Consider the following 71,401-nt stretch of genomic DNA (forward strand, 5'->3'; position numbering starts at 1 on the left):
AATTTTAAAAAAGCTTTAAAAAAATAAAAAAAAAAAGTTTAAAACTTCTAATGTAATGTGTTTTAAATTTAGTTCTTTAAATATTTTAAAGCATGTGAATATTTAAAATCAAATTTGATCAATTTAACTAAACTATTCATCGTTATATATGATTAAATTTAAATTTAGTAGACAAATTTTATGGATCAAATTTGAGTTCGGAATACTAAATATGCACGACATCAAAATAAATACCAAATAAGAACACACCCTCAATCATTTTTATTCATGTTTATTTATTATATTACATTACATGAAATGCATTCATTGAAGTCAAAACATAAAGACTAATGAACTCAAAAACAAACTAAAACATGTTTTTCATTACACATTAAACATAATTCCAAATAAAAACATCAAATGCAACAACAACAACAACAACTAATAATTAAGCAAGTCTTTCTCCTTGATCCTTTTACAACATGCTATCTGATCTTGAAGGCAATCTTCTAAAAAAGTTGAGAGGAACAGAAGGAAGCTTATGGCGAAATCTCGGGTGCCTCAACATGTAAATCCCTGTAAGAAGTAACACAATTTGGAATGGAGTAACATACAAAACAATGGCTGCAATCAAACAAAATGTCACAAACAATGTGCTTGCTCTTGGATCTCTCCAACTAAGAAGAGACTGAAATCTTTCTCCTTGTGTTGCCAAATCACCAACAACTGTCTGAACTCTGCCTGCTATGCTCCTAAGTCTGTCATATCTCATCCTAACAATGTCTGAAGGCCTTGAAGTTGGGAATGTATCGAATTCCTCGTCTAGCTCGTCGGGGTGAACAGCATCAGCATGTGAAAGCCTTGTGTCCATGTGAGGAGGGTGTCTTGATCTCCATCTGAAGTTCCAAATACCAATCAAGAAAAGGTAAAGAAAAACAGTTGGGAGAATCAATTCAGGGTAAAGAACTAGTATGATGAATAGTATGTGAATTAGTATAGTTGTAATGGGGTTTCTCCAATTGCAAATTTGATCAAACCATTTTCCAACTGCAATTAAACCACTTAGAACTCCCATGATTCTGAAGAAATTAGCTTTGCTTCTTCTCATACTCCACATGTGTGAATCAACATCAAGCATGTATTCCACAACCTCTTTTCTTAGAGCTGGTTCAGCTCTTGTTAGTCTCATCGAAACGATTTGCATAGCTTGGTGTCTCAAACTATCTAGTTGGATAACAGACAAGGGGTGAATGTAATGCATTTTGGGGAGTAAAGGGTGTGAGTACATATGCAACATGTTGATTAAAGATGAGCATGTGAACCTCACTGCTAATTGAACTTCTCCCATTTTTTTCACACCAGATGAATGCAGCACTAGAAGAGGGTATGAATGAGTGTAAACTCTATCAGTTTCGAGTGTTGAGAGGCGAATTCTCACTTTACCAATCCTTGCATCTTTCCCACTTCCTCCTTTCTCTCCATGAATGTGTCCATTGTCGAAAACTCCAATTGTAATGACAGTACAAGGGTCGAAAACCTCCCATGTGTACTGCTCATTCCATTTAGGAGTTGAGCTATCGACGATTGTTCTAGTTCGAACCCATTTCTGTCCATACTTAGCTACACAATACGCGTCTGTTGTTCCTCTACCATCTTTGGTTTTCATTGGCATAAGTCCCATGGCACTTATGACTCCCAGCTCGAAAATCCCAATGCTCGGTCTCCACAATTGCTTAGCCGTCGGCCTTAAATCGCTACTATAATGTGTTGATTCATCCAAAACATGATACCCTCCATCCAAACAAATCCTCAAATGAATCCTACTAGCAAATTTAGTATCTTTCTTCTGTTCCCCATCTACCATTATATACCTTTCGAGATTAAACCACCTAGTGTTGACAGGCTTATGATCAAGTCTCTTCTGAACATTCTGCAATGGAATCAAACACTTCCCCAACACTTCACCTTTATCTTCCACACTAAGAATCAAAGGCTCCTCAAAAGGCTCAGCAACAACAAACATCAAATCCTCATTCCACATCGGATTAATACTCTTACTCGGTGATGTTCTAGTCCTCAAAGCCTGATTTCCAAGCACAGCTTTGACAAAAACTTCAGGGTACCTAGTCTTATCACCAGGCTGCAAATCTTGAGCTTCAATCACATTCACTCTAACATACCAAAGCTTTGGAGAAAGGTAAACTTTTGATCTAATATTAGCAACGCCATCAGTACTAACCGACGCAGCATCAGAATGCCAAGCTTCGGGGAAAGCCTCATCAGCTTGAGTTCCCATCCACACAGCTAACATAAGCTCTCCTTTAGCCTTACTACCTTTCCTATCTTCCAATCTATACCATTGTGGCGCCAAAGGACTATCTGGAGGAACCCTTTTCGGTATGTCATTAAGTTCAAACATAACTCTACCAATTATGTCATCAATCACAACATCCTTATCTTTAACAACAACTTCTAATGTTGAAGCTTGAATTCTTTCTTTAGAGAAAGCAAAACATTGGTTCCATTCGGGGTTCGATTTCTTCTCGAAATACTTAGTAACACCTTTGTAATTCCCAAGTTTCACTTCAACAAAAGGATCACAACTACCTGTTACATCTTTTCCAGGCAAATCTTTGGCTTTAACAACTCTAACATAAAGGTACTGCATTTGCTCAACAAGATCATAAGTACATGAGAGCTTATCTCCTGTGATTGCGCCTGCACCGATCTTCGGTGAGGTCTCCTTTAGAGCAAAATCTACAGCCTGTGGTGGCTTCTGCATATTTTCTCACTGTGGAAAACAGAGAAAATTAAATTTCAAACAAAGAAAAAGTTCTCACTTTTCACACTAATCTAACAATTTAGTTGCATTTACTCAAAACAAACATGAAAAATGGCAGAAATTTGAAACAAAGATTAAAGAATCAAAATCAATAATAGTACATTTTACTAAGCTTTAAACCAGATTGTGTTAACCTGCATAATCCAAAAAAGAAAATAATGTTGTCAAGGCATATGATATAATAAACTCATTAAAGATTGTATCTTTGATAAGTTTTCTTACTGATCATCACACACTTTCTCAGCAACCAAACATAAAAGAGAAAAATAATGCAATATAGGTAGAAAATAGTTGAGAGTTTAAAGTAACTTATTTCACATAATGCATAGAATAGATCTAAGTGAGAAAAAGAAACTTTCAATGTAGCCTAAAACAACAAGAAACCTAAACTACTTATACTAAAAGTAACATTAGTAGTTTCAAGTTTCAACAACTAAAATAAGAAACAAGAAAAAAAAAAAGTTTGGCAAAAAATAAAAAAGACCATTTTTTGAACATATAATGAAACACCCTTTTGATTAAACTTCACCATGAGAGAAAAAAGGAAGTACCTTTGGTCACTCCTAATAAGCTATTTTTTCTTGAAGGTGTAACAATGGAAAATCTTTTTTTTTTTTTTGAATTTGAAATTAAAAAAAAATGGTAAGGAGTGGGAGCTGTAGAGTGTAAAGAAGAGTGGAGATGAGATCTGCAAAGGACTCTCTCTTTTAAAAAAAAATGAAAAAAAAAAAAAGACAGGAATTTTATTTTATTTTATTTTTGGTTTTTCTAGATTTTTAACCTTAAAATATTTTGTTTTTATTTTGTCTTTTTTGTTTTTCACTTCTTTTTGTTGTGTTGTTAAATGTTATTATTATTTTTATTAATTAACCCGAGATGCACACGTGTGAGGATTGTGTTGGGTTTTGGCACGTGCCCTAGTTGGAGTCTTGGACCGTTCTTGTTCCAAAGAGACATTCAAAGTTGTGTTCTTTCTATTAGAAATTTAAAATAAAAATGGGTTATTTGCGGCAAAACCCCCCGAAGTAGAGAGGGTTTTGCACATAACCCCCAAATCTAAAATTTTGGTGGTAATACTACCTAAACCACTGGTCCGTTAGCAAATACACTCCCCCGTCTAACTGACCCCGTTTTCTGCTTATGTGGCTGGTTAGCCCAAGTGCCCAGTCAGCAAATCGAAATTACGTGGCACAATTTTATTAGTCCACGTAAATAAATATTTAAAAAAATAAAAAAATTAATTATTTTAAAAATAAAAAATAAAAAAAAATTATTTTTCTTTAAAAATTAAAAAAAAAATAATAATTTTACATTTTTTTTTTTTTTTTTCCTTTCTTTCTTTTTTTTTCTTTTTCTTTCTTTTGCAAACACCCTCTTCTTCTTCTTATCTTTCTCTCTCTCGCAGGTAGGCAGCCATGGAAGACCACCATGCCATCTCTAATCTCTCTTGATCCCCCTCTCTCTCTCAGCCATCTCTGTCGATACCCCTCTCTCTCTCTCTCAGCCATCTTCTCTTTCTCAATCCCCCCCTCTCTCTCTCTCTCTCCCGATAATACCCAAGGACCATGTCGCCGTCGTCACCGTCGTCGAGGACCACGGACCCAGGTGCCGTCGCCGTCGTCGAGGACCACCACGCCAGGTAAAACCAGATCCCACATCCTCTCTGTTGCTCGATCTCCTCTCTCTCTCTCTCTCTTTCTCTCTCTTTAGATCTAGGGATTTCTATAAAAAAATTTTGCAATCATCAAGATCTGTGTATATATATATCCCTATTTGTGTATTATCGTGTTTATTATTTTCAGATATGAGAAAAGATAATTGTTGTTGGGGAAAATAAATTTAGGGTTTTCAGATTTAAGTTTTGGGACTGAAATTTTGTGTATATATTTGTGTGTTTATTTGTTTGTTAGATTTGAATATTTTTTAATTTGGGTTTAGTATTTAATTTTTTTTGTGTGATATGGATTTGAAAAATAGGTTGTGATGGTAGTTTCGGTAGTGGTGGGCGGTGGTGTTTACGATGGTTATGGATGGTGGTGGTTTACGGTGGCTACGGTGGCTACGGATGATGGTGGTTTCGGTTGTGTTGGTGGTGGTGTTTACAGTGGCTTTGGAGGGAAGTGGTGGATAGATAGAGAGAGAGAGCTGAGATGAAGAAGAAGAGGGTATTTGCAAAAGAAAGAAAAGGAAAAAAAAAGAAAGAAAGGAAAAAAAAAATGTAAAATTAAAAATGTTTTTTTTTTTTTAATTTTTAAAGAAAAATAATTTTTTTTATTTTTTATTTTTAAAATAATTAATTTTTTATTTTTTTATATATTTATTTACGTGGACTAATAAAATTGTGCCACGTGTACACTCTGTACACGTGGACATTCCAACCTGGCACTTAACAGCCAAATATGGATGGAAAGGGCTAACTGCTAACGGACTAGTGGTTTAGGTAGTTTTACCACCAAAATTTTAGATTTGGGGGTTATGTGCAAAACCCTCTCTACTTTGGGGGGTTTTGCCGCAAATAACCCAATAAAAATATTATTTTTATAATCATTTTGTCTTAAAAAAAAGAATCAATCAATTTGTAACATTCTTAAAGGAAAATAGATGTATAAAATAAAGAGCAATTTGCGGCGAAACCCCCTTATGTTTTGATTTTTATACACTTAACCCCCTTATCTTTATTTTTGGTGGCAAAACCCCCTTATGTTTTAATTTTTATACACTTAACCCCCTTATCTTTTTTTTTGGTGGCAAAACCCCCTTATGTTTTAATTTTTATACACTTAACCCCCTTATCTTTTCTTTTGGTGGCAAAACCCCCTTATGTTTATTTTTTTTGCAAATTGGACACGCCAGTTAAATATTACCGTTAAATATCAACTGGATGACCACTGTATACACCTTTGTATATGTAACGGTAAAACCTCGAAGTCGATACAGTAGTAATCCAGTTAGTATTTAACGGTAATATTTAACTAAAACTTTAAATTTGCAAAAAAAAGTAAACTGAAGGGTTTTGCCACCAAAACAAAAGATAGAGGGGTTAAGTGTAAAAAATTAAAACATAAGGGGGTTTTGCCACCAAAAAAAAGATAAGGGGGTTAAGTGTATAAAAATTAAAACATAAGGGGGTTTTGCCACCAAAAATAAAGATAAGGGGATTAAGTGTATAAAAATCAAAACATAAGGGGGTTTGGCCGCAAATTGCTCTAAAATAAATATATTTAGATATTAAAAAAATTAAAATAAGAAAGTAATTATAATCTTATTAAAATAAAAATATATATGAAGAAAATAATAAAAATAATTGAAATTAACTCAAATTAATGTAAAAATAATAGATAAATAGTCAATTTTAAAAATTACTTTTTAATTACTTTTTTATAGATATTAGAGTGTTTATATAAAATTTTAATATAAATATAATGCAAAAAAATGGAGCTTTCAAATTTATTGATCATAAATTATTATTTTTATTTTAATTTTTTTAATAAAAAATAACTTCATTAAGAAATAAATCGTAAGCATAAACTTATTAGAAATATCACTTTTAATGAAAATTTGATATGAAAAAGAATAGCAAGCTCTAGTAAAATTACGAGTCACACAATTAGCATAACGATAAACAAGTACTAAAGAGACTCAACTTATACAAATAATTAACTATCTACAATCATTAACAACTAAACAAAAAGAAATTTTATCATTAAATGGCTATGAATAGTTTTATCCCCTACTAAATAATCCGTCTCAAGAAAAATCACTGTCAACCATCCTTTGTCTTTAATCAAGCTATCCAGCTAACTCAGATGTCACATTACTAGAATAACACAACACTGTGAGCTTCAACAAGAAAGCTTAGGCGATCACGAGCTCCCAAACCCAACTTGAACAGGTAAGTTTTAGCGAACAATGCAACATCAATATTTATCTTGATTTGATTGTCTCAAAGCTTTATCGAAACTGTGGCAACAAATAGTACTTTGATTAATGAAAATGCTAAAATATATTATTGGTGTCTAGCACCTTCCTCCGTATCATAGCACTATAAAAAATAATTTTATATTACTTACTAATCGTAAAATGACACTTATAAAAATGGACAGCACTAGTACTCAATGATAATGCACTTTATTAATTATCACCACAAATATTTACTCTCTTTTCTTAAAAAAAATAAAAACAAATAAAAAAGATTGACTAGATATGGATGAGGTCAAAAGGGGTCAACATAATATCATCTCGAGAATATCATATATCGCGTGAAAATATCGGAGATAAAAAACCAGCTGTTCTCGAAGTTAATAAATAGACAAAATTGGAGGAAAGGAAACGATTGTATCAAATCAGTTTCATACAAAATCATTGAAACTGCCGACGTGTAACCTCTTATCCTAAATACCAGTTCTTTTATATCAGTACTATCTATTCTTAGATGGACATGTCAGCAATTGTAAATAGTAAAAGTGATTTTGGTTGTAGAGAATTAAATCTCTTTGTTGGAGTCATGCTCTGTAGTTCTCCGTTATGTATGGCTCACAAAGTGGCAAGAATCACGCGCTTGAGCAGAGCGTGGAAGGAATGTGTTCTTGTCCCTAGCGTTTGTCATCCCCTAGTCACGTGACTCACATGTGATAGTATTTTTATATTTCAAATTTATTTATTTTTTTGGTAGACCGTGTGTTTTGTAAAAGTTACCGATTGGATTCTGTATTTTGTTAAATGATAAAATTGATGCTGTATTTTTCAAAATGGTAAAAATAGAATTCTGAGCTTAATTTTTGACAACTTTTTTTTTTTAATATAACAAACTTGAAGACAATTCCTAATATGAATAAATACAGAAAATGTAAACAGTTTTGTCATAGCATTTTTGAATCAGATTATAATTAAATTTATTTTGACAAAAAAATCAATTTAGGGTCCTATTTGTACCATTTTAGAAAATACATAGTCTATTTTGTCATTTAACAAAATAGAGGATCCAATTAATTACTTTTACAAAATACAGAGTCTAAAATAGTATTTACCCTTATTTTTGTTTGGGAATGCACTTATATAAATATAGTATTCCTAATTTTTTTTAAAAAAAATTTAATTTTCATAAAGAGTACTATTAATTAAAAAAAATTTCTATTACATTCTTTTAATTTATACATCTGAAAATATATGTTAAAATATTTTTTTTAATTTTTTTATAGCGGTATTCAATATCATCTCTGTAAATTTTTAAAAAATTATGAATAATTTACAGTATCAAAAATAGAGTTCTAGATAATCCATTTTACCACACATATTTAAAAAACTTTAAACGTATTTTCGGCACTGTAAAATATATACAATTTTTAAAAAATTTATAGAGATGATGTTATAAGCATAACACAAACACTGCAATAATTTTTTTTGTGAAAAAGATATTTTGGCATGTGTTTTTAGGCACGAAAGTTAACTGAGAGGTTGTAATAAGAAGTTAACAATAACACTACTCTTTGCATATACTATAGGTTGCTTCTGCACTATTTTTGATACTTAGATAATTTTAATCTTAATACAATAATGTACGACGTAGTTATTTAAAATATTATGTACAATTTCAAAATTTTGAAATAATTTATAGTATAAAAAATACGGTTCATATAGTATATTTTACATGCTTATAAAACAAAACACATGTAATAAACTGCTTGAACTTTATTTTTAATGTGTTAAATTTTTAAAATTTCTTAAAATTTTAAAAAATATATTAAATAATTATATTGTAAACTCTTATATATATAAATTAAAATTAAGACTATTTTCTCTAAAAAAAATTAAGACTATTTGAATGCCAAAAAATGCACCAATACATGTTTGCACTATAAAATTTCCCTATTAATTATAATACAAGTAATTAATCCTTACAAAAAAAAATACAAGTAATTAATATATCATTTACAAATTATTACGAGAAAAATAATATTTTATTTTTTAAAAATTATGTGTGCTTAACAATTCATTTTTGTTCAAAAAAAAAAAAAACAATTAACATCATTTATTCATACCTTTAATTAGTACTTATCCTTAGTACTTTTCAAAATATATCCAATCCATATATATATATTAAGAGAAAAAAACACAAAGAAATATATGCAAATTAATTCACTCTATTTTTCGAATTGCTTGTAGTTGTAGTGTTGACTTAAGAAGGATTTTATTAATTTTAGAAGGGCTAGAAAGAACTATATACTTAATTATCTTAATTTGAAAATAATTTTCTCACCAATTAATACATCAACATTTAATTTTCTAGATAATTGTTGGTAGTTCAATGTAAAATTGAGAATTGCTAAAAGCTATTATTATCTTTTTTGATATTATATCGTTAATTAATTTAATTAAGTATTAGGTTCTATATAATTTAAAAAAATAACTTTTAAAAAATATTACTAACTAATAATCATAAGACGTCAATAAAGATATTTAATAATAATGAGCATTGTTATTAGGTACTAGTGGTGCCTAGCACCTTCTCGATATATCGCGTTGCGATTGACTAGCGATAATCCCTAAAAGCTATTATATTAAATTATATGGGACCTGATACTTAGTTGGATCAATAGCGATATTGACACATAAGAATGTGTTAGACACTACTAGTGCCCTTTAGCATTTCTCATAAGAGTATTGCTATTAAGCACCAGTAGTGCCTAGCACCTTCTCAACATGTCGCGTTGCGATTGACTAGCGATACTCTCTAAAAGTTATTATATTAAATTATATGAGATCTGATACTTAGTTGAACTAATAATAATATTGACACATTAGAAGATGCTAAGCGATACTTTTTAGGATTTCTCTTCTCATAATAATGAGCATTGCTATTGGGCACCAGTGGTGCCTAACACCTTCTAAATGTGTCGACTTGCAATTGGCTAGTGATACTCTATAAAAATTATTATATTAAACTATATGGGACCCGATACTTAATTACACCAATAGCGATATTGACACGTAGGATGGTGCTAGGCACCAGTAGTGCCCTTTAGTATTTCTCCATAATAATACACTAAATCAATATTTCATTTATTTATTATTTATGGGGACCATTTTGGTTATTGGAAATGGACCAAATATTGTCGAGCTATAATAAATTTCTTTTGACTAAAATAATTTATTGTTTCATTTATTAAAATTGAAAATATTTATATAAAAAAAGAAATTAATGATGAAAATAATCAATAGAGTGCGTGGCAATAAATAGCGAGTGAGGAGAAATATATAGTTATAAAGACATGCATTCGCTTTTGCATGGGGTTTAGGTTTTGACTGTTCTCTTCTTATTAGTATTGCACGTGTGATTTTACACATTTGCCCCTCATCCAATAATATCCAATTTCATCATCGTATATATATACATATTTTTAGTAAATACACTTTTTTTTTTTTTAATTTTATTATGATTTATGATTTATGTTTTATTATACCTTTGGTCTTTTTAGTTTGTTAAAAATAGTTTAGTACTGTAAATTGGTCATTAATTCTATCAGATTCGGTCACATAGCAAACAAAATAATATAACTATTTAAACAATTAATGTATTAGTGCTACGTATAATTAATTTGAAAAAAAATATATATTTTTTAATTTAGTTTTAAATAAATTTGTACTCATTTATTGATTTTTAGTTTAGTGATATTTTGAAAATATATTTTTTTAATTTTTAATTTTAAATTATGCCCATAACGAGGACCTAGACAATTAGTTAAAAAAATCATATCATTATTTTATTTGTTACATGTAATAAAATTTGACATAAAGACCAATTTATATAAGCAACTTTTTATTATTATTGTTTACGTTTACTACACTCTCAAAAAACTTTTAAAAATTGATCATCATTAGTTGATCATCATAATATAATTTTGCATTATTATGTAATAAAAACAAAAGAAAGTCCCTTTATTTATATTTTTAATTTATTTCTTGACAGTGTCATGATGAACTTATTCTTTCATAATATTAATTGATTTGTGCTACGTAGTGATTAATTATTTTGCTACATCATTACAAAAAAGTATTTCTTCCGTCCAAAAAAAAAACTAATTATCTATTAGAAAGGTATACTAAATTAATTCATGAGTTGCAACCAAAGTCGACCCTAAAGTGAAGTGAGTTAGGCATGCGCTTAGGTAGGATCGGTCTTAAGCCTGTGCGTAAGACCCACACTCTTTGGGCCCAAAATAAAAACTAAAATGCTTTATTAGACTTTTATTTAAGTAAAATTAGATATATTATAAATAATAAATATTCATAGCTTAATTAGTTAGAGTGTATGATACATTACACAATAGTATGGGTTAAGTCCCATGACATTCTTTTTGGATCCTAAAATTTAAATGGTTTTAGACCCATATATTTTTAGGGTCGGTCCTCCTCAAACCCTGCATGCTGGACTCTAAAATTGTGAAAAAAAAATATCAGTATATAAATAAAATATTATATAATATATATTTGACAAAAAAAAAAAATGGGTTACTTAAAATTATTGTCTCAAAGACTAGTACAAAGTTTTTTTTTTTTTTTTTTTTTTTTTTTTTTTTGATTTAAGCGTTTATATATTACATTGCATAATTTGGGACTCGAACCCAATACTTTCAACACACACGCATCCTCCTATGACCACTTGAGCTAGCCTTAAGTGGTTAAGGTTTTTTTTTCTATATATATATATTTTTTGTTAAAAAGAAAAAGAAAAATTTAACTTTAGAATTGACTGAATTCATTTTATTTTATTTTGTGAGCAAGTACTTTAGTTTTTCCCATGCATGAGAGAAAAGGGTGTTTTGATATGGGACCAAAATGGGAAACAATAACTTTATTATATTTATGTTTATAGATATCATTCATGGTTTGGTTTTTGGTAAGAAAAATTACAAAAACTTAGGCCAACTGTTGCTTTCCCAAGCGTTGAGCAAAATAATGAGAAAACTATTGATGTTTGGTTAGGTTGGTGGGCTTTATATTTAAACATATACAAACACAAAAATAAATAAATAAATAAATAAATATACTTTTTACTTTTGAACTATAACCACTATCTAATCATATTTACAAAAAATTTCACAACTCGTAAAACTGTTTAAAATTTGAGAAACACAATTTAGTAATAATAATAGTTTGGATTTAGGGCAAAATTAAAAATTTGAAGAGACATGATGAAATAGTGATAATAGTTCGAAAGCCAAAAATCATATTTATTTAATAAACATAATTAAACCTTTTAACTCTCATGTCATTTTATTCACTCATAGCTTGAAAGTATAGCTAATTAATAGCATCATATTATATATGATAACTAAATGAGGAACACCTATTCTTTTCATACCCTAAAATAAATAATAGTTTTACTCAATTGTTTAAACTATCTAACCTCACTAGAAAAGTCTGAAATCTCATTTTACAAATATATATATATATTTTTTCTTAAAAAAATATTACTTTTTCAACATTGGTCATAATAGCTTAAGAATGAGTTATTTTCTTGATATAAAAAAAGAATGAAAATGAAACAAACTACCCTTAGCAGAGTGGATTTCTGGCTGTGAAAAGTGATGTCATTTTCATTATCATAACTATGATCTGTGTACAGTGCTACAACAGAAAAAGATAGGCTTTGATTTGGAAGAGTTTAAATGCTATATATATATATATATGTATGTATATACAAGTTGGATTGCAGCATGTGTAAGATCCTGCTCCACTACCTTGAATGAGATTTTTGGCCTTTAAGATCAAATGGTTTTAATGCTCACATGCATATGAAGTGAAGATGATCAATTAGGCCCCATCTTCTGCAATATCTTGTTATTTTGGTAAAAAGATTTTCAAAGTTGAAGAATATTCACAAAGCTCTCAACTTTAACTACTCTTCTCTTCAACAAATATTGATATCTCTAATCTGTTTTTTCTTTTCTTTTTTCATTGTACATTTTCACTATTTTGGCAACATTGGGAATTGAAATATAGGGGTAAGTTTATAGTACACACTTTAATAAAGTGTTTCGGCAGACTCTCTATTTATTTCGGTATTCAAAAGAGTTTTTTAGTCTGATCTTTTTTTTTCTTGAATTTGTACGTTGAAGGTATTTAGGGCTGCCCGTTAATTTTTTAAAATTTTTTAAATAATTTACAATATCGAAAATAAAATATAAATATTTTACTGTATGCATAATTATTTTTTTCTAAAAATTTACATGTGTTTCTAAATAACTACAACGCATACGATTATGAAAATAAAAATGAGACCAAATAACTCTTCTGAATACCGAAATCGATATGAGGACTAAAGTTTTGTTAGTATTTGCTTAAAACCTAGTACCTTAATTAGTAGTCTTCATTGTTGTCTGGTTTGGAGACATAAAGTGATATAAATAAGTGAATACTTTGCTAAAAAAAAGTTGTTTTGATAATGACAACAACAAATAAGTAAACTTTATTCAAATAAGCACTAGTTCTACAAATCTCTTCTTTTTATTTCATTTCATATCTTGATGTTAAAGGGAAAAAATATGGGTATCAAGATAACAATATAACATGAATTTCAATCATATTTTTAAAGAAGAGTTAATCATCAATCAAGTTCAAAACTTTTTTACTTGAACTGGTGCACCTTGCTTTGCGCCGGATTCAAGCATTGCTTCTAGAACGGCAACGTCTCTGGCACCTTCCTCGAAAGACATACGAGGCTCGGTTTTGTGGTCATTCCCCTTCAAATGACAGAAGAAAGATCTCATATAAGTGAAAGATGGTATAACAAAAAACTAACCAGAAAAATGTTCAATTTTGTTGTAATTAAGACACTAATAGAAAAGGACTTTAACACCTCAGCAACTAACTAACTAAATCTGTTAGTTATTCAACTAAAACCAGCTACTATAAGTAGTCTACTTCCACCTATTGAGAGCTGAAAACAGAGTGTGTGTTCTTGGAGGGTTGTTAAAGGGATTGTTCATTCTTGAAATGACTTCGCTCGTGTGAGATGAATCTGTATTCTAGTGTTTTTTTTTTCTTTGATGGAATAATAGGAGAGGAGGGGGCTACCAATGTAGCTCTCCTCTCTGGGTGTTACCAAGAGAGCTCCAACCCCGCTCTAGAATGTTCGTCGAGATTCGTGTGGTCTCCCCTACTTATGATGGGGCGTGTCACCAAAACCGCACCGAACAACTAGTGGTGAATGCCTTTCCTGAAGTAGAGGGTTGGGAATGGGCCGACACCAAAAGTTCACATTTAAGGCAGATTTATTAAATACTTCTTCCCAGAGAGAGCCACCCAAGTTCGAACCCATGACTTCATGCCATAGGAAAACAAGTATTGCCAATAGTTTTGACTTCATTACTTCATGTTCATCAATAAAGTTCATTCTTTGCTCCAATAGTTTTGATCACGAAACACATTGTTTCATAGATTAGTCTACACAATTTCTGGTGTTATTCTTTCTTTGCTATTTTTGATTATTGATTTGGTCATTGAATTCTTGTTTAGTTGATTTTCTTGTTCTTGTTGGAGGTGTGATCCAATCACAACAATTTTTAATCAAAGATGAAAACTTTATACAATTTTTGAATTAATTACCTTTATGCTGGCTTGGGATATGTCATATATGAAACTTTTGAATTCATCAGTCACTCCACTGAATTTGTAGAATGTGCTTTTGCTTTGTCCATCGGTACTATAAAGTGTAACCTGAAACAACATCGAAAATATCAAAAGATGTAAACTTTATACAATTTTTGATAAAAAGAACTAAACTTTTTGCTGCTAAGCCCAAATGGCAACTCCCATTCTTGAACATATTCTAATCTAGCTCATTCATAAGCTTTGTTAGGTTTTCGAGTTACCAGGTAGCCATGTTGACCGTCATGCTTTCCGCGCTCGACTTGTAATGTTCCTTTCAAGCCAACAACTCTCCAGATAATCTACAAAAAAAAAAATTAAAATTACTACATAGACAATTGTATTCATACTCAGAAACGTTTTGTTATGTCTTTATCTTATTATTTCATTGAATAGATCAAATCCTGAATACATTTCTAATATTTAATGGGAATTTAGAAAACTGAATATCATAATAATAATAGATATCGAATTACTCTAATTGAATTATTTGGGCTCACTAATTATCAATGGGATCAAGGTTACTTTCAACAAGAAATCTATTGACGAGTTAGTGCTGTTCTAGTCGAAAATCAAAATTTATCAGAAGCTTGGTCTAAAATTTCCCCAAAAGAAAAAAATTAGCCTTTAATGATTACATAAGAGCAATAATCAGCAAGGGGGATTATTCAGAGCAAACAATAATTAATCGTAAATCTATAAATAAAGTTAATTACATACAACTTTCAAACTAAAAGAATGTTATAGTAAACGTAACGACATATACCTTGGGCGAGCTAGAGGAGACGATCATTACAAAAACTCCAGAACACCCGTTCGCCAATTGGCTAAGTCAAAGAAATCGAAATATTCACCTTTAGCTTAAGTTGTTTCATACCAAAAGAGGGAGAAAATAAAAAACAAATCTTTAAGTTTGCACAGCTATAACTTACAAAAGAGAGGTTATGTTATCTGGTGGAGGCAAAGTCTTGTCTACATAAGATGTTAAAGCTGAGACTGAGACTACCTCGGATCCAACAAGCTGTTTCAATGAATAGGGAAAAAAATTCATACAATGGCCAAGACATGGTTTACTAATGGTATATTTGCAGCATAACTACTCAAAGTTTTATATTTGTAAGAGGTAGGTATCCAATGATTGTTTTTAGCGGTAAAACTACTCAAAATTACTAGAATTTAGATAGTGAGACGTGTCATCCTAGACACTAGCTAATGGTTCAAAGTGACAAAATTACAGTTTTAGAAACTTTGGATAGTTTTGCTGCTAAAAAAAATTATTGGGTACCTGACGGTTACAAACGTAAATTTTGAGTAGTTATGCTGCAAATATCCCTTTACTAACAATGAATTTTTAAAACGTAACATTACCATCCTCAACCCGGCGATATAATGCACCCCCATGTCTAGAATAAAACCACCCTGTCATAGAAAAATATATGAACTGGTCAGCTTAAGAGACAGTGAAATCAAGGATTATGTACCAATAACTCCCTTACACTTTCATGAGGAATTGTAGTAATTCACACCTCAAAGACATTGAATCTTTATTAGAAATAGTACAACTGAAGTGGGAAAAGTAGGCATTGAACAACAAACTAAATATCTAATGGGACTCATGATTGCGAGAGAACAAGATTATGTATGAACACTTACAGTAAAATCGCGCCTCCAAGAGCTTGAGAAGTAAGGATTAGAACTGTTCATAGATCCTTCAATAATCACTTGGACATTCATCATATCTCCAATATCAGCTACTAGCTTCTTACACTGTGTAAGCAAAAATGAGTGTCTTTCAGGCTAGAAAAATGAGAGGGTATGTCACTTCAGCAGGAATAATACATACCTCAACAAAAGCAGGTTCGAATCTATAGTTTTCCGCCACAGCCCAAATGGGTTTACTCGAGATATTGGCACAAACCGAGTTATAGCCTGCAATAGCAGCTTCAAGCTGACTTGTAGCTGTATTTAAATCCAAATTGTTAGCAACTTTGAGTTAAGACTAATAATCATTGAAGACAATGCATACTACTTAAGCCGAAAAACTACACACTACTTACAAGCTGCAGCTGGTTTCTCTTCAGAACCACCAAGTTAACCATGCAACAGAATCCAAAAGGAAAATTTTAGTAAATTGCCTGAGAAGACTAATGAAAAAAATGATAACATCAAGAATAAACTTCTTTGATATTATTACCCTGAAGGACATGTTTTCCTGCCTTAAGCATCCTTAGTGAGAAATCTACCTGCATGGAATGAAAACAAAAGGATTATGCTCAAATCAATTGGTGTGCTCAAATTTTACTACTCTGAAGGATCAACTTTAATGTTACATATTCATTTGAAAACAAAAGTAGGGAAACTCACTGCATAAGCAAGCAGTGATCAATCTAAACCAAAGTTAGGGAAACTCACTGCATATTCATTTTTGCCTCAAAAAATTATCTTCATTACAGAAGAGAAAATGCTATAGTTTACCCAAGAGTCTTGATCATTACCACCCGAGAAATGCTTAGGGTACTTTAAGATGCTAAGCACCATAAAAAGTGATAAATCGCTATTTGTGCATTTCAACATCAAATCCCACACATTTTGATTTAATAAATAATATGGTTAACCGCTTACCAATAATGAGGTGATACGCCGGTATGGTATTGAACACCTTAAGTGTTACATGAAAGTGGTATTGGAGAATTAATAGTAAATTGTTAGTAGTGTCTATCTTAGTATAAATATGTAATTGTGTAGTAATTAATGGATATGAAATGAGAAAAAAAAACTTTGGTTCGTTTGGGAGATTTGTTCTGTCTTGAAGAGGACCCGTTACCTATCATTAGTACATTCATTGAGAATTAGTGCCAAACTCCAATACAAGTACTGGGACGCATTGTTCGAGTTAGTGCCAAACTCCAATAGGAATACTTCTAATTCTCATTCATTTCATTGAAAATCTATTTGTAAAATGACACTACATATTTATACTAAACTAGACAATACTAACAATTTCCAATTAAACTCCTATACCACTTTCATGTAACATTAACTATTGCCACCTTCTTAATTTTTAACAATTGAACTTACTCTAATTTTAGACATAAACATACTAACATTTTACACTCACCAAATTCTACTCAATCCAATTGTATGAACAAAAACCGCACACAGAAAAAGTAAATCTTTCAACTTCAAGCATCTAAATTTACACAGAAATATCAACAAGAAGATATTTTTTTGATTATAATGAATTGTATATGATTGATAATACCTGAGCTTGGCCAGCTAAAACCACAGCAACACCAAGAATTGAACTATCTTGAGAAATCTCATCAAGGCCCTTATCACCCCATTTACACTCTACTCCAGGAAAAAATTTCTGGGCAATCTCAACCGCACCTCTAGCTGATTCCTAAACCAAAAACACAGTAAAATTAAAGAAAATAAAAATAAAAAAGGGTTCTTGAAAAAGAAGAAGAAAGAGAAATAGTAATAACCTCAGTTCTACTCCAAATAGCTTTGAGGGAGACTAGGTTGGAGATCTCACTGAGCCTGGGAATGTACTGGGTTTTGACAAAGATACCAGCTCCAAGAATGGCGATCTGGGGTACCACTGGATTTGCCATATTCAAATTCTGCTCTGATGAAATTGAACTGAAAAACCAGAGTCCCTAACAGATGAAGCACTAAGAAGATGCCTAGGAATATTAGGATGGTGATTGGTGAATCCATTTTATATTAATTTTAAAATCTAAAACATTTTAGTGATTTGTAAAAATAATCTTTATAAAAATAACAAATAACTTTACACAAAAATTTTTATTAGTAAATTAGCAAAATAATATTGTATAGTCGCAAAAACGATTATGAATTATACTGTGCAATCATAAAAGACTATTATGGTCACAAAACGACCATATATTTACACTATGTGACCATTATGATCGCATAGAATAAATTAAATGAGATTGTTTTGCAAATTTTAGTATTTTACATTGTTAGTTTTATAAATTTAACCTATTTGTTTCAGTTCCTAGGAAAACATTTTAGTATAATTTTTTATGATCTTGTATGTTATAGTTATTTAGAATCAATTATAAATTAAAAAATTCTGAATAATTTACAATGTCGAAAATAAGATTTACATATTGTATTGTACTTGTGTTCAATCTTATAAAAAAAAAAAATTAAATTTATAACTGCTCTAAAATAAGTGCAATATGCGCGATTATAAAAAAAATTAAATTAAAAAAGTTTTTTTAAATGACGAAATAGATAGAAAATTTATTAAAACAACCCATTAAGAGTCTTCTAAAAAATTTCCAAAACAAATTATAAATTAAATTAGATTTGAGATTATACTAACAAAGTTATACTTTAAGTTTAAGCAAAATAAAAGTTATAAATTAAATTTGTATTGAAAGTTTTATAGTAAGCACATGTTATTACATGTGAAATTAGGTTTAATTTTATATAGATAATATATATTTATTGGCAATGAGTTGAGTTACTTGTATTGTATTCCAATAAATTTCTTTTCAATGATAAAACAAATGGGAACAAATAATAAAGTGAAAAATGGAACTTATTATGTAAGCATTAAAATTACAAGATTTAAAAAAATTTAGGGACCCCAAAAGGGGTGCACTCTTTTCCTATTTTTTGTATTTGATTAGTTTGTAATCTCATTTTTAATATATGATGATGTATATTATATCACTTTTTTTTTATTATAATTATTTAAAACATTTAACAAAGTATTAAAAAATTCAGAATAATTTATAAGTGTATAAAAAAAACACACGAGCAACAACCTTTAGTTATACATTGTTAATATATATAAAAAATTAAGATTAAAGAAGGGAATGGATCATTAACATAGAATTTTCCAATAGTTTCATTTTTGTTTTTTACTTAACCACAAATTTAATGATAAATGACTATAGTCTATAGGTGACATTTTACAATTTTCAAAAACTCACCATACTTAGTCTAATTGAGCCAAAATCCATATTAACAAAAAAGCATTATACTAAATTATAATACACTAATCATATCTTCCAAGTTTTGTGAGATTGGTAGAATAAAATCAGAGGAAATAAAAAACAAAGACACTTTTTTTTATTAGTACAAGAAAAGTGATAAAAACAAATGAAAAATACTACATGACCACCTTCTTTATTTAAAAGGATACACAATAAATCCTACTTTAAATTTTCTTTTTCCCTAATTGAAATATAAAATAAAAATAAAAATAAATGCAATGACTAATTTAATTATACAATCTGAAAACAAATATGGGGTTGTGTAAATTGATGAAATTTTTATCATCAGCTTCTTCTTCAAGTGACTGTAAATATATAGATTCTCTTGGTTCTTCACTCACTCCACTCTGTGTTGCATACTCCATTGCCATCTCATAATCCACCTTCAATGACCATAACTCATTTAGATTTGCCATTTTATCAATTTCAAAAGCGAGAAAACAACCGAACATTCTTGTTCGAAAACTGAGCTTACCTTTTCAACATGTTGAGCAAGTTTTTCCCTGAGAGTTTCTTTAGTAATAATACGATCTGAAACTTTATCGAGTAATTCAGAGTCTTCGTCGTCATCAGCCACCTTTTTCTTCTTTGATGCGTGTGAATTCGCCATTTCTTTCAAAACCTCGTATACAGCACTGGTGGCATCCACAATGTACCTGTCAATTGATAACGAGATTGTCAGAGATCGGTATTTGAACAACTCGGTACACATTTGAGAGATGTGTTGGTTGAACTTTACTTGCTCAAATTCCGTTTTCTTTCCTGCTGCTCGCGTGCCTGTATTTTCTTTACTATCTTCGATTTAAGCTGGATACAACACTGCTGAATAGCAGCCTGAGAGACAAAAGAAAAAATAGCTTTGTAATTTAGTACATGTTCGTAATGGAAATCTCGAAATTTAAGTGGGCAATTCATACCTTCACAGCTGTAGCTATTTCGGTTATATCATCTCCAATATACTCCTTTCCAGTCCCTTTAAAGGGAATTTTGGTGCTAACAACGCTCACAAAAACACCGATTTTATCTTGTGCCTGGTTGATCTTGTAACTACTCCAGCTGAAAAGTTATTTTCAGAATACGTTAGGCTGATTTAACTCTAATTTCGTGTTCATCACTAGACATTTTCTAACCCTTTCCCACTTTCTTACTTGATTCTCTTAAGGGCAGTTCTGGTTACAACATCAGCACCCTGCTCGAAAAGAAGTGGTATCCGGTTTGCAAATCTGAAAATATTCACACCCTACAAACAAACATTCAAGCTTCATTAGTTGATAGCAGTTACAGAACAAAGACTGTGAAATCTTGAGAGTTAAAAGCCTACTTGCTTCACATCTTTTCCGCCCATGCTGACTCCAGCTTCCACAATGAATGGGTGGCCTTCGAAAACTTGAGCACTGTATACAGTTGTTGTCAAGAGAAACATACTCAGAAACAAAATATTTTTCCAAAGTACATTAGTGAAATTATGTTAGAAAGATACAAAAGTTAGTTCCCCAAAACTCATGACAAGGAGAAAGAAACACGAGATTCAAACACAACCTGCCTGAATAAGTTGCAACCATGTCTGGATGCAGCTCTTTTATGATTCCAAGCCGAAGATTGTACTCCCCTGCAGGACTAAGACACTGAAAACAGTTTTGGAGTATGAGTCCATTAACATCAGATAGACAACTAAATGTCACTGACGTTGTAAAATTGTCTCAACGATTAACGTAAAGTGCCTGTGAAAGCTTACATCACCACTAGGATCATCAAACTTAGCTTGGCGAAATAATTGATGAATGCGGACGATTTGTTGAGAAGTTAGAGACTTAACAGCCGTTTTGGGGTTGAAGTCGGGACCCATTTCCCCTTTATTAAGAAAAAATAACAAGTTAGGAATCAACTTTCTGAAGTTAGTAATGTACAAGAGAAAGAGTGCTAGCATAACATAACAGCAATTTTAACAAATTCTTGAAATTTAACTTCAATAGTACGCCTACATGTAATGTTTTCTTTAGTGTAGAATGCTCAATTTTCCACACCATCAGAGTTCTGTTATAGGTTTACACATACTACTGGTTATAATAAAAGCCTAAAACTTGCATAATCAGCAAATACTTAAAATTCTCGAGTGATCCTACCTATTAACCGTTCAGCATAAGGTTTTCCTATATTTACAAATTCATGCTGAAGAAATTGTAAAAGGTTTGCCTTTGAAGTTTCTGTTATAAGACGCTTGATCAGCAGTAAGTCAACTGATGATGGATGGTGCTTCGTCTCAAGAGGAATTGGTGGCATTACATCAGTTCTTCGTGAAAATCTTATAGTTACGTTTTTACTGCATAAAAAACGAGAATACAAGTGTGACTTGATATTTATCTATTTCTTAGGAACTATTACATGTATTTCTTAGTGTGTGTGCGAGGGAGAGAGAGAGCATACTCAGTTGAGTCTGTTACAAATTTAAATAGGAATTGGGCATAAGGAGTGATAACAGCCATTTGTCTCATGTAGTGCAATATCTTGGACTGCACATGCCAAGAAAGAAGTTTTCTCAGATTAAGATATTATGGTGGAAATAAAAATAAGAGAGATGTGCCAGTCATGAATTGCATACACGATAAGTAGTCCAATTTCCCTCAATTACAACTTGTATTTCAGCTCCATGCCATCGCTCCTTATTATCTCGTTTTTCATGTGCATGTACATGTGGAATGTTCCTGACAACTTGGAAAGAGCACCATTATGACTATGGACAACAAAATCTAAACCAAGACACCCCAACCAAAAACATCACATGTACAAGTTACACATACAAATATATTAATCGGGTTTGCAACTTTGCATGATAAACAAAGAAAGAAAAATATCATTCTTCCATTAAATTTGACATACCGATGAATATCTATATCCAGCCTGCAAAACGTACTGTAATTTTGGCCCTTCATCGATGATGATATCTCTATAGGAAGCCCTGTACTCATCTTGGACCAAATTAAAGCCTGAAAAATGTAAACATATCTTATCAAGATACATTCAACAAACGAATTCCATTAGAGCAGAGGAATATGAAGTCCAATCTTACCATCTTTGCACCAAGACCAAATTTCCCTCGTGTCTGCTTGAGGCCATATTTTGTCCCAGATAGAACTGCATGGGTTTGTTCATTTACATAAGATTATGGATATTTAAGGAAGAGAACAAGGATCAAGAAGTTTGAGAATGACCAAAATAGTATGGAAACTTGACTTATAAATTAATTCTGAACCTCGCCCAAACATATTTGGTATGTCATCATGTGGCATTCCTTTTCCATTATCCTGCATTTAAAACCAATTATAAAAATAAGGTTTTCACTTACAGTGACGAAAACAAATAAGTGATGTTATGTTAAAAGAAGGCTGTGAAATAAGATATGAATCCACCTTGCATGTCACCCGATAAAATGAAGCTTCACCTCGACCCTTCATTCCCTTCGAAGGTTGTGACTCTTTGACCTTTTTACCAAGAGAAATATTTTTTGCTTGCATTTCTTGAGCACGGGCCTCCTTTGCCAATCGTTTCTGCAATACAGGAAGCAAAAATGCATGAGAAAGAATTTGAAAGAAGCTCAACTTTGACATAAATTCATAGTAAGGAGTTTCTGGGGTTCTCTTAAATTCAAAAATTCAAACAGTCAACAAATTACCATTACATAGCACTACAATCACAAACACAAAGAAGTAACAAAAGATACATTATCCATGAGGGAAAATACAGCATAAATGAACCACTTGCAAAAACAAAATAATAATAACAATAGAAATGGGCACACCTCTCGAGCCTTAGTTGTCTCATAATCATCATAGAGCGCCTCATCAATGCGCTCCCGATCAACAAGTCCAATCATAGAGTTAAACTTGCTTTTTCCAATCTCTTCACTACAATAGGTGAACATAAAGATCAAACCCATAGCAATATATCCAAATTCAAACAGAAATAAACTAGAATTCAAGACATGTATATTCACTACAATTCATAGTGATCTTGTCAAGTGAAAATTGATCATAATTTGGTCTCAGAAAATCCACATACATGGTTATTTCGACGACAGGAAGCTCCGAAATGGACTCAGCAGAATCAAGTGAGTTTTCAACAAGCTCCCTCACAGTAGTGTAAAGAGATTTCCCTGGCTGAGAGTTTCAACAAAAAAAAAAATCAAGCTCCTAAAATTACACAGCTAACATAGGGTAATCAACAGTAGTTCATTTCTAAAAATTTAACAGAAAATACACCAAATTTAATCAAATTCAATAGATTTCCAATGCTGAAAGTTCTAACAAAAGGAACAAACTCCAAATTGAAAATCAGCACTTTTTCAATTCCAAAAATTTGACTCAAAATACATCAAACTTTATCAAATTCAACCAATTATTGAAGAAAAAAGGAAAAGAAAATTACATTATCAAATCCAGCAATATTCTTGTTCTCCGCGAAAAACTCAGCGGGAGATTCTGCGAGATCACAATGAATCAATCAACAATTACAATTCACAAATTCACAATCATATACATACACATAAATATATAATTATACATGAGAAAGAGAAACTAACTCTGCTTGAGAGTGCTGGGAGTTTCCTTAGACTTTCTCGCAGCCGCCTTGGATTTAGATTTCTTAAGCTCCGGAGAGCTTTCGCTGCTCTCCATTTCCGAATCTCAACACAGAAAAAATGCGAAGAAGAAAGAGAAAGAAAGGTAACAGAGCAAAGCTCAAGCTCAAGCTCTGCTAGGGCTAAGTTACAGATTTTTTTTTTTTTTTTTTTTTTTTTTGTAAAGTTGAAATTAGAGAAGTTGTTTTTTTTTTTTAATCTAACGATGGAGAGAAAAGGGTATGGAATCCAACGGCTGAGATTTAATGCTTTATTATTTTCTCCAAATTTTGCTTTTGCCGCCAAAATATGGATCAAATCTCAACCCTTGAATAATGGAGTGTGTGGAAAACCGTTGGATCTGAACATCATCACGATCATAAATTAAGCCTAATTAAGAACAATTTTGTTTTTAATATTGCTAAAAATATATTTTAGTGTGTCTTAAACATCATTTAAGAGTTCTTTCACAAAAAAAAAAAAAAAATCATTTAAGGACCCTTTTAAAAAAAAAAATCATTTAGGACTATGATGGTATTTATTTAAAGATAATTACATTAAACGCTATTTTTTACGAATTTTTTATGTTTGAAGAATTTTTTTTTATATTTTTATAGTTTTTTATAGAAACAACAAGAAAACTATATAAAGATAACATGAAAATAACATTTAAATAACATCAAAACAACAATAAAAGATAATACACAGATAACGAAAAATTAATAACAAATTAACAAAAATATAACATAAAAAAGACCGTATTTTCTGTAAATAAAATAAAAAAAAATAGTAAAAATATTTAAAATTCCGTAAAATCGTATTTTTGTAATTTTTTTATTATTTTTGTGTATTTATAAAATAATCTTATTTTTAAAAGTATAGTAAAGGTTATAATTACAATTCAAGCTGTAGTACTGAACTATTTTATATATTTAGATTTTAAAACATATTAATTAAATTGCTCACACTACATTAATTTTTTAAATACTTCTTGCCAGAGAGAGCCACCCAAGTTCGAACCCATGACTTCATGCCATAGGAAAACAAGTATTGCCAATAGTTTTGACTTCATTACTTCATGTTCATCAATAAAGTTCATTCTTTGCTCCAATAGTTTTGATCACGAAACACATTGTTTCATGGATTAGTCTACACACTTTCTGGTGTTATTCTTTCTTTGCTATTTTTGATTATTGATTTGGTCATTGAATTCTTGTTTAGTTGATTTTCTTGTTCTTGTTGGAGGTGTGATCCATTCACAACAATTTTTAATCAAAGATGAAAACTTTATACAATTTTTGAATTAATTACCTTTATGCTGGCTTGGGATATGTCATATATGAAACTTTTGAATTCATCAGTCACTCCACTGAATTTGTAGAATGTGCTTTTGCTTTGTCCATCGGTACTATAAAGTGTAACCTGAAACAACATCGAAAATATCAAAAGATGTAAACTTTATACAATTTTTGATAAAAAGAACTAAACTTTTTGCTGCTAAGCCCAAATGGCAACTCCCATTCTTGAACATATTTTAATCCAAAGCTCATTCATAAGCTTTGTTAGGTTTTCGAGTTACCAGGTAGCCATGTTGACCGTCATGCTTTCCGCGCTCGACTTGTAATGTCCCTTTCAAGCCAACAACTCTCCAGATAATCTACAAAAAAAATAAAAATAAAAATTACTACAGAGAAAATTGTATTCATACTCAAAAGAAACGTTTTGTTATGTCTTTATCTTATTATTTCATTGAATAGATCAAATCCTGAATACATTTCTGGTATTCAATCGGAATTTAGAAAACTGAATATCATAATAATAATAGATATCGAATTACTCTAATTGAATTATTTGGGCTCACTCATTATCAATGGGATCAAGGTTACTTTCAACAAGAAATCTATTGACGAGTTAGTGCTGTTCTAGTCGAAAATCAAAATTTATCAGAAGCTTGGTCTAAAATTTCCCCAAAAGAAAAAAAATTAGCCTTTTATGATTACATAAGAGCAATAATCAGCAAGGGGGATTATTCAGAGCAAACCATAATTAATCGTAAATCTATAAATAAAATTAATTACATACAACTTTCAAACTAAAAGAATGTTATAGTAAACGTAACGACATATACCTTGGGCGAGCTAGAGGAGACGATCATTACAAAAACTCCAGAACACCCGTTCGCCAATTGGCTAAGTCAAAGAAATTGAAATATTCACCTTTAGCTTAAGTTGTTTCATACCAAAAGAGGGAGAAAATAAAAAACAAATCTTTGAATTTGCACAGCTATAACTTACAAAAGAGAGGTTATGTTATCTGGTGGAGGCAAAGTCTTGTCTACATAAGATGTTAAAGCTGAGACTGAGACTACCTCGGATCCAACAAGCTGTTTCAATGAATAGGGAAAAAAATTCATACAATGGCCAAGACATGGTTTACTAATGGTATATTTGCAGCATAACTACTCAAAGTTTTATATTTGTAAGAGGTAGGTATCCAATGATTGTTTTTAGCGGTAAAACTACTCAAAATTACTACAATTTAGATAGTGACACGTGTCATCCTAGACACTAGCTAACGGTTCAAAGTGACAACATTACAGTTTTAGAAATTTGAGTAGTTTTGCTGCTAAAAAAAATCATTAGGTACTTGCCGGTTACAAATGTAAATTTTGGGTAGTTATGCCGCAAATATCCCTTTACTAATAATGAACTTTTAAACGTAACATTACCATCCTCAACCCGGCGATATAATGCACCCCCATGTCTAGAATAAAGCCACCCTGTCATAGAAAAATATATGAACTGGTTAGCTTAAGAAACAGTGAAATCAAGGATTATGTACCAATAACCCCCTTACACTTTCATGAGGAATTGAAGTAATTCACACTTTAAAGAAATTGAATTTTTAATAGAAATAGTACAACTGAAGTGGGAAAAGTAGGCATTGAAAAACAAACTAAATATCTAATGGGACTCATGATTGCAAGAGAACAAGATTATGTATGAACACTTACAGTAAAATCGCGCCTCCAAGAGCTTGAGAAGTAAGGATTCGAACTGTTCATAGATCCTTCAATAATCACTTGGACATTCATCATATCTCCAATATCAGCTACTAACTTCTTACACTGTGTAAGCAAAAATGAGTGTCTTTCAGGCTAGAAAAATGAGAGGGTATGTCACTTCAGCAGGAATAATACATACCTCAACAAAAGCAGGTTCGAATCTATAGTTTTCCGCCACAGCCCAAATGGGTTTACTCGGGATATTGGCACAAACCGAGTTATAGCCTGCAATAGCAGCTTCAAGCTGACTTGTAGCTGTATTTAAATCCAAATTGTTAGCAACTTTGAGTTAAGACTAATAATCATTGAAGACAATGCATACTACTTAAGCTTACACACTACTTACAAGCTGCAGCCGGTTTCTCTTCAGAACCACCAAGTTAACCATGTAACAGAATCCAAAAGGAAAATTTTAGTAAATTGCCTGAGAAGACTAATGAAAAAAAATGACAACATCAAGAATAAACTTCTTTGATATTATTACCCTGAAGGACATGCTTTCCTGCCTTGAGCATCCTTAGTGAGAAATCAACCTGCATGGAATGATACATAATGTAGCCTTTGAAATCAAAACAAAAGGATTATGCTTAAATCAATTGGTGTGCTCAGATTTTACTACTCTAAAGGACCAACTTTATGTTACATATTCATTTGAAAACAAAAGTAGGGAAACTCACTGCATAAGCAAGCAGTGATCAATCTAAACCAAAGTAGGGAAACTCACTGCATATTCATTTTTGCCTCAAAAAACTCTCTTCATTACAGAAGAGAAAATGCTATAGTTTACCTAAGAGTCTTGATCATTACCACCCGAGAAATGCTTAGGATACTTTAAGATGCTAAGCACCATAAAAAGTGACAAATCGCTATTTGTGCATTTCAACATCAAATCCCACACATTTTGTATAACGTCCCCGCTTCAAGCCTCCATTGGGTCCTTACACCCACAGAATGAATGGCTCTTATACACGAGTACGCCACTCTAGCTGCTTCCTGGATTGATGACTGGCCCTACAGACCAACACGAGTGTTTCCAGCGAGCTTTGTCCTCACTCGCACGCTTCCTGGGAAAACTTCCTAGGAGGTCACCCATCCTAAAATTGCTCCAGGTCAAGCACGCTTAACTATGGAGTTCTTTCGTGATGGGCTACCGAAAAACAAGATGCACCTTGTTGATATAGGTAGTACCAATCAATCCTTTTAAGCCCTCTTCAACTGTGTAGTCCCATACCTACACAGTCTCAGAATCATCCCACTTGACCTTCCCCAGGCGATGTGGGATTGCACAGCTTACCCGGTATTTCCCCTTACGGATCACGGGACTACTAACTGTCACAATCACCCCCCCTTACGGGGTCCGACGTCCTCGTCGACCACACTTCCGGCTGGAGTCAAGGCTCTGATACCATTTGTAACGTCGTCGCTTCAAGCCTCCATTGGATCCTTACACCCACGTAAATGAATGGCTCTTATACACGAGTACGCCACTCTAGCTGCTTCCTGGATTGATGACTGGCCCTACAGACCAACACGAGTGTTTCCAGCGAGCTTTGTCCTCACTCGCACGCTTCCTGGGAAAACTTCCCAGGAGGTCACCCATCCTAAAATTGCTCCAGGTCAAGCACGCTTAACTATGGAGTTCTTTCGTGATGAGCTACCGAAAAACAAGATGCACCTTGTTGATATAGGTAGTACCAATCAATCATTTTAAGCCCTCTTCAACTGTGTAGTCCCATACCTACACAGTCTCAGAATCATCCCACTTGACCTTCCCCAGGCGATGTGGGATTGCACAGCTTACCCGGTATTTCCCCTTACGGATCACGGGACTACTGACTGTCACATTTTGATTTAATAAATAATAATATATGGTTAACCGCTTACCAATAATGAGGTGATACGCCGGTATGGTGTTGAACACCTTAAGTGTTACATGAAAGTGGTATTGGAGAATTAATAGTAAATTGTTAGTAGTGTCTATCTTAGTATAAATATGTAATTGTGTAGTGATTAATGGATATGAAATGAGAAAAAAGAACTTTGGTTCGTTTGGGAGATTTGTTTTGTCTCGAAGAGGACCCGTTACTTATCATAAGTACATTCATTGAGAGTTAGTGCCAAACTCAAATACAAGTACTGGGACATATTGTTCGAGTTAGTGCCAAACTCCAATAGGAATACTTCTAATTCTCATTCATTTCATTAAAAATCTATTTGTAAAATGACACTACATATTTATACTAAACTAGACAATACTAACAATAAACTCCTATACCACTTTCATGTAACATTAACTATTGCCACCTTAATTTTTAACAATTGAACTTACTCTAATTTTAGACATAAATATACTAACATTTTACACTCACCAAATTCCACTCAATCCAATTGTATGAACAAAAACAACAAAAACCACACACAAAAAAAGTAAATCTTTCAACTTCAAGCATCTAAATTTACACATAAATATCAACAAGAAGATGTTTTTTTTTATTATAATGAATTGTATACGATTGATAATACCTGAGCTTGGCCAGCTAAAACCACAGCAACACCAAGTATTGAACTATCTTGAGAAATCTCATCAAGACCCTTATCTCCCCATTTACACACTACTCCAGGAAAAAATTTCTGGGCAATCTCAACCGCACCTCTAGCTGATTCCTAAACCAAAAACACAGTAAAATTAAAGAAAATAAAAATAAAAAAGGGTTCTTGAAAAAGAAGAAGAAGAAAGAGAAATAGTAATAACCTCAGTTCTACTCCAAATAGCTTTGAGGGAGACTAGGTTGGAGATCTCACTGAGCCTGGGAATGTACTGGGTTTTAACAAAGATACCAGCTCCAAGAATGGCGATCTGGGGTGCCACTGGATTTGCCATATTCAAATTCTGCTCTGATGAAATTGAACTGAAAAACCAGAGTCCCTAACAGATGAAGCACTAAGAAGATGCCTAGGAATATTAGGATGGTGATTGGTGAATCCCTTTTATTAATTTTAAAATCTAAAAAATTTTAGTGATTTGTAAAAATAATCTTTATAAAAATAACAAATAACTTTACACAAAAAATTTTATTAGTAAATTAGCAAAATAATATTGTATAGTCGTAAAAACGACTATGAATTATACTATGTAATCATAAAAGACTATTATAGTCGCAAAACGACTATATATTTATACTATGTGACCATTATGATCGTATAAAATAAATTAAATGAGATTATTTTAAAAAAATTAGTATTTTACATTGTTAGTTTTATAAATTTAACCTATTTGTTTCAGCTCCTCGGAAAATATTTATTATAATTTTTTATGATTGTGTATGTTATAGTTATTTAGAATCAATTATAAATTAAAATTATCTGAATAGTTTATAATGTTGAAAATAAGATTTACATATTGTGTTGTACTTGTGTTCAATCTTATACGAATGGTAAGTAACTGCCAAATCTTATTTTTAGTATTATATACTATTAAGAATTTTTTAAAAATTTATAAGTACTCTAAAATAATTACAATATCCGTGATTATAAAACAATTAAATTGAATTTTTTTATTAAATGACAAAATAGATAAAAAAAATCTACTAAAACAATCCTATAACAGTCTACTAAAAAATTTCCAAAACAAATTATAAATTAAATTAGATTTGAGATTATACTAACAAAGTTATACTTTAAGTTTAAGCAATATAAAAGGTATAAATTAAATTTGTATTGAAAGTTTTATAGTGTAAGCACATGTTATTACATGTGAAATTAGGATTAATTTTATATAGATAATATATATTTATTGGCAATGAGTTGAGTTACTTGTATTGTATTCCAATAAATTTCTTTTCAATGATAAAACAAATGGGAACAAATAATAAAGTGGAAAATGGAACTTATTATGTAAGCATTAAAATTACAAGATTTAAAAAAATTTAGGGACCCCAAAAGGGGTGCACTCTTTTCCTATTTTTTTGTATTTGATTAGTTTGTAATCTCATTTTTAATATATGATGATGTATATTATATTACTTTTTTTATTATAATTATTTAAAACATTTAACAAAGTATTAAAAAATTCAGAATAAAAGTGTATAAAAAAACACATGAGCAACAACCTTAAGTTATACATTGTTAATATATATAAAAAATTAAGATTAAAGAAGGGAATGCATCATTAACATAGAATTTTCCAATAGTTTCACTTTTGTTTTTTACTTAACCACAAATTTAATGATAAATGACTATAGTCTATAGGTGACATTTTACAATTTTCAAAAACTCACCATACTTAATCTAATTGAGCCAAAATCCATATTAACAAAAAAGCATTGTACTAAATTATAATACACTAATCATATCTTCCAAGTTTTGTGAAATTGGTAGAATAAAATCAGAGGAAATAAAAAACAAAGACACTTTTTTTTATTAGTACAATAAAAGTGATAAAAACAAATGAAAAATACTACATGACCACCTTCTTTATTTAAAAGGATACACAATAAATCCTACTTTAAATTTTCTTTTTCCCTATTTGAAATATAAAATAAAAATAAAAATAAATGCAATGACTAATTTAATTATACAATCTGAAAACAAATATGGGGTTGTGTAAATTGATGAAATTTTTATCATCAGCTTCTTCTTCAAGTGACTGTAAATATATAGATTCTCTTGGTTCTTCACTCACTCCACTCTGTGTTGCATACTCCATTGCCATCTCATAATCCACCTTCAATGACCATAAACTCATTTAGATTTGCCATTTTATCAATTTTAAAAGCGAGAATACAACCGAACACCCTCGTTCGAAAAATGAGCTTACCTTTTCAACATGTTGAGCAAGTTTTTCCCTGAGAGTTTCTTTAGTAATAATACGATCTGAAACTTTATCGAGTAATTCAGAGTCTTCGTCGTCATCAGCCACCTTTTTCTTCTTTGATGCGTGTGAATGCGCCATTTCTTTCAAAACCTCGTATACAGCACTGGTGGCATCCACAATGTACCTGTCAATTGATAACGAGATTGTCAGAGATCGGTATTTGAACAACTCGGTACACATTTGAGAGATGTGTTGGTTGAACTTTACTTGCTCAAATTCCGTTTTCTTTCCTGCTGCTCTCGCGCTTGTATTTTCTTTACTATCTTCGATTTAAGCTGAATACAACACTGCTGAATAGCAGCCTGAAAGACAAAGAAAATAAGAAATTTCTTAATTTACTAATGTGGGTAATGGATATCCCGAAATTTAAGTGGGTAGTTTATACCTTCACAGCTGTAGCTATTTCGGTTATATCATCTCCAATATACTCCTTTCCAGTCCCTTTAAAGGGAATTTTGGTGCTAACAATGCTCACAAAAACACCGATTTTATCTTGTGCCTGGTTGATCTTGTAACTACTCCAGCTGAAAAGTTATTTTCAGAATACGTTAGGCTGATTTAACTCTAATTTCGTGTTCATCACTAGACATTTTCTAACCCTTTCCCACTTTCTTACTTAATTCTCTTAAGGGCAGTTCTGGTTACAACATCAGCACCCTGTTCGAAAAGAAGTGGTATCCGGTTTGCAAATCTGAAAATATTCACACCCTACAAACAAACAAACATTCAAGCTTCATTAGTTGAATAGCAGTTACAGAACAAAGACTATGAAATCTTGAGAGTTAAAAGCCTACTTGCTTCACATCTTTTCCGCCCATGCTGACCCCAGCTTCCACAATGAATGGGTGGCCTTCGAAAACTTGAGCACTGTATACAGTTATTGGCAAGAGAAACATACTCAGAAACAAAACATTTTTCCAAAGTACATTAGTGAAATTATGTTAGAAAGATACAAAAGTTAGTTCCCCAAAACTCATGACAAGGAGAAAGAAACACGAGATTCAAACACAACCTGCCTGAATAAGTTGCAACCATGTCTGGATGCAGCTCTTTTATGATTCCAAGCCGAAGATTGTACTCCCCTGCAGGACTAAGACACTGAAAACAGTTTCGGAGTATGAGTCCATTAACATCAGATAGACAACTAAATGTCACTAACGTTGTAAAATTGTCTCAATGATTAACGTTAAGTGCCTGTGAAAGCTTACATCACCACTAGGATCATCAAACTTAGCTTGGCGAAATAATTGATGAATGCGGACGATTTGTTGAGAAGTTAGAGACTTAACAGCCGTTTTGGGGTTGAAGTCGGGACCCATTTCCCCTTTATTAAGAAAAAATAACAAGTTAGGAATCAACTTTCTGAAGTTAGTAATGTACAAGACAAAGAGTGCTAGCATAACATAACAGCAATTTTAACAAATTCTTGAAATTTAACTTCAATAGTACGCCTACATGTAATGTTTTCTTTAGTGTAGAATGCTCAATTTTCCACACCATCAGAGTTCTGTTCTAGGTTTACACATACTACTGGTTATAATAAAAGCCTAAAACTTGCATAATCAGCAAATACTTAAAATTCTCGAGTGATCCTACCTATTAACCGTTCAGCATAAGGTTTTCCTATATTTACAAATTCATGCTGAAGAAATTGTAAAAGGTTTGCCTTTGAAGTTTCTGTTATAAGACGCTTGATCAGCAGTAAGTCAACTGATGATGGATGGTGCTTCGTCTCAAGAGGAATTGGCGGCATTACATCAGTTCTTCGTGAAAATCTTATAGTTACGTTTTTACTGCATAAAAAACGAGAATACAAGTGTGACTTGATATTTATCTATTTCTTAGGAACTATTACATGTATTTCTTAGTGTGTGTGTGTGTGTGAGAGAGAGAGAGAGAGAGAGAGCATACTCAGTTGAGTCTGTTACAAATTTAAATAGGAATTGGGCATAAGGAGTGATAACAGCCATTTGTCTCATGTAGTGCAATATCTTGGACTGCACATGCCAAGAAAGAAGTTTTCTCAGATTAAGATATTATGGTAAAAATAAAAATAAGAGATATGTGCCAGTCATGAATTGCATACACGATAAGTAGTCCAATTTCCCTCAATTACAACTTGTATTTCAGCTCCATGCCATCGCTCCTTATTATCTCGTTTTTCATGTGCATGTACATGTGGAATGTTCCTGACAACTTGGAAAGAGCACCATTATGACTATGGACAACAAAATCTAAACCAAGACACCCCAACCAAAAACATCACATGTACAAGTTACACATACAAATATATTAATCGGGTTTGCAACTTTGCATGATAAACAAAGAAAGAAAAATATCATTCTTCCATTAAATTTGACATACCGATGAATATCTATATCCAGCCTGCAGAAGGTACTGTAATTTTGGCCCTTCATCGATGATGATATCTCTATAGGAAGCCCTGTACTCATCTTGGACCAAATTAAGGCCTGAAAATGTTAACATATCTTATCAAGTTACATTCAACAAACGAATTCCATTAGAGCAGAGGAATATCATGTCCAATCTTACCATCTTTGCACCAAGACCAAATTTCCCTCGTGTCTGCTTGAGGCCATATTTTGTCCCAGATAGAACTGCATGGGTTTGTTCATTTACATAAGATTATGGATATTTAAGGAAGAGAACAAGGATCAAGAAGTTTGAGAATGACCAAAATAGTATGGAAACTTGACTAATGAATTAATTCTGAACCTCGCCCAAACATATTTGGTATGTCATCATGTGGCATTCCTTTTCCATTATCCTGCATTTAAAACCAATTATAAAAATAAGGTTTTCACTTACAGTGACGAAAACAAATAAGTGATGTTATGTTAAAAGAAGGCTGTGAAATAAGATATGAATCCACCTTGCATGTCACCCGATAAAATGAAGCTTCACCTCGACCCTTCATTCCCTTCGAAGGTTGTGACTCTTTGACCTTTTTACCAAGCGAAATATTTTTTGCTTGCATTTCTTGAGCACGGGCCTCCTTTGCCAATCGTTTCTGCAATACAGGAAGCAAAAATGCATGAGAAAGAATTTGAAAGAAGCTCAACTTTGACATAAATTCATACTAACGACTCTCTGGGGTTCTCTTAAATTCAAAAATTCAAACAGTCAACAAATTAACATTACATAGCACTACAATCACAAACACAAAGAAGTAACAAAAGATACATTATGCACGAGGGAAAATACAGCATACATGAACCACTTGCAAAAACAAAATAATAATAACAATAGAAATGGGCACACCTCTCGAGCCTTAGTTGTCTCATAATCATCATAGAGCGCTTCATCAATGCGCTCCCGATCAACAAGTCCAATCATAGAGTTAAACTTGCTTTTTCCAATCTCTTCACTACAATAGGTGAACATAAAGATCAAACCCATAGCAAATATATCCAAATTCAAACAGAAATAAACTAGAGTTCAAGACATGTATATTCACTACGATTCATAGTGATCTTGTCAAGTGAAAATTGATCAGAATTTGGTCTCAGAAAACCCACATACATGGTTATTTCGACAACAGGAAGCTCCGAAATGGACTCAGCAGAATCAAGTGAGTTTTCAACAAGCTCCCTCACAGTAGTGTAAAGAGATTTCCCAGGCTGAGAGTTCAACAACAAAAAAGATCAAGCTCCTAAAATTACACAGCTAACATAGGGTGATCAACAGTTGTTCATTTCTAAAAATTTAACAGAAAAATTACACCAAATTTAATCAAATTCAATAGATTTCCAATGCTGAAAGTTCAACAAAAGGAACAAAACTCCAAATTGAAAATCAGCACTTTTTCAATTCCAAAAATTTGACTCAAAATACATCAAACTTAATCAAATTCAACCACAAACAAACAAGAGATTATTGAAGAAAAAAGGAAAAGAAAATTACATTATCAAATCCAGCAATATTCTTGTTCTCCGCGAAAAACTCAGCGGGAGATTCTGCAAGATCACAATAAATCAATCAACAATTACAATTCACAAATTCACAATCATATACATACACATAAATATATAATTATACATGAGAAAGAGAAACTAACTCTGCTTGAGAGTGCTGGGAGTTTCCTTAGACTTTCTCGGAGCCGCCTTGGATTTAGATTTCTTAAGCTCCGGAGAGCTTTCGCTGCTCTCCATTTCCGAATCTCAACACAGAAAAAATGCGAAGAAGAAAGAGAAAGAAAGGTAACAGAGCAAAGCTCAAGCTCAAGCTCTGCTAGGGCTAAGTTACAGATTATTTTTTTTTTTTTTTTTGTAAAGTTGAAATTAGAGAAGTTGTTTTTTTTTTTTAATCTAACGATGGAGAGAAAAGGATATGGAATCCAACGGCTTAGATTTAATGCTTTATTATTTTCTCCAAATTTTGCTTTTGCCGCCAAAATATGGATCAAATCTCAACCCTTGAATAATAGAGTGTGTGGAAAACCGTTGGATCTGAACATCATCAGGATCATAAATTAAGCCTAATTAAGAACAATTTTGTTTTCAATATTGCTAAAAATATATTTTAGTGTGTCTAAAACATCATTTAAGAGTTCTTTCAAAAAAAAAAAAAAATAATCATTTAAGGACCCTTTTAAAAAAAAATCATTTAGGATTTATTATGATGGTATTTATTAAGAGATAATTACATTAGACGCTATTTTTTACGGATTTTTTTACGTTTGAAGAATTTTTTTTATATTTTTACAGTTTTTTATAGAAACAACAAGAAAACTATATAAAGATAACATGAAAATAACATCAAAACAATAATAAAAGATAATACACAAATAACGAAAAATCAATAACAAATTAACAAAAATATAACATAAAAAAGATCGTATTTTCTGTAAATAAAATAAAAAAAATAGTAAAAATATTTAAAATTCCGTAAAATCGTATTTTTGTAATTTTTTTTATTATTTTTTGTGTATTTATAAAATAATCTCATTTTTAAAAGTATAGTAAAGGTTATAATTACAATTCAAGCTGTAGTACTGAACTATTTTATATATTTAGATTTTAAAACATATTAATTAAATTGCTCACACTACATTAATTTTTTATAATATAATTTTTGCAGTTTTAAAATTTCATAGTTCAACTAAAATATAAAATTTTTTAAAAGTATAAGCATGGTCTCAATATTAATTTATACTAATAACACTTTGTAATATTGCTCTTCACTAATACTTTTTGTTATTTTTATTTTTTAATTTCACATGATTTTTTACTTTGTTTTGGACATGAGTGAGACCCAATTAAAGAGAGAAAGATCATGGGCTTAAAAAAACTTGCTCTTGTGGGCTTGGGCTTTGTATCTTATATTTCGGTTTTAAATTTGATTTTGTTATTTATTCCATCTTTTAATTTTATCATTTTGTATTATGAATTTGTAATTTAATACAAAATTATAACCAATTATATTTTTTAAAATTAAATAAATTTTAAATTTATACAATATAGTTTAGTTCTAATTATTTATTCAAACCTATTTAAAACTAACCCAAACACATTAATTTTCGAATACCGTATATGGTATGTATTGCTTAATATTTTACACTATTTTTTATGTACAATTGAAGTGTGTAAGAAATCATTACTATTTTGACAATATTAATGGTACCTTATCACTTGTCATATATACGCCCATGAGTCCATGACATTATCATTATCATTATCCCTTTTTTAAAAGAGGGTCATTAATTATGTGCCACCCACATTTATTTACAATTATCATTTTCTCTCAATAATGGAAGGAGTAGTATTTATTATCTTTTAAAAGATTGCATTATATAAATAAACAACGATATTTTATAATAATTATAAAATTTAATACTTAATAACAATAATAATAATAATATGATACTTCTAAGTGGTATTAAATATTACTGTACCTTTTAGCATTTTTCATATAAAGAGTGTCTTGATACAAATCGTTCTTTTTCTTTATTTGTATCAATACACATTCTTAGCTTTTTTTTTTTATTATTTTGAAATGAAATATAAACTTCATTAAAATTTAGCATTCAAAATACAAAAGGTCCTAAAGATCAGGTGGTAAGTTCTGAACATGAATGCTACAATCAGAAAAAAATCGAGAGTCCCTAGCCACATAGTGGGCAACTCGATTAGCTGATCGTTTAATAAAATTAACGGAAACATGTGGAAGATAAGAAAATAAATGTTTACAATCATTGACAACCAACCCAAAAACAGAGGACACACATTCTTAGCTAATATGCGCTTATTGTGGAACATTTAATCTCAATTTTTTAGGATGTTATTTATTATAGTAGTAATGAATTTCCTATCAAGGGAGAAAACAAAAAAATAAGTATACGAAGTGTCGCCTCTGAGTCTCCTTCCCTCTGACCAAGGCTTGTCGGTCGTTCTTGGCATGGGCGTGGCTCTAGTTGGGCAGTGATGATGGTCACGCTTTCTTAGGGCTCCGGGGGTCGATTAGGTTTTCTCTCTTTATTTGACATTTTTCTATGTGGTCACAGGTTTAATGGGGTCGATTAGGTGGCCAGGGGTTGGCTTGCATTTTATAAGATAAATTATAGAGAAAATTACATTGTATATCCACTTTACTTTATACGTTTTAATTTTTACCCTCATTTTCATATTTTTTGAAATATACCCATTTTTATAGAGGATATCCCTATTATACCCTTAAGTTAATGAAAATTATGTGCTAGATTTAAGTGGAGGATAAGGGTATATTGGGCAACCCACTCGCAAAAGTGGGTATATTTTAATGAAATATAATATGAGAGTATTTTTAATTAATGGATACAAAAAAGAGGTATTTCTCAACTTATCCCTAAATTATATATTAGTAGCGTTGAGGTGATATGCTTTGTAATTAATAATACTGAATCAACGAATATTAAATTATAACAAAAAATATTTGCGATAATAATACTTAAATGTTTTATTATTTTACAATGTATAATAATAACCATATAAAAATATAAGCTAATTAGGATTTTTTTCCGGCATGAATTTTTTTTGCCGTTAAAATATTTCCCTGAACTATTGAGATTGTTAGATTTAAGGACTTTTATCTAATTTTAGTAAAAAAATTCTAACATGGATGAAAGTTCAGGGGACATGATTTAGTACATATCAAAGTTTGAGGGGCATGATTTGGTAGATATCAAAGTCTGGGGAGCATAGTTTAGTACATAAACAATCACCGAAACAATAAAATTGAATGAAATTAGACAAAATTTCTTAAATCTAACAATCCTAATAGTTCAAGGAGAATTTTTAACGGTCAAAAAAATTTAAGGGTATAATTTGGTACATGTCAAAATTCGGAAGGAAGAAATCCTAATTAGCCAAAAATATAATACCTTTGGGTGTTGTTGGACAATATAGGGGTAGTCTTGGGCAGTAATTTTCTCTCATGAATAAATTCTTTACAACACAAATTACACATTGAAGGAATTATTTACAAAATATGATTTTGTTTTCTTGCTTAATTTATTATTTCTATTTTTGTGGAAGAACTATAGCCATCTTTACTTTTTTTTACCAATATAAAATTGATAAAAAATTAACCACAATGTATACATATAAGATCGTTAATATATATAAGCAAATTAAAATAATACAGTAAACAGGTGATCCATAATAAATATATATGTACAGTAACATTTATTGGTATACGTATTTATGATATATTATCTTAGCTAGTATAGATCTAAATTATTGTGTAAAATCTTATCTTGTTTTGTTACGTACTCATTAAAAACTTTACTTATATTAGCTATTGTAATATTATTATAATAATATATATATATATATATATATATATATATATATATAACACATGCACGTATAGATTGTCGGTATAAGCCAAAATCTTTATTTATTGTTTTGGTTTTTTTTTTTTTTTGAAAAATTGTTAAAAAATATTATTGGTGCTTAGCACTTGTCTAACTATCAATTTGCTATTGGTGTAATTAAATATTCCGTCTCATATAATTTAAGAAAATATTTTTTAAAAAATATTGCGCTAACCAATCGTGATCAACGCCACCTATATATTAGTGTCCAATAATACTATTCTTTTCGCTCCTAAACTTTTTAGACCGTTAAAACTTTTCTCAAAAGACTAAAATTATTGAATTTAAAGAGTTTTATAAAATTTTACTAACAGTTACTTTATGTGGATGAAAATTCAAGGGGGCATAATTATAATCATGATCACGTAACAACATTGGATAAAAAATTTTAAATTCAACAATCTCAATAATTTCGATAAATTTTGACAAATTGAAAAGTTCAAGGGCAAATCCTAATTATTTTATTTTCATTTTTTTTGGCAATGTCATAAAATTGAACAATTAATTAATTACATTATTTATATAATATTATTTCTACAATAATATATATTATCTCGATCGATTATTGCAAATATATATTATATTTCATGTCCCTATCTATACATAGTCATACACAACTTCATTTTACTATATAAAGAGTAGAGATATCAATACAATCTTCAAACCAATTCATCCAAAAAGAATAAAACCATGTTGATGCCCCAAGTGATGAACCTGCAAACACGACCTATCCAAACGACATCGTTTTCGAGGTCGTTTAACAACAATCAAAAGTCATTATTCCTTCTTGAGAATAATAATATAGGATCACTAAGTAGTATTAGTAACCCTAATCCATTGTTACTAGTCTCAGCTGGTAATAGAGCTAGGGTTAGTAGTAGTAGTAGTAATCATAGCAAAAGAGGGTTATTTGTTGCTCCAATAAAAGCTATTTTGATTGGAAATATTATTAACAAGTTAACTTCAAATGTTAGGCTTGTTGTGACTGTTTTACCAACCCTTGGTGGGGTTTTGACTAATGTTGGTATTGGAAAAGGAATTGATGATGCACAAGACTTTTTTGGTCATTCACTTCTCATTGAGCTAGCCAGTGCTGAACTTGATCCTAGTAAGAATAATATATCTATATATATATTTAGTATGATTCTATGTTATATATGTGAGTATAGTCTCAAACATTTGATTTTGTTATTATATATGTATACCAAGTGCGCTATATGTAAATATACAGGCCTAACTTGGGTATAGGCGGGCTGGATTTGTGCCAGGCTTGTGTCTAGGGCTCACTTAATCCAGGGTTCAAAAATTTATTTTTTCTTTTAAAAATACATATTTTTTTAATGATTTTGAAAAATACTATTTTTTTAATAAGGGTCTAAAAATAATTGTTCTCTTATGAATTACTACATTTCAGGATTGACCCTGCCTGTGCTTAGGGCCGACTTAGCATAGGGAACCAAAGAAGAAAAACTTTATCTTTTTAAATTATACATTTTGTTTTACTAATTTTAAAAAATACCATATTTTTTTTAAACAAAAAGCCCAAAAATAGTTTTTTTTTCCTATGACGAGAGCCAGTCCTAGGTATAGGCAGGCTAGATCCGCACCTAGGACCCACTCATTTTGAGGTCCAAATAAAAAAAAATTACCTTTTAAAAAAGAGGAAATTACACTCTATACCCTTTTTATATTGTCCTCTTTTATTTTTACCCTCTTTTTTAAAGTCTATTATTTTTACCTCTTTTTTTAAACATTGTACTAATTTTGTCCCTATCAGTTCAAGATACTCTCCATGTAACTCTCTTATGTCAGGGTATTTTGGGTACAATACATATAAAAAGAGGTATGTTTCAAATAAATATAAAATTAGAGGTAAATTTGATTAATTGATTAATAAAAGGGGTATTTTTCAACTTACCCCTTTAAAAAATACTATATTTTTAAAGTAAGGGCCCAATTTTTTTTTTCCTATGACCTATTTCAACTTAGGACCAGTCGTGCTTATGACCCATAAATATATGTTGTATATACTATATAAATAGATAAATTGATTCGTGCTATATACATATGTAAAAATTAAAGTTTATATTTATTAAATATAAAATTTGGCTATAAAGTCTATATTGAATCCTCTTTCTCAATAAGCACTAATTATTATTATATGTACTTTCCCTTAATTACACATATAATTATTAATTGGCAAATGCTATGTTTCATATGAAGAAAGTGGATCGGAAAGGAAGAGGATCAAAGGGTATGCACACAAAACCAGTCTAATTGATATTCTTGGTAAGGTGACATACGAAGTAGATTTTGATATTCCAAAGGAATTTGGAGAGCTTGGGGCAATTCTTGTAGAGAATGAGCATCACAAAGAGATGTTCCTCAAGGACATTAAGATTGACGGCGAGGGCTTGCTTAATGGCCCCGTTACTATCAATTGCGAATCTTGGATTCATTCCAAGAGTCAGAATCCTCAAAAACGAGTCTTTTTCACCAATAAGGTACGTACATGACTCTAAAATTGTTGTCTCATCCCTTAAAACACATTTTGATGTATTTTTATGTTGTACTCTTGTTAATTTGTTGTTAATTTTTTATTATTTGTATGATTTTTTGTTGTTGTTTTAATGTTATTTTTTTGTTACTTTTATGTAGTTTTCTTATTGTTTTTATAGAAAACCGTAAAAATAATGTAAAAAAAAAATCTTTGAACGTAAATAATGTATTATGTAATTATCCAAAAAAAAATCGTAAAAATTAAAGAAAGGTTATTAGGCCTCTCAGGGAGAGGGGTCTTGCGCCTGGCCATGTGTATATACGACTACACTCTTTTTGGTATAAAATTTTAAAATAATTTTGTGTAACTATGCAGTCATTCTTGCCATCGAATACTCCAAGTGGATTAAAGAAACTGAGAGAAGAGGATCTAAAGAGCCTAAGAGGAAATGGTGAAGGACAACGCAAGAAGCATGAAAGAATCTACGACTATGATGTGTACAACGATCTCGGGAGTCCTGACCTAATGTCCGATCTCAAAAGGCCAGTTCTTGGTGGCAAAGAACACCCTTACCCTAGACGTTGTAGGACCGGTCGACATCCTTCCAGATCAGGTAACTGAGACTCAATTCAAAATATAATATATATTTTTTTAATTTATATATATAAAATGATAAAATTCTAACTCATTTGAAAAGTTTATGTATGTGATGAAAAAAAAATATATTTTTCTAAATATTTTGAATCTCTTTGATTGGGAGACATAAGCCTAAACTTGAACACTACTACTAAGCCATGTTTGGAACTCCGGATAAGAACTTTGGATTTGATAAAATAATCCTAAGCCATGTTTGGTAATTTTTTGAGTTAGATCAAATTAAATCCCAAAAGCTTGACTATTTTAACCCACCAAGATGATGGTTTAATTTAGTCCAATGGTGCTCTTTTTATTTTTATTGTTTAAGCTTATTTTAAAATATATAATATTTATTTATTTAATTTTTGAAAATATGTTATATTTACTATCAAAAAATTCAAATATTTTTTATTTACTTAATTTATTTTGAATATATTCTTATTTTCATTACATACAATTATTTAATCTAAAATAGTATTTTTTATTTCTTAAAAAATTATAAACTTATTTAAAAATATTTTATAATTTATTCAATCTTACATTACACCAAACATATTAAATGAGACCTTAGGTGACGTTTGGTTGGGAAGAATAATAACATATCGAAATAAAAATAAAATAAAATAAAATTTAAAATGCATAGAAAAATTATTAAATTTTTTCTTATCATGCATTAGAATGATTTTTCTTTCCATTTCAAAATAGAATAGTCATTCCACTAAAATAGTAGAAAGACCATTCTATTGGAATAACGTTTCAATACTTTAATATACAACCAAATAAAAGAATGAAATGAAAATTATTTAATTTCTATTTCATTCAATTTCATTACTTCCAACTAAACAGTAAACACCACCTTATCCACTATCGAAATGACACCACATCATTATTTTTTTTACTTTTTGCGGAAATTAATAATGAAATTAATTACAGATCCAAAGACAGAATCAAGATTATCATCGGACGTACTTTTCTACATACCTAGAGATGAAAACTTCTCAGAAATAAAACAAATGACATTTGGAGCAAAGACACTATTCTCAGTTATGCATGCATTGGTACCATCACTAGAAGGACTTTTAGTTGATAAAGAAGGCTTCCCATATTTCACAGCCATTGATACACTCTTTGATGAAGGCATCAAAATCCCACCAAATCATCACAACAAATCTCTTCTCAAATCCGCCTTACCAAGGTTGGTCAAGGCTGCTTCTGATGTTGATGATGTTCTTCAATTCGTTCCTCCCGAACCAATGGACAGTAAGTATATTCATAATGATATGTGCACACATAAATTACGGTAATAATTTTTTTTTGCTATTTTTATTTAATAAATTTGTTATTATTATTTTTAGGGGACAAATTCTTTTGGTTAAGGGATGAGGAATTTGGAAGGCAGACTCTAGCTGGTCTTAATCCACATGGCATTCAATTGGTTACGGTAATAATTATATTTTAATTTTAAAATATATAATTCATTTACTAAAATTAGAAAATAATGTTATTTTCTAAAAAAAAATGATAATAATCATAATAATAAATAAATAGTGTTCTTGCTATTCTAAATGTTCAATGTGCAATACAAAAAAATAATTATTTTTAGTGATAATTTTTTAATTATAACATAATTTTTTTGTGATTAATTGTGACTTTTAGTTACAATAAAAGATTACTTGTGACTAAAGCATAGTATTTAAATACAATTTATTACTATTTTATTTTTAATCACAACAAATTATAATTTTTGTGATTAATACATTTAGTCACAGACCTTTTAATCACAACATAGGAATGATAATTTATATTAATTAATCACAATTATTTTACTTTTAGTTACAATGTAAATTTTTTGTAGTGATATATTTTAATACTGTAATTAATTATACTTATATATAAACGATATATGTAATTTATGTGCAGGAATGGCCACTAAAAAGTAAACTTGATCCAAATGTGTATGGCTCAGCAGAATCAGCAATCACCAAAGAAATTATTGATAAAGAGATCAAAGGTTTCATGACTGTTGAAGAGGTACACTAATTAATAAATTACTATATATATTTGTATATGTAATATTTTGTAATTCATAATAAATAAATAAAAATATAACAATTTATAATGCAGGCAATAGAACAAAAGAAGTTGTTTATGTTAGACTACATGGATTTGTTATTACCATTTGTGGAAAAAGTAAGAGAACTTGAAGGAACAACTTTGTATGGATCAAGAGCATTGTTTTTCCTGACTGAAGAAGGTACATTAAGGCCTTTGGCTATTGAGCTCACTAGACCACAAATGGATGATAAGCCACAATGGAAGCAAGTCTTTACACCTACTTGGAATGCAACTGGTGATTGGCTATGGAGGCTCGCGAAAGCTCATGTTCTTGCTCATGATTCTGGTGTTCACCAACTCGTTAGTCACTGGTCAGTATTATATGATACATATGCTCTCATAAATTATACTAAAATATTAGGTAATTAGTTAAAAATTTTGTTTTCTGAACTTCGGTACATGTACCAAATTTCTCCCCCCCCTCCCGTGAAATTTTGTAGACTGTAAAAAATGTCACCTAAACTATTGAGATTGTTGGATTCAAATTTTATTATCCAATTTTACTAATGGAGGCTTAACATGGATGAAAGTTTAAGGGATACAATTTATTACATATCAATTAGTTCTGAGGCACAATTTGGCACATGGGCAATCCCCACATTAGTAAAATTGAATAGAATTGGATAAAAATCCTTAAATTCAACAATCTCACTAGTTCAAGAGAATTTTTAAAGGCTTGAAAAGTTAAGGAGGCAAAATTTACTACATGTCAAAATTTAAAAGGAAAAATTCTAATTGGCCAAAATATTATACACACTAACGTGAAATAAATTCAATTTTTTAATTAACAGTGCTAAATTACATTTAAGAATCACATTATTAATATTAATTTTGTGTTTTTGTTTTAGGTTAAGGACACATTGTGTGACAGAACCATACATAATAGCAACAAAAAGGCAACTGAGTGCAATGCACCCTATATTTAGATTGTTGCACCCTCATTTTAGATACACAATGGAAATCAATGCCTTAGCTCGTCAACTACTAATAAATTCAAATGGAATAATAGAAAGCACATTCTCACCTGGTAAATTCTCAATGGAGATAAGTTCTGCTGCTTATGACAAACTATGGCGATTCGATCATGAGGCCTTGCCAGCAGATCTTATAAGCAGAGGAATAGCAACAGAGGACCCTGACTCTCCACATGGCCTGAAATTAAACATCGAAGATTACCCTTTTGCCAACGATGGCCTCCTCATCTGGGATGCCCTTAAACAATGGGTTACTAGTTATGTGAACCACTACTACTCAGATTCAAGCCAAGTTGAGTTAGATGAGGAGTTGCAATCTTGGTGGACAGAAATTCGAACAGTTGGGCATGAAGATAAGAAAGATGAGCCATGGTGGCCTACTCTTGAGACACCAGAAGACCTTATTCAAATTCTAACAACTATAGTTTGGGTGACATCCGGTCACCATGCAGCTGTAAACTTTGGTCAATACACGTATGCAGGATATTTCCCTAACCGAGCAACAATAGCTAGAACCAATGTCCCAACAGAAGATCCCACAGATGAAGAGTGGAAATACTTTATTGACAAACCTGAAGGGACTCTCTTGCAATGCTTACCTTCTAAGCTTCAAGCGGCTAAAGTAATGGCGGTTTTGAATGTGTTGTCTACTCATTCGCCCGAAGAAGAGTATCTTGGGGAGGCTTTGGAGCCTTCCTGGGGTGATGATACTTACATAAAGGCCACTTTTGAACAATTTAGTGGGAGATTGAAGGAGATTGAAGGGATTATTGATGAAAGGAATGGTAATCAAGAATTGAGGAATAGAAATGGAGCTGGGATTGCTCCTTATGAGCTTTTGAAGCCATCTTCTGAGCCTGGTGTGACTGGAATGGGTGTTCCTTATAGTATTTCTATTTAAAGATAATGAATAATTTCAAGTAATAAGGAATGGGGGAAGAGGTTGCACTTGTATTATACATGTGCATGCATGTCTTGTTTCCCAATATTTCCATTTTAAAAGTAATAAATTGTTATTGGTTGTATTTTATAATTAATGGTTTTTCTTTATTAATAAAATATTTTTTTCTCTTATTTATCAAGAGAATTATTAAAGGTCACTACTTAAGAATATTATATCGTGTACTATTAATGGTCTAATTTAATATCAAATCTTACATAGTAATATAATAAATATAAGCATTTATTCTTCTGAGATTGTTTTTATGGCTGAGGGGGAATTTAATCATTGTCCGACTTTGTTGTCTGTATATCCTTATTTTAAGGTGGGGTAAGTTTCGTTCAAATAGGCAGACTTAGGGGTGTTGAGGGAGGGCTAAAGCCCACCCTGAGATTTGAAAATATATTAATATACAATTGTTACTTTCATATATATATATATATAAAGTAGTTAAATAAAACAACTGATTAATGCTTTCAATTTACATGGGAGGTCATGTTTTGAATTGGGAAATTTGAATTTCTATGTATTTTTTAAGAAATAATTAGTTAGGGAAACTAATAATTAGGGTAATTTTAAAAATAGGATACTTTTACAAAAACCCCTAAAATACCCTCCTCATAATTTCTAACCCTTTCTCTCTCCATCTCAACCAAATTTCTCCCTTCTCTCTGCCCACTTCGCACGAACTGAACCCCCCACCGCCCACCACGAGTCGAGCCCCACCTCTGACCGAGACCAGTCCGACGGAGACCCACAGTCGCACCACTCCGACTGAGACGTTGACGGAGACCCAAAGCACCATCCACGAACCGAACCCACGCCCATCCATACCCATCTCGACCGAACCCACGCACGCACGCCGGCCGAACACCACCGGAGAAGAAGAAGGTCTGATGCCGCGCAAAAATTTCAATTTTTTTTTGGATTTTTAAGCTTGGTTCCGATGGGCCATCGGACGGGGCATCGGACCCATCGGGCCCCAACTTCAAAAATACAAAAAAACCCATCGGACCCAAAAAAATTGGCATCAAGCCCATCAGACTCGACTTCAAAAACCCAAAAGAATGCCCCATCGGACAGGCATCGCGCCCCATCGGACACGACCCCTTAAAAGTCCAGAAAAATTGAAAAAAAAATAAGAGTTTTTGAGAGGGGTATTTTTGGGGTTTTGGAAAAGTGGTCATATATTTTTAATGTAAATAAGTATTAGTTTAGGGAAAAAATATTAGGTATATGTAAATATAGAAAATCAAATTTCCCTTTGAATTTTCTTGCCTCTTTTTTTTTTTTTCTATGTGTATCTACATTTTATTTATTAAAAAAAAATGAAGTATAAGGTTTAAATTAGGATCAAAGTTGTGACCACTAGAATAGGAGGATGTTGCTAAACCATCATTCAACTTAAATTTAGCTAGTTATTTATTGTTTTGAATTATATTAAGGGAAAATAGCGTCAAAACCCCTAATACTTTCGCTTTGGTTTCACTAAACCCCCAAAATCCAAATTTGTGCGGGTAAACCCCCAAAAGTCGTATTGTGTTAGCAATTTACCCTTTCCTTCCAAATTTAGCTGTTATGTGTCAGGTTGGCTTGTCCACGTGGACACAATATACACGTGGCACAATTTTATTGGTCCACGTAAATAATTATATTAAAAAAATTAAAATAAAATTAATTTAAAATTAAAAAAAAATTATAAATAAAAAATATTTTTTTTCTTTCTTTTTCTTTCTTTTTCTTTTCTTTCTTTTTCGTTTTCTTTTCTGTTCAGATATAGTCTCTCTCTCTCTCTCTCTCTCTCTCTCTCTCTCTCTCTCTCTCTCTCTCTCTCTCTCTCTCTCTCTCTCTCTCTCTCTCTCTCTCTCTCTCTCGATGCAGGTACCTACACCCACGGCCGGCGCCGTCGCCGATGACCACCGTGCCAGGCGCACGGCGTTGCTGAAGCTTCCCCAACCCAGGTAAGTCGAGCCCGAGCCCTCTTCTCTTTCTTTCTCTCTCAACCCTCTTCTCTATCTCTCTCTCTCATCCCTCTTCTCTCTCTTTCTCTCTCTCGATGATGCCGAATAGGTCCAATTGCCGTCGACGAGGACCACCGAGCCGTCCGTTGACTAGGACCCCAACCTAGGTATCGATCACTGATACCTCTCTCTCTCTCTCATTTAGGGTTTTTCATAATTTTTTATTGCAATAGATCTGTGTGTAAATGTTTTGGGTATTTTTCTGATTTTTATTTTTCAGATCTGTAAAAAGATAATGGTTGTGGAGAAATAAATTTAGGGTTTTAAGGTTTGTGCTTTTGGACTGAAATTTTGTGTATATATATGTGTGTTTGTTTATTTGTTGAATTTGGATTTGTTTAAATTAGTTTGTTTTGTGTATATATGTGTATATCAGGGTGGTGTTTTGTTTTGATTTTTTTTTTGTGATTTGGATTTGAAAATATGCAGTGGTGGTGGTTTTGGCACCAGTAGGTGGTGGTGATTTTAAAAATGGTGGGTGGTGGTTTTGGTGGCTGTAGGTGGTGGTGGTGGTGGTGGGCATCTGTGGTGGATGATGGTGGTGGTGGTGATGATATTTTTGAAGAGGAGTGATGGTGGTGGTGAGATAGAGAAAGAGAGAGAGAAACAAATGAAGGAGTTACAGAGAGAGAGAGACAGAAAAAGAAATGAAAAAAAAGAAAGAAAAAGAAAAAGAAAGAAAAAAAAATATTTATAATTTTTTTTTAATTTAATTTAATTTTTTTTAATTTTTTTAATATAATTACTTATGTGGACTAATAAAATTGTGTCACGTGTATATTGTGTCCACGTGGACAAGCCAACCTGACATTTACCAGCTAAATTTGGACGGAAAGAGTAAATTGCTAACAGAATACGAGTTTTGGGGGTTTACCCGCACAAATTTGGGTTTTGAGGGTTTAGTGAAACCAAAACGAAAGTATTGGGAGTTTGCCGCCATTTACCTTTATATTAAATGTATAACTAAGCCCACCCTAAAATTTAATCCTAAGTCTGGCACTGCATTCAAATATTTTAGAATGTGAAAATATGCTCCTATTTTTCGAGAAAGGGTCTCTAGAAGTTGGGAGAGTCCAATAAGAGGAACAAGAATGTTTTGCTTGGTATCTTAACTGAAAAGACTGAATTTGACATTAAAATTAGGGTTGCACTGTGTACATGTGCATGCATGCATACATGTTCTGTTTTTCAATATTTCCATTTTGAAAGTAATAAATTGTTATTGATTGTATTTTATAATTAATGGTTCTTTTATTAATAAATTTTTTTATTTCTCTTATTTAATTATTAAGAGAATTTTTAAAGGTCACTACTAATTAGGAATGTTATATATATAATGTGATATTGGTATAGTGTTTGGACAAAATTAGTAACTAGCTTAAAGGAACCCTCAGTCATTTATTGATTGTTGAATTTTGTGTCGTTTTTGTAAAATCTTGCTCTTTATATTATCAAAATGACTGTGAATCCATTCTTCACAAAATAATAATAATATTATGTAAAACTATTTCCACTTTTTAATTTTTTAATTGAGAATTAAAACAAAAAAAAAGTCACTTCAAAATTTTTTTAAATAGTTTTTTTTTTTAATTAATATTTTAGATTCTGATTCTAACCTGAACTTTAGTACTCAGACTCCGGCCTGGGCCCTAGTCCTAGACACGGACCACAACCCCAACTCTAGACCCGAACCTGACTTAAATAAAATCAAATAATAAAAATAAAAATTATAAAACACACTTTTATTTTCTATTTTTTAAAATTAAAAAATAAAAAGAGTTATAAAACACATTTTTGTTTTTTAACAACACAAATTTTACTTTCATTTTTGTGATTAAAAAATTAAAAAATAAAAGTGTTACCATAATCTTAAATTGCTGCAAATGAAAAGAGACTCTTAGATAGTTGGGGTAAGTTGAAAAATACCACTTTTATTAAGCAATTAATCAAATTTACCTCTAATTTTATATTTATTTGAAGCATACCTCTTTTTATATGTATTGTACCCAAAATACCCTGACATAAGAGAGTCACATGGAGAGTATCTTAAAGTGACAGGGGCAAAATTAGTACAATGTTTAAAAAAAGAGGTAAAAATGATAGACTTTAAAAAAGAGAGTAAAAATAAAATAGGACAATATAAAAATGGTATAGAATGTAATTTCCTCTAGATAGTTCAGCTTCGAACAGGTGGGCTTTTTCATACCTGATCATTTGAGTTGGGCCACATTGGGCCAAGAAGCATTTTTTTTGGAAGGTTTTTACAAAAATATTAGATTTTGAGCAAAAATTTATAATTAAACTGTCACACATATTTTTTTTACAAAAATATTTTTTTTTTTATAAAATAACCATAAAATAATAAAACGTACAGAACAATTAAAACAACAGTGGAACAACTAAAAAATAACCGTGGAACAACCGTAAAAATTAACACAGTACACAATATAAAATTTATACAGTATTTTTGAAAAAAAATTCCGTCCCACAATAAAAAAGTTAAAAATTTCAGTATGTGTGTAAAACTTCTTTTTCCATTTATGATTTTTTTTCCTTTCAGATAATAAGATATAAATCGGTAAAGTCATTGATGTTGGTTATTATTAATTAGAGCTAATTAATTAAGTGTAGATTAAATATATAGGACTATTTGTTCATGCTTTTTATATATAATTACTATCCAATGCTATTTCTAATTGTAGTTGATATTCACTACATTTTTTTTTACTTTGTAGTCACAAGAACACGATTTATGATTAGAAGTTAAAAAATTATGACTTTAAAAATAAATCATTATCACTATATACATATATATCTTTTTTTTTTTTTGAGTAAATAAGTAAGTTGTATTTTACAAAACAAAAAATCACATTTAGTCACAAAAAATTATAACAGTTTTTTGTAGCATAATATAGTGAGAACTTCTTCCTTCCATAGACTGCTATTCCTTGTCTTCCAAATAAAGTAAAGGCAAGATTTAGAGGTAAGAATATGTACACCTCTTTCCTCAATTGACTTGTTTTGCTTATTCTAATTAATGCCATTTAATATCTCCACAAATCGATATATTGTTTTGTACCAATGTCCACTCACTTTAGAATCTCTTCCACACATCTCTTGCTATATGGGTACTCAAAAAATAAATGTTCATGTGTTTCTTGTTGTCCACAAATCGAACCTAATCTATCTATTTGACATTCTTGTTTTTTCTTTTTTTGAAAAATAATAAAAAGTTTATTAAAACTCAAATAACAACACATACGAGATAAAGTTACTTATAAAGCCTTAGTTAAAGCTTCCACCCACTACTCACTATCTATTTTACTCAAATTCTTAACACAAACACTATTAACAATACAATTAAAAATGACTTTACAGGAAGCTTTTGATATCAAAGCACCTTATTTTAAGCATGCCAAATATAATAAACCGTGACTGTAATAATGACACTCAAAAGAACATTTTTTTTACCTCTAGAAACTTTTGCCTTCAGAATCTACTTTAGGATATCATGCATGAAACTCTTTTTTTCGACAAGAAATACCATTGTTTCAGAAAAAATTCTAAATTAGTTTTTTTTTTTGATTTAAGCGTTTATATATTACAACATGTTTTATTTGGGACTCGAACCCAGGACCTCCAACACTCACACACCCACCTATGGCCACTTGAGCTAGCCTCAAGTGGTTAATCTAAACTAGTTTAACATGTAGTGAAATTAGATTTCAAATATATATGTTGGACGAGTGCATGTTTAGTATTTTTACTCTATTTCAACAAACTATTTGAATTTTAATTTTCACATCTAAAATTATTAATATTTTTTTTTTAAGTAAGTCTCATATAATGTAGTAGTTGCTACTGTGCATTGGAATATATAGATAATGAGTAAAAATTTAAGAAACAAGATTTTATTTCCAATAAAATGAACTATTATATATATACACGTTTTCATGCACGTGCATAAAAAATGTTTATATATATATATACATAACGATCATCATGATCAAGTGGATGAAAAAGGCACACAAATGTAAATATAAACATATATATAATATACATGTATGTGGTCCATATATATATACATACATGTATATATTGTGGTCCATATTACACTTGTGAGGTTTTGTGTATATTGACAGCAAAAGCACAAATGTAAATATTGTAATATATATTATATATAGTCTTAATTATAATTGTATTGTATGTAATATGTATAGTGTAGTGGTCCCAGTTTTATAACACCACAATTCTCTACGTATGAAAAACAATTAATCTGATTGTAACATCTCATCTCTCTCTCTCTCTATATATATATATAATCAATTTCCTTCACAAAATAATGAGTATATATAATAATATTTCCTTCACAAAATAATGAGTATATATAATAATATTTTTATATATAAAATGTGGCTATTTAATAATTTTTATTAATTTTTAAGAATATAAAAATATTCCATTAAATTTAGAGGTATTAATAGGCTTAATTTTAATGTATATACATAATATTATTTAATTTATATTTTTATATATAAAATGTGTTTATATAACAGTTTTTAACGAAATATTTTAAAAATATAAGAATATTCCGTTAAATTTAAAGGTATATTAATAAGTTTAGTTTTATAAATATTAATATTATTTATTTTAAATTAATTTAAATATATATAAATATTGATATTATTTGTTTTAAATTAATTGATGAACTTAAATTAATTTTAAATTAATAGTAGGTTTAATTTTAATATTCTTAAACTTTATATTTATTTTCCTCAAAATTTTAAAACTTTAAATATTTTTTTTAAAATAAAACAAAATTAAAAAAATAATTTATTTCCTTTAATTTATAAAATTTAAAAAATACATTCTACAATTTTTTTTACTTTTAGTCACAATTTTTGTTGTGACTAAATATAAATTATCATTCTTATGTTGTGACTAAAATATCCGTGAGTTAAGGTATTAGTACAAAAATTACAATTTATTGTGATTAAAACTAAATTAGTGACAACTTGTAATTAAATACTATCTTTTAGTCACAAGTAAACTTTTGTTGTGACTAAAAGTCATATTTAGTAAAAAATTTATATTATCACTATAAATAACAGTTTTTTTTATAGTGACATTAAAATAAAAACTACAAATACAACTAAATATAGGTGTAAATACAAATAACAATAACCTCTCTAACATACAATTCTATGAAAAAGAATCTTACGTTAATTTTGACTCACAATTCACAGCCACAATATATATAATATATAATAATCCATAGTGTTTATTGATTGATATATAATTCTTTTTAGTTTATGTATTGGAAAATAATATTTATATTCATATTTTTGTGAAATAACATTTCTAACATTATATACACTCAAGCAATAACTAGTATTAATGAAGATTATTAATTATTTTTCAAAGAGATCAAGAGTTATCAAAATAGAATTTTATTTAAAATAACAAAGAAGAAAACTGAGCCCTAGCTCTACTTAAGAAACTAATTAACATGTTCCAAACTCTCTAAGACTAATTATTTTAAATAATGCACTTAATTATTAATTCTATTTAATTTTACAATAATTAATTGCATATAATTATCTCATCTAAATAATTATATATAATAATATTCTCATATTAATAAAAAAAAAAAATAAGAAGAAGAACGATTAACGTTGTATATATATATGTTCTATATATATATAGGGCAAGACTATGGTAGGACCTAGCAAGAGTTCCCTACCGGTAGGGTACTTTTTTTAACCATTGATTTTAGATCGTGTGGTTATTATGATGTAAGGTATATACTCTTACGATAAGACTGCTTGTATACAATTAAAACTTTATACATATTATAATAATATAAAAATGATATTTATTTATTAAAAAATAAAATGATATTAATAATTAAAAAATTTATTAATTTTTATTTTTAATTATTATTTTTTTATAATGTTTATTTGAATTATTTTTATATTGGTATTTATTTTCAAAAAATAATTGCTTCTCCTAAACTCTTTTTTTTTTTTTTTTTTGCTTTTCATCTACCTTAAAAGCATATGAAAGCAAACTGTAATTGTAGTATGCTTTTAGTATTAATTAATAAAGTTGGTTAGATTTTATTTTTTCTGTCAAAAAACAATAAGTTTAGGAGAAACAAATTGGTACGGTACCAATTAAAAAGCATCTAAAATAATTTTTATAAAACACATAGTTGAAAATTTTGAAAATAAAATAAATTTCTTTAAAAATTCATTTAAATAATTTTTTTAATCACAATCTATTTTGTATACTTTCTTTTATCAAAATTCATTTCATTTATCTCATCACTTTCTCTCTCATTTTCTATCACATTGTTTTCACTATTTTCACTTAATTAAAAACTAAAACGTAAAATTAAAACTATTCTCTCTCGCTCTCTCTCTCTCTCTCTCTCTCTCTCTCTCTCTCTCTCTCTCTCTCTCTCTCTTGTTTCTCGTCAGGTCGTGTGTTTCAGTTGGAGGATTGTTCCAACGAAGTACAATCCATTGTTATGGATGATTTTACTTCTTAATGAAAGTTACTGGTATTTTCTCAAAAAAAAAAAAACTAAAACATAAAAATAAAAGTTATAAACACATTTTTATTTAAAAAAATTTACACAATACACTTAAGATCAGATTTTTATATATTTATATATTAACATTTTATGAATTTTATTTTTTAAAAGATTTTTCTTTGTTTTTTTTTTAGAAAGAAATATTATTTTCACGTTGTTTTCCTGTTGTAATAATGTGAAAATAACTCTCCGTATTTAAAAAAGAAACTTAAATTCGTAAAATATAAAATAATTTTAGATCCATAAAAATGTAAATTTTTTGTTATTTTTGGGTGTATAAAATAATCCATTTTTTAATTTCTAAAAAAAATTAATAACATATTTTTTTTTATATTTAAATGTTTAAAATTAAAAACAAAACATGAAAAAAAGAAAATATTATACAATCAGGCACACATTTAAGAATTGTATTTTTTTTTTTCTATCTTGTTTAGTCTAACAATTTATTTATTAAGTTTCAAAAAAAAAAAAACAATTTATTTATTAAAAAAGAACTTTAAAAGAATAGTAAACAAAAATTTATTAATATAATAAAATAAATAAAATAATTTCCTACAATGAAATGCATTGTATTAAAGTGAAACTCAAAATCATGCTTGATAACTGGTGGAGAAAAAATCCTTATACTGTAGGGTAGAAAGAGTCGGCCCCACAGTAGACAATCCCTATATATATATATTTATATATTAACAAATTAAGGTATTGTACGTACAAACGTTGTTTTGACATTTTGGAATCATATAAAAGATTACTTTTGTTTGACATCCACATATTTTCATATTAATTTTTTTTTTTTTTAATAAAAGACCTAATTTTAATTTTTCACCATTAATGTCCAACCAACCAAGGTGATAAAAAAGGTGATAAGTGTGGTCCACAAATAATTAAGAGTAAGGCCCTACTTTCCTATTTAGTTTTCAATTATTAATTTTTCAGTATGTGGTTTTTGTCATTTTTTAAAATAATGACTATCTATGGATATTGATCTAGAACACACCATGTGGGAGATGTATCCACATTTAAAGATTGGTTGAAACTTGAAACTGCATATAATAACCAATCATATTATTAGAATAAAATGAGATATTTTTTTTTTCCCAAATTTAGAGGGTTTTTTTTTTTTTTTTTTTTTTCAAATCTCCCAAATTATAATAATTTTGTAAATGTATATATTGTTAAGAATGAAGTGTGGTTGAAAAAGTATGATAAAGTAATATGCACTATAAATTATTTTATTTTTAATTATAATAAAATTTATGACTAAAAATAAAAAATTAGTTGTAACTAATTATAAATAATCACAACATTTTTTTTTTTACTTTTAGTCATAATAAAACTTATGATTAAAAGTAAAAAAGTTGTGATGAATTATAATTAGTTATCGTTCTTATGTTGTGATTAAAAGATCCGTGGCTAAAGTTATTAATTAGTCACAAAAATTATAATTTATTGTGACTAAATATTTTTTTGGACACAATACTTATTGTGACTAAAATTAAATTAGTGACAACTTGTATCTAAATACTATAATTTAGTCACAATTATATTTTGTTGTAGCCAAAAGTCACATTTAGTCACAAAAAAATTATATATTATGACTAAAAAATTGTCATTAAAAGTAACAGTTTTTTTTGTAGTGAATAATTCCTATGATGTAACAAAAAAATCTGTGGCTAAAAGTGTTAGTCACAAAAAACACAATTTATTGTGATTAAATGTGTATTTAGTCACAATGCTTGTTGTGACTAAAACTAAATTAGTAACAACTTGTATTTAAATACTATATTTTAGTTACAAAAAATTTATGTTGTACAAAAAGTTATCACTAAAAATATTATTTTTGTAGTGATGTATGGGGCTCCGTCATCTCAAAATTAATTGATAAAGAGTAGAGTAGCACATCCATTTATATATAGAATTATATTTTTTTTTGTAATTTACTAATATAATATAGTATAACTTATAAGTATACCAATTCTAATTTGGCACAGCATGTTTAAGAGTTAAGACAAAAAAATATATGCATTATATAAATAGCAGTTTAATAAATTTTAAGAGTTAATTAATTTATAGTACCAATAAAATTAGATTTGGACTAGTTTAATTAATTATATATATAGACTTTCGTGCTATGTACCACTGTACTTGTATACAAGCAAATTATTATTTTTTTTTTTTTGAAAAAAAAACAAATGAACAGATAGAATAATCCATGGCTGAAGGAGAATATTTTGTTTTTCTGTTTACGAGTACAATTGATATTATTCAATAGAAAAACAAAAATTTGTAAAAATATAATGTTCATTAAAAAATAAGACATTATATTATAATGAAAAACCTCATCTTATAATAGATTAGAAATCCCACGTACTAAGCATGCATGCATGCATGCAGAAATTAGGGTTTTTTAATTATAAAACAAAGTAATAAAGACTATCATTAACTACAATTATATATACATCCCAAACATATATATTATATAACAAAATTACAAAAAATGACATGAGCAAATTATTAAGTGCCCACCAATAAAATCGGCAAGTACAATATTTTTCATCTTCTTTTATTTCGTACGTACGATAGAATGAGCAAAAACTTAATGTTTTTTTAAGTATTGTTTGGTAATATTTTTTTTTTTAAAAAAAAATTATTCACAAAAATGAAACCACATTTTTTTTTTTGAATTTTGTTTTAGAAAAATAAAAATATGTTTTGTAATTATTTTTTTTTAATTTTAAAAATGAAAAATTAAAATGTGTTTTGTAAATTTTATTTTTCATCTATTTTGTTTTTATTTAAGTAGGGTTTGGAATACGAGGTCTAGGGATCGAGGTTTGGGGTCGGGTTCGGTCGGTGTCGGAGTCAAGGTCCGAGGTCCAAGTCTGGGTGATTAGGATTCGAGTTTGGGGCCAGGTACTGATGCAAGTCGGGGTGTGGGGAGGGGGCTTGAGTCCTGGTCCGAGTCTGGGGTAGGGTTCGGGGTTAATTAGAGTCGAGGTTTGAGGTCGGGGCTGAGGTCCGAGTCTTGGTCTGGATTCAGGGTGAGGCTGGGTACAATTCTGAGTTGGGTTTCAGGTTGAGTCCCAGTCTAGGTGTAGGGTCTGGGTCTGGGTTCAGAGCGTGGCTGAGGACAGGGTTCGGGTTTGGGTTCGAAGCTGGGGATGGGGTTCGGGTGCAAGTCCAATTTAAGGTTCAGGTCTGGGTCCAGGGCCGGGGCCGGGGCTATGTTTGAGTTCGGGTTCAGGATCGGAGTCCGGGTTTGGGTCTAGAGCCGCGGATAGGATTATCAAGTTTGGGTCTGGGGTCAAGGCCCGTGGTTCGGGTTCGGGGTTGGAGTTCAGGTCTGGGGTTTGGAGTCGGGGGTCGGGGCACGGTCCACGTTCAGGGATCGAGGTCGAGGTCGTGATCTAATATATTGACGAAAAATATACAAATAGATTATAATTAGAATAAATCTGTTTAAAATTTTTTTGAATGCAACTTTATTTATTTTCAAAATTTTGATCTTCATTAAAGTGAAAATAATTTTATAGAATTAATGTGTTTTAGTATTTGAGAACACTCTTAATTTTTATACATTTAACCTAGTGACCTTTTTTTTTTTTGTGACGGTAGCCTCTTAATTCCTTGGTATTGCATTGGTAAAATAGAATTTACTAATTGTGATATGTTGGGAAAAGGGAGTTGGCAAATTAATGTTGGTATTATTAGAACTTTTACCAGCATAAAATGAAAAGCGCTGGCAAAAATAACTTTTTCTAACGCGTAAGTGCGATGGTAAAAATTAGATTTTAGCCATTGTAAATGTACGCTAGTAAAATTTTGACCTCTTTGCCAGCGCAGTTTACAAAATGCGATGGTAAACGTTACTTTTACCAGCGCAGTAAGAACTATGCTGGTAAAAGTATCATTTCTTGTAGTGTCACTATATAATATGTACTTGAGTATATTTTATTGATATTTATATTTTACTATCACAATGTATAACAAAATATTAATAATAAAAAAAAAATCAAAAGCAAATTAATTGCCACCAACAAAATCGAGAAGTACAATATTTTTTCTTTAATTTTCGTGAAAGTACGATAGAAAATATATAGTACTAGTAATGAAAAAAAAAAAGAGAGATATCGAAGATTCTAGGACAATATATTAATTAATAAATACATGTCATATTATATAATTATATATAGTATTCAACACCATGTTATAATATTATATTAGTGTGATCAAATTAATATGAGTCTTAATTAAAATTAAACTAGTTATTATTTTTTGCTTTGAGTGGTTGTTGGATTAAACACGATTAAAATTTTGTTGTCCTAATATTATTAGCCATGAATTGTTTGAGGCTAGCTTGAAATAAGATTTGGGAAGAAGGAATATTAAATAGAGTAATTTGCGGCAAAACCCCCTCAACTATCAATTTACTTGCAAAAAACCATCCAACCTCATATTTTGGTGGGAAAACCGTCCAAAGTACTGTTTCGTTTACATTTTTAAAGTGTCGTCTATTCAGCCTCGTTAAGTCCTAATTTTGCCCACGTGGCAATGACAGGTCAATAAAAAATTATCCTACGTGGCCATATTTTACAAAATAAAAATTAAAATAAAAACAAAAAATTTAAGAGTAATTTGCGGCAAAACTCCCTCAACTATCAATTTACTTGCAAAAAACCATCCAACCTTAAAGTTTTTTGGATGGTTTTTTGCAAGTAAATTGATAGTTGGGGGAGTTTTGCCGCAAATTACTCTTAAAGTTTTATTTTTATTTTGTAAAATATGGCCACATAGGATAATTTTTTAGTGACTTGTCATTGCCACGTGGGCAAAATTAGGAGCTGGACGGACGACACCTTAAAATGTAAACGGAACAGTACTTTAGAGGGTTTTCCCACCAAAATATGAGGTTGGATGGTTTTTTGCAAGTAAAATGATAGTTGAGGGGGTTTTGCCGCAAATTACTCTATTAAATATTGTTCTTAATTTGAAAGGCAAATAGATGTATAAAGTTTTAATAATTGTAATAAATAGAGTTAAGATTAAAATTTGTCATGATTTTCTCATTTTAAAAAAGAAAAAACTAATAAAGAAAACTCAAATTGGTTTGTTTGTTGAGAGCTCTCAACTAATTTGTAACACTTTTTTGAACAATACAACTTTCTCATTTATCAAAAAAAATATTATTAGCCATAGGGTTGTACATCGGTCGGTTTGGACGGTTTACCCTATATATTTTTTAACCTAATCTAAAGTTCGGGTTGCTAAAATTTAAGTGCAACCCGCCCATTTTTAAAAAGAAATCTATAATTAAACCGACCAACGGTTTGGGCGGTTTGGTCGGGTTAACCCACCCAAACTGGCCAAACTTTTTTTTTTTTTAGTTTTAAAGTCAAAATCAATAAAAATTAAAAAAGATAAATTAAAAATATCATATTCCATCGTAAAACACCATATATATATATATGACTTTAAAACTAATACACATTAACTGAACTTACCATGTATAGAATGGTTATATCTATTTATAGACATAATAAACATAACTAACCTGACTGTTAAAACTAACCAACAATAATAAAAACAATTAGGCAAAGATAGTTATAGGGAATGTGCCTAAACAACCAAACTAAGCCTTAGTTTCTAGACCACAACTCAACACTTAGTTTTTTTTTTAATGCCAAAACAGATTAAAAAATTGTATGAAAACAACCATTTTGAGAATTTTCATTTTCTTTTTCTAGGTAAAGAGAATTTTCATTGTTGTTTACGGATGTGGCACGTTACTAATAGTTAATTAGCAGTTTTTTATATTATTTATTAAATTAAAATATCTGTAACTCAATATTAATTTATACCAATAATTGTTACCTCTTTTAATGCTTCATGACACCATAATGTATATCTTAACATTTATCTAATATTATAATACATTCATAGCTGTTCGAATAATTGAGAAATAAAATTATTATTATATACATAAAATTAAACTATATAACTACTTTTTTTTGTCTTGTTTTCTTTCTTCACATTTTAATTATGTTATATATATATATAAATATTCCAAATAAAGTTATAAATAATAATAGACCATGCTTATATGTCTATTATACATATCTAGATAAGGTAGTTAGCTCAACTCAATAATTCATCCAATTAATATATAATGAATCACTATTATATATTTACATATGTATATAATATGTCAAGAAAAAAATAATAATAAAAAAAATGTTGAAGCCTCAATTTCAGAAATCCCAAACCCTTCTCAACTCGTTCTGTAATAAGCCATTATTCATCCATGGAGGAAATAATCTTTCATCCTTTCCTGTTTGTATAATTAGGCCAATATCCCTTAAAAATAATAATAATAAGATCATCATGAAACAGAAGAACCTTGGGCTTGGTTTCAATATTAGAGCTTCATTATCAAAAGATGATGATATTAAGTGGATTAGGGTTAGGGTTATTGTGACAGTCCACCCAACTGTGGGAGGCATGTTATCTAACCTTGGTTTAAAGAGAGGCCTTGATGATACTCAAGATTTGCTTGGAAGATCCATCCTTATTCAGCTTCTTAGTTCTCAACTCGATCCAAGTAAGTATTCATATGTATATTCATATTTATATATATATATATAATGTCAATTAGATTTATATATATGCTTATTGTATTTTTAAGAGAAAGTAAATTTGAGGGCTTTTTTAATAAGTGTATTATATGTTTATTAATTAGTCGAAGTCATTCATTTAATTTGCATATGCATGGTTATAAAAAATTTAATTAAAATTATATTATCAAGTATATATATGATCGCATGTTTTAAGTGAGTAAAATTAGGTTATATATATTTCAAGCATATTTTTTTTTTATATATATCACTACAATTTTTATTTTTTTTTAAATTTAGCTAGTTAAAACGAAATTTGTGGCTAAAATTAAAAATATTATGACTAACTATAAATTATTATTTTTATGTTTTGACTAAAATTAAAGTTCATGGCTAAAAGCATTAGCCACAAAAAAATTACAATTTATTGTAACTAAATATGTTTTTAGTCATAATATTTGTTGTGACAAATTAAAGCTAAATTAGTGACAAGTACTTGTATATCTAAATACTATGTTTTAGTAGTAATTTTTTATTGTGACTAATTAAAGTCACAAAATATTTATGTTGTGACTAAAAGGTTGTGACTAAGGGCTCGTTTGGTACGCCGTATAAGGGTCGTATTGTATTAAATAATAAATAACACTATGTTTGGATTAAACAATGTATTGTATTAATTATTACGACCAAATTTTTTAATACAATATATGTTGTATTATTTAATACATACTAAATGGTCCGTATTATAATATTTACAAAGAATTTGGGGTCAACACCAATCTCTGACCCAGACCCGGACCCCGTCCCGGACCCCAGACCCGGACCCGGGACTCCGGCCCGATTCCTGGCCCGGATCCGGACCCCAGGCCCCGGACCCGGGACCCCGGCCCGGACCTAGGACCCGGACCCAGGACCCGGACCTGGACCCCGACCCCGGACCCTGGACCTGGACTCGGACCCGAACCCCGAACCCGGACCCGGACCCCGGACCCGAACCTGGACCCGGATCCAGACCTGGACCGAGACCCGGGACCCAGATCCGAACCCAGACCTGGACCCGAACCCGGACCCGAGACCCAAACCTGTAGTTGGTGTCGAGATCGAGTGTATTAAAAATATATTATAACTTTACATAATCAATTAATACAAGTCAATAGCAAACATTGTACTGTATTAAATAATACTAATACAATACAATACAACATAATCCAACACAATATAATACAATACATTACAATACGGCGTACCAAACGAACCATAAAAGTATTGTTTTGTAGTATATATTATAAAATAATATTTAAAAAATTAATAAATTATTTAAATTCATGTATGTAAGTTAGTTTAATAATAATATGTTAGTATATAACCAAATAGATCTAATTAGTGTAGTAAGGTGTGATATGTAGATATGATCATGATAAGTACATCATGCTCAAAAAGAAAAATAAAATGTGTGGTACGGACGTGATTAATTAAAAAGAAAAATTCAATGGCATATATTAATTAATTATATATTATATAAAATTAATTTGTAGTACCTCATGTTAATTGATAAGTTCAATTCACAAGTGGTCCTTTCACACACTCATTAATAGATCTAGCAAACTTAAAGTTTTTGATCAATGGATCGTGGTCCTATGCCCTAGATATATAAAATTGTCAATTATATATATATTAAAGTCTAAATACAGCTTTAATAAACATATTAATTATTCAATCTTCAAGCTACTCAGCACAAAAGTTATATGTATATAGAGAGCCGATCTTGGGCTTCGATGAACTATGTCTGCATCTAGGACCCACTCAGCTTAGAGATTTAAAAATATCACATATATTTTAAATCAAGATTTAGAAATAATTTATTTTTGTAAGACCCCACAAGTCTCAAGGTCGGCCTTGTATATACATATATGAATATATATCCTGAATAATACATCTTTATTTGTTGTGTCTGGTTAAGAAACTGGATTGGAAAAGAAGACAATTAACAAATATGCACATAGAAGTAGCCTATGGAACAAAGAAGGGATTCAATACGAAACAGATTTGGATGTTTTAGCGGATTTCGGAACCGTTGGTGCGGTTCTAGTTGAGAATGAGCATCACAAAGAGATGTACATCAAGAATATTGTTCTTCAGGGTTTTCCAAATGGTCCAGTTAATGTTACCTGTAATTCTTGGGTGCATTCTAAGTTTGACAATCCTCAAAAGAGAATCTTCTTCACAAATAAGGTGTTTAACTTCACATTATATATATATATAGTTATAGTAAGCTTTTAATGATATCACTTTTGTCCTTACTGTAGGAACGTTTTCTGTTTTCAGCACTTGGAGAAATTATTGCATATTTTGAATATTTTGGTTATAACATCCCACCAATGTTTGAGAAATTTTGAATAATATAATTCAATGTCGAAAATAAAGTTCAAAATAAATCAGTTCCACACATATAAAAATTAAATACGTGTGCAACTGACTATTATATTTTGAACCTATTTTTTTTCAACGTAATATTAAGTTTTTCAAAATTTTCTAAAAACTAATGTTATAATTTACGTCGTCATATTATAAACATAATTGGATTATAAATTCTGCAGGTGTCGAAAATAGATAATTATCCTACAATAAAGATAAAAGTGATACCTTTATTTATGAATTTTTCTCTATTTATTTTATAAGTAATATTTATTTATTTTTTTTTATAGAAAACTAATATTGCTTTGATAATAGTAATTTTGATATGTTATCTTTTTTTAAATATGGTTAATTGTTTGCAATTGGAGTAGTCATATTTGCCTTCACAAACCCCAAGTGGACTAAGAAGGTTAAGAGAAGAAGAATTGGAAACCCTAAGAGGGAATGGGAGAGGAGAACGTAAATTTTTCGAACGAATTTATGATTACGATGTATACAATGATCTTGGTGATCCTGATAAGAGTGAAGATCTCAAAAGGCCTGTTCTTGGTGGTAAAAATCGCCCTTTTCCTAGACGTTGTAGGACCGGACGTCCTCCCACTCAAAGAGGTAATTACATAAAATTAAAGTTGAATGATTAGAGTTAATTATATTTTTCTTCTCAAACTTTGACATGTATAAAATTGTGCCTTTGAGTTTTTCAAGATGTTAAAAAAATCTCCATAAACTACTGAAATATTTTATTTATTTATTTTTTATGTGTGATACAGATCCATTGTCTGAGCAACCAAGTAGGACTATATATGTCCCTCGAGATGAAACATTCTCAGAAATAAAACAACTGACATTTCAAGCAAAGACAATATATTCAGGTCTCCATGCCTTGGTGCCTTCTCTTCAAACAGTTTTGACTGATTCTTCACTTGGATTCCCTTATTTTAGGGCCATTGATTCTCTCTTCGATAATGGCCTCAAACTACCTCCGTCTACTAACCAAGGACTTCTCAAGAACATTTTACCTCGACTAGTAAAGACTGTTTCTGATGCTAATGAGGCTTTGCAATTCGAAATTCCAGAACCAATGGACAGTAATAATCTACTACTTATACTCTTACATTATATACATAACATTATTAGTAATATAATGTAAATATGTAGAGCGATTGGTTAAAATAACTGTTAAAGTTACTGCAAATAATATTTTGGTACATATATAATCGTTACTCTAACATATTAATATTTGAAAATATTTAATTGATTTCTCTAACATATTTGTGTTGGATGTGTTTAGGGGACAAATTTTTTTGGTTTAGAGATGAAGAATTCGGTAGGCAAACCCTAGCAGGTCTCAATCCATATAGCATTCAACTAGTTACGGTATGTTTTATTCTACGAGGGCTAGTATATAATATGTGAGACATGTAAACAATTTCTTAATTACATCGATAACAATTGGGTTAATTTCACAAATGCACAAAAACAACAAAAATACGGTTTCACGGAATTTTAAACATTTCCTACGATTTTTTTGATTTTATTTACATAAAATACGGTCTTTTTATGTTGAAATTTTGTTCATTTGTTGTTAATTTTTTGTTGTATGTATGTTATTTTTTGTTGTTTTTTTGTTGTTATGTTGATGTTATTTTCATGTTACTTTTATGTTGTTTTCTTGTTGATTTTATGTTATTTTCGTGTTATTTTTTGGAAAACCATAAAAATGTAAAAAAACATTATTTGAACGTAAAAATGTAAATATTTTACAAAAAATGGTGTCTTATGTAATTATTCCATAACAATATAACACATCATAGTCATAATAGTTCTGAGCCCACTAGCTAGTATTAATCTTTCGATTATATCTGTAGAGAAAGAGAAGCTAGACAGCAATGGAGAAAAACAAAGAAAGTAAAATGAGCCTTACTCAACTGAGTAGCCCTTTGCCTTTATTTATATGAATCCAGCCAAGTACAAAACCAGAAATGAAATAACAGAATTGCAACAGATCACTTAACTAATTAACTAACTCAATGTAACAGTAAAGAGCAACTAATTAAGTGACATCAGCAAGAATGTTGTTAATATCCCCCCTCAAACGAAAAGGTGTAGTAGACATCTTGAGTTTGGCAGTTAAGTACTTGTATCTGTCTGTAAAGAGGGGTTTGGTCAAAACATCAGCAATTTGATCAAGAGCAGGGACATATCTCACAGAGAGTTCTTTGGCCAAAATGAGATCTCGAACAAAATGCAAGTCGATTTCAATGTGTTTTGACCGAGCGTGAAAGACTGGATTCGCTGCAATTGCAGCTGCACTTTGGTTATCAACCCAAAGTATGGGGCACTGAGATTGTTGTATGTGCAATTCAGAGAGCAAAGAGACAAGCCACTTTATTTCTGCAGCAGCATTGGCAAGTGCTCTGAATTCACTCTCAGAGCTGCTGCGAGCCACCACGTTCTGTTTCTTGGCAGACCAAGAGACAATGTTGTTGCCAAAAAACATGACATATCCACCAGTACTTCTCCTATCATCAATACACGAGGCCCAATCCGCATCTGAATATCCTTGAAGAGTTAAGGATGTAGCAGGTGTGAAGTGTAACCCGTGTGAAAGAGTCCCTTTTAGGTATCTCATCAATCTCTTACATGCTTCCCAGTGGATTGAGGTGGGAGCATGAATAAATTGACTGAGTTTATTGATAATATAAGCAACATCAGGACGAGTGAGAGTGAGATATTGTAAGGCACCAAGTGTGCTTCTGTACAGAGTTTTGTCTTCTAGAGGGTCACCATCAGTGAGAGATAGTTTAACACTTGCACTTGTGGGGTTCGGACAGGGCTTAGCTCCTTCCATTTTGAGTTTTACTAACAGATCAGTGATATACTTAGATTGAGAAAGGTACATGCCAGTATGATCCCTGAAAATCTCAATCCCAAGGAAGTAATGAACATTGCCCAGGTCTTTTAATGAGAAGGACTGATTGAGCTGTTCAATGAACTTGTTGATGAGGGCTTCATTGGGGCCTGTAACAAGGAAGTCATCAACATATACAAGGAGAATTATTTGATGATCACCCGAGCCATAGATGAATAGAGAATTGTCAGATTTAGATGCAGAGAAGCCCCACTGAGTAAGAGTGTTTTTTAGAGTTTGATTCCAGGCCCTAGGAGCTTGCTTGAGACCATAAAGGGCTTTGTGTAGAAGACACACATGATTAGGTTTGGTGGAGTCAATGAATCCTTCTGGTTGCACCATATACACTCTTTCCTGTAATGTCCCATTGAGAAAAGCGTTACTTATATCCAATTGTTTAACTGTCCAGGCCAAAGATACAGCAAGAGTGAGTATAATTCGGATGGTTGCTGGTTTAACCACAGGAGAAAATGTTTCTTCATAGTCTATGCCAGGAGTTTGGAGATATCCTTTAGCCACCAATCTAGATTTGAGACGATCTAGACTACCATCGGCATTCAATTTAACTTTGTGAAGCCACTTATTGCCAATAACAGTCATGCCAGGGGAGTATGGGACAAGAGACCATGTTCCAGCCTTCTTTAGAGCAGCAAACTCAGTTTGCATAGTCTTGAACCACTGAGGATTTTTTATGGCAGCAGTGGTTGATTTAGGTTCAGATGGTATACATGCTTCAGGGAGAGGAAATTTAGTTGCAGAGAAGGCTTTTGGTTTGGTTATTCCATTTTGGCTACGAGTGACCATGTGATGTGTTCGAGGAGGGTGGACTGTTTGGTGAGTATCTGAAGAGAGAGGCTGCTGAGTGTGAGTGATGACAGGTGGTAAATTTTGACTCATGATAGTGGCTACGGGTGCTGGGATATTTGTGTTTGTGGGATTGGTGGGAGAGGTAGGAATGGGATTTTCAGTGACATGTGTTGGATAAGTGGCAATAGTGGCATTTGCATGACTGGGAACAGGTGTGCCATTCTCATGTACTCCAGTAGATAATGCAGGTGGACCATTTGTAGAGTTGGGCATCATAAAAGGAGTGTTAGTGGGATTATTATTATTAATGGAAGTATCAAATGTAAATGAGGGAGTAGAAGTGTGATGATGTACCTGTATGGGATCAACAGTGGTTGAGTTCCCAGGAAATTGTGTTTCATTGAATGAAACATGCCTGGAAATTATGATGCGGCCATCAGGATGCTCACACAGGTACCCTTTGTGATGTGAGGAGTAGCCAAGAAATAGGCAAGGTACAGATCGAACTTCCATTTTGTGAGCATTGTATGGTCGAAGATGTGGAAAACAAGTGCAGCCAAATGGTTTCAAGATGTTGAAATCTGGCAATTTCTTGAATAGACATTCATAGGGACTTATGTTGCCAATAACCGGAGTTGGTATCCGATTGATAGTGAACACAGCAGATGACATAGCATGCCACCAATACTCCATAGATAAACCTGCCTGAGCCAACAAAGTGAGGCCTGTTTCAGTAATATGCCTGTGCTTTCTCTCAGCACGGCCATTCTGTTCACTAGTTCTGGGGCAGGGGTGTTGGAAATGAATTCCCTGATCAGCTAGGAATCTAGCAAAGGGACGATACTCACCTCCCCAATCCGCTTGCACACTTTTGATAGGTAAGTCAAATTGCTTCTCTACAAGGCTCTTAAACTTGATAAACACATCAAAGGCTTGGTTTTTGGTTGTGAGGGGAAAGATCCAGCAATACCTACTAAAGTCATCTAGGAAATGGACATAGTATTTAAATCCATCCTTTGAGGTAATGTGAGACGGACCCCAGAGATCCGTGTGAATAAGGGCAAGGGGTTGGGATGCTCTGTTAGATGAGTGTGGGAATGGAAGCTTATGGCTCTTGCCTTGGTGGCAAGCATTGCAAAATTGCAATGTTTGTAATGACCCTGTATAATTGATGTGTGGTAAAATCTTGGTGAGGGTATTTAATGCAGGGTGACCAAGTTTATGGTGCCAAATGTTGATGTCATTCTGTTTAGTAATGGTAAATACATGATTCGAAGATGTAGGGAAATCAGTAGTTTTATTGATATCATCAATATTACATGACATTACATTGTTATTTGAATGACAAGTACAGGTACAACAATTGGAATTTGTAGGATCATTGGACAGAGTAGTGAGATAACATTGAAGAGCGGTATTGGAGGCTTCACCAAGCTGGTACAGACCATCCTTAGTTTTCCCTTTGAGTAGCACAGTCCCTGTTTGTTTGTCCTTAACAAAACAACACGATTTGTGAAACTCAAGAAAGACATCATTATCAGAAGTTAATTGGGAGACACTTATGAGATTCTTGGTCATAGATGGAACATTAAGAACAAATTTTAAGTGCAGGGGTTTAGTAGGTAAGGAAGAAGGAAAGGAGGTATGGCCAATATGAGTAATAAGAAGCTTCTTACCATTACCTACAGCAATAGTTTCATTTCCATTGTAGTTGGTGGTCACGGCCAAGTTTGATGTATCCATTGAAACGTGGTTAGTAGCACCCGTATCAATGTACCAAGATTCATCATCACCCAATTCAGGAAACATAGTTGTTGTGGCAGCCTGAGGATCATAGTGAATGTCAGTTTCAACAAGAAAAGCCTGAGTTTGAGAATTACCGTATTTGGGAGTGACCCAATTCTTGTCGAACCGATAGTGGCAGACGGCAGCAGTATGGCCAGTGCGAAGACAGACTTGGCAAAGTAATCTTGCACCTGGTGGACGACCATAGCTTCTGTTTCTGTTGGTTTCAGGTTGATTGCCACGATTGGAGCCAAAGGGAGGTCTGTAGGGGCCATTTCTTGCAGCAAGATTGGCTTGCATTTTTACAGAGAGATCATTCATAGAATGATGATGATCAATTCGAGTTTCATGAGAAAGCAGGAGTGCTTGTACTTCTTCGAAGGAAAGTAAATCGCTTCTTGAAGTTATACCAGACACGACAGGATCGTATTCAGGCCCAAGGCCATTAAGAAGCTGCAGGATCAAATCTTGTTGTGAAACAGGGGAGCCAGCAATCATTAAAGCATCAGCAATCGACTGAGCTTTGTCAACATATTCAGAAATGGTGAGGTTGTTCTTGAGCAGATGAGAGAACTGGCCTTTGAGTTGTAACAGGCGAGCTTTTGTTTGACTAGAGAATCGCTGTTCGAGGGCACGCCAGACTGTGGAGGATGTGTGGAAGTTAGCCACAGATGCAAGAACCGGTTCAGACATGGACGCTCGTAACCATGAGAGAAGGAGCTGATCTTTCTTCTTCCACATAGTATATTCAGGATTTGGATTTCCTGTAACAAGAATTGCTGGGGGAGAGACATCAGAGAAAAGTATTTGATCCAGATCATGGCCGATTACCGTGGGTACCACCTGAGATTTCCAAGAGAGGAAATTGTTTCGATCAAGTTTCAGGGTGAGGGATGCTGTTAACGAATTGGAGAAAGGATTCCAGTGATTCAGAGAGGCAGCAGTAGCAGTGGTATGAGGATCGGAGGTTGAAGACTCCATGGACGTTAGTCAGAAGACGATGATACCATGTAGAGAAAGAGAAGCTAGACAGCAATGGAGAAAAACAAAGAAAGTAAAATGAGCCTTACTCAACTGAGTAGCCCTTTGCCTTTATTTATATGAATCCAGCCAAGTACAAAACCAGAAATGAAATAACAGAATTGCAACAGATCACTTAA

The 71,401-nt window shown here is 31.1% G+C and overlaps 7 protein-coding genes and 1 long non-coding RNA gene across 10 annotated transcripts in view; 3 read left to right on the forward strand and 5 right to left on the reverse strand.

Moving 5' to 3' along the window:
* Window positions 1-227: 227 nt before the first annotated feature.
* Window positions 228-3,553, reverse strand: LOC115720930 (multiple C2 domain and transmembrane region protein 5). Of its 3 annotated transcripts, none has more exons than XM_030650142.2 (3): window positions 3,373-3,525; window positions 2,923-2,955; window positions 228-2,770 (listed from the first exon to the last, which is right to left on the reverse strand). In XM_030650142.2, exon 3 carries the CDS (start codon window positions 2,759-2,761, stop codon window positions 455-457), a length of 2,307 nt encoding a protein of 768 aa, XP_030506002.1. In that variant the 5' UTR covers window positions 2,762-2,770; window positions 2,923-2,955; window positions 3,373-3,525; the 3' UTR covers window positions 228-454. The 3 variants fall into 3 exon arrangements, with proteins under 3 accessions (XP_030506002.1, XP_030506003.1, XP_030506001.1); XM_030650143.2 differs by lacking the exon at window positions 3,373-3,525 and adding an exon at window positions 3,044-3,188; XM_030650141.2 differs by lacking the exon at window positions 2,923-2,955 and having other exon boundaries at window positions 3,373-3,553.
* A 573-nt stretch (window positions 3,554-4,126) lies between these two features.
* On the forward strand, window positions 4,127-5,135 carry LOC133035171 (uncharacterized). The gene is made up of 2 exons (XR_009686452.1): window positions 4,127-4,460; window positions 4,799-5,135. It is a non-coding gene; the product is annotated as an uncharacterized LOC133035171 (long non-coding RNA).
* Window positions 5,136-13,266: 8,131 nt separating this feature from the next.
* LOC115721326 (dehydrogenase FPY6) lies at window positions 13,267-18,169 on the reverse strand. The gene is made up of 12 exons (XM_030650596.2): window positions 17,959-18,169; window positions 17,733-17,873; window positions 16,665-16,713; window positions 16,528-16,545; window positions 16,314-16,429; window positions 16,124-16,237; window positions 15,839-15,889; window positions 15,403-15,491; window positions 15,237-15,297; window positions 14,695-14,772; window positions 14,429-14,539; window positions 13,267-13,563 (listed from the first exon to the last, which is right to left on the reverse strand). The coding sequence occupies exons 1-12, from the start codon at window positions 18,085-18,087 to the stop codon at window positions 13,438-13,440; spliced, it is 1,083 nt and encodes a 360-aa protein (XP_030506456.2). The 5' UTR covers window positions 18,088-18,169; the 3' UTR covers window positions 13,267-13,437.
* A 1,391-nt stretch (window positions 18,170-19,560) lies between these two features.
* LOC115720715 (DNA topoisomerase 6 subunit B) lies at window positions 19,561-24,447 on the reverse strand. The gene is made up of 19 exons (XM_030649881.2): window positions 24,083-24,447; window positions 23,929-23,981; window positions 23,563-23,660; window positions 23,303-23,408; window positions 22,914-23,051; window positions 22,757-22,808; window positions 22,574-22,638; window positions 22,384-22,490; window positions 22,106-22,208; window positions 21,931-22,016; window positions 21,630-21,826; window positions 21,242-21,357; window positions 21,046-21,131; window positions 20,828-20,900; window positions 20,655-20,746; window positions 20,424-20,562; window positions 20,246-20,340; window positions 19,982-20,162; window positions 19,561-19,889 (listed from the first exon to the last, which is right to left on the reverse strand). The coding sequence occupies exons 1-19, from the start codon at window positions 24,174-24,176 to the stop codon at window positions 19,734-19,736; spliced, it is 2,037 nt and encodes a 678-aa protein (XP_030505741.2). The 5' UTR covers window positions 24,177-24,447; the 3' UTR covers window positions 19,561-19,733.
* A 940-nt stretch (window positions 24,448-25,387) lies between these two features.
* LOC133035172 (dehydrogenase FPY6-like) lies at window positions 25,388-30,184 on the reverse strand. Its single transcript, XM_061111010.1, has 11 exons — window positions 29,935-30,184; window positions 29,706-29,846; window positions 27,667-27,715; window positions 27,529-27,546; window positions 27,322-27,437; window positions 27,132-27,245; window positions 26,847-26,897; window positions 26,413-26,501; window positions 26,247-26,307; window positions 25,698-25,775; window positions 25,388-25,540 (listed from the first exon to the last, which is right to left on the reverse strand). Exons 1-11 carry the CDS (start codon window positions 30,061-30,063, stop codon window positions 25,406-25,408), a joined length of 981 nt encoding a protein of 326 aa, XP_060966993.1. The 5' UTR covers window positions 30,064-30,184; the 3' UTR covers window positions 25,388-25,405.
* Window positions 30,185-31,576: 1,392 nt separating this feature from the next.
* On the reverse strand, window positions 31,577-36,386 carry LOC133035173 (DNA topoisomerase 6 subunit B-like). Its single transcript, XM_061111011.1, has 19 exons — window positions 36,134-36,386; window positions 35,980-36,032; window positions 35,599-35,696; window positions 35,338-35,443; window positions 34,949-35,086; window positions 34,792-34,843; window positions 34,609-34,673; window positions 34,420-34,526; window positions 34,142-34,244; window positions 33,967-34,052; window positions 33,652-33,848; window positions 33,264-33,379; window positions 33,068-33,153; window positions 32,850-32,922; window positions 32,672-32,763; window positions 32,441-32,579; window positions 32,263-32,357; window positions 31,999-32,179; window positions 31,577-31,905 (listed from the first exon to the last, which is right to left on the reverse strand). Exons 1-19 carry the CDS (start codon window positions 36,225-36,227, stop codon window positions 31,750-31,752), a joined length of 2,037 nt encoding a protein of 678 aa, XP_060966994.1. The 5' UTR covers window positions 36,228-36,386; the 3' UTR covers window positions 31,577-31,749.
* Window positions 36,387-40,481: 4,095 nt separating this feature from the next.
* On the forward strand, window positions 40,482-47,227 carry LOC115719613 (linoleate 13S-lipoxygenase 2-1, chloroplastic). Its single transcript, XM_030648716.2, has 8 exons — window positions 40,482-41,036; window positions 42,152-42,432; window positions 42,804-43,041; window positions 43,998-44,324; window positions 44,420-44,505; window positions 44,985-45,095; window positions 45,189-45,490; window positions 46,028-47,227. The coding sequence occupies exons 1-8, from the start codon at window positions 40,619-40,621 to the stop codon at window positions 47,052-47,054; spliced, it is 2,790 nt and encodes a 929-aa protein (XP_030504576.2). The 5' UTR covers window positions 40,482-40,618; the 3' UTR covers window positions 47,055-47,227.
* A 14,599-nt stretch (window positions 47,228-61,826) lies between these two features.
* Window positions 61,827-71,401, forward strand: part of LOC115719617 (linoleate 13S-lipoxygenase 2-1, chloroplastic) — a 12,600-nt gene continuing 3,025 nt past the window's right edge. The window contains exons 1-5 of the mRNA XM_030648721.2: window positions 61,827-62,310; window positions 64,284-64,555; window positions 65,110-65,347; window positions 65,509-65,826; window positions 66,030-66,115. Of these exons, the coding sequence (XP_030504581.2) occupies window positions 61,944-62,310; window positions 64,284-64,555; window positions 65,110-65,347; window positions 65,509-65,826; window positions 66,030-66,115 (1,281 nt within the window). The 5' untranslated portion in view covers window positions 61,827-61,943. The remainder of the gene's footprint in view (window positions 62,311-64,283; window positions 64,556-65,109; window positions 65,348-65,508; window positions 65,827-66,029; window positions 66,116-71,401) is intronic.

The sequence above is a fragment of the Cannabis sativa genome, chromosome 2, assembly GCF_029168945.1.
Source record: "Cannabis sativa cultivar Pink pepper isolate KNU-18-1 chromosome 2, ASM2916894v1, whole genome shotgun sequence".
NCBI classification, from domain to species: domain Eukaryota; kingdom Viridiplantae; phylum Streptophyta; class Magnoliopsida; order Rosales; family Cannabaceae; genus Cannabis; species Cannabis sativa.

Bases quoted from the DNA above. Each gene is read 5' to 3' on its own strand.
- LOC115720930 (XM_030650141.2), bottom strand. From the start codon at position 2,761: ATGCAGAAGCCACCACAGGCTGTAGATTTTGCTCTAAAGGAGACCTCA.
- LOC115721326 (XM_030650596.2), bottom strand. From the start codon at position 18,087: ATGGCAAATCCAGTGGTACCCCAGATCGCCATTCTTGGAGCTGGTATC. The intron at 16,714-17,732 runs GTATTATCAATC...CATTCCATGCAG, and splicing joins TTTTAGCTGGCCAAGCTCAG to GTAGATTTCTCACTAAGGAT. The intron at 14,773-15,236 runs GTATATGTCGTT...TTTTTTTTGTAG, and splicing joins TCTCCTCTAGCTCGCCCAAG to ATTATCTGGAGAGTTGTTGG.
- LOC115720715 (XM_030649881.2), bottom strand. From the start codon at position 24,176: ATGGAGAGCAGCGAAAGCTCTCCGGAGCTTAAGAAATCTAAATCCAAG. The intron at 23,052-23,302 runs GTGTGCCCATTT...CCTGTATTGCAG, and splicing joins AGACAACTAAGGCTCGAGAG to AAACGATTGGCAAAGGAGGC. The intron at 21,827-21,930 runs GTATGCTCTCTC...TTTTTTATGCAG, and splicing joins TTTGTAACAGACTCAACTGA to TAAAAACGTAACTATAAGAT.
- LOC133035172 (XM_061111010.1), bottom strand. From the start codon at position 30,063: ATGGCAAATCCAGTGGCACCCCAGATCGCCATTCTTGGAGCTGGTATC. The intron at 29,847-29,934 runs GTTATTACTATT...TTTTTGGTTTAG, and splicing joins CTATTTGGAGTAGAACTGAG to GAATCAGCTAGAGGTGCGGT. The intron at 26,308-26,412 runs GTAAGTTATAGC...TCTTTGACTTAG, and splicing joins GATAACATAACCTCTCTTTT to CCAATTGGCGAACGGGTGTT.
- LOC133035173 (XM_061111011.1), bottom strand. From the start codon at position 36,227: ATGGAGAGCAGCGAAAGCTCTCCGGAGCTTAAGAAATCTAAATCCAAG. The intron at 34,053-34,141 runs GTATGCAATTCA...TGGCATGTGCAG, and splicing joins GAAATTGGACTACTTATCGT to TCCAAGATATTGCACTACAT. The intron at 33,849-33,966 runs GTATGCTCTCTC...TTTTTTATGCAG, and splicing joins TTTGTAACAGACTCAACTGA to TAAAAACGTAACTATAAGAT.
- LOC115719613 (XM_030648716.2), top strand. From the start codon at position 40,619: ATGTTGATGCCCCAAGTGATGAACCTGCAAACACGACCTATCCAAACG. The intron at 43,042-43,997 runs GTAACTGAGACT...AATTAATTACAG, and splicing joins TCGACATCCTTCCAGATCAG to ATCCAAAGACAGAATCAAGA. The intron at 44,506-44,984 runs GTAATAATTATA...ATTTATGTGCAG, and splicing joins ATGGCATTCAATTGGTTACG to GAATGGCCACTAAAAAGTAA.